We start from the raw sequence: 60244 nt of genomic DNA, 5'->3' as shown, positions 1-60244 counted from the left end.
GATTCATAGGAAGCAGTGTCTTCAGGGTGCAACTTGATAAAAGAGATGTCATGAAAAATTTGGACTCCTGTTTCACCAAAGCTATTAAACCTATATGTGTAGTTAGAAACTTGTTTTGCTGGTGGTTCCAGACTGTTGCTATTTTCGGGTGAGATTCAACCACATACCAACAAATTCAGGTTACACAATAGAAATTGATGTGGTGCTTTTGCACAACAAATCCACTTTCTCCAAGAGTCCAACAATTGAGGATTTGAACCTGAGTCTTGTTACTGCTAGTCCAACAAAGGAGATTAAAATAAGGGAGAGAATAAAACTCTAGAATATACTAAACATCTTTTTTGCAAGTGCCGTAATATGATTCCGTGCCCCCCTCTGTCTTTTAAAACATACTATATTAAAGATTTCATGAATATTTATTAGATAAATGATCACTCCCCACCCCCAACAGTCTTTCCTCATTCTCTTTTAAAGTCTTTATTAACCAATTTTGCAGAAGTGTTAAACAGATGTAATGTGATATATTAAACAATGAAGTATATAAATAACTTAAGCTTATTACAAAGCAGCACAATCTCAAATGCAATTGCACACAGCAGTTTAAAAAGCAAATAGGTTATGGAAAGAATTGGACTCCTAAGCCGGCACAAGGTACACTTTTTACATTTAGAAAAAGAAGACAATTCCTCAGATAAGCAAGCAAATATGAATACAGTACTTGTCGGTAGTAATTTCTGATCATATTTTCTGAATTTGTAATGTAATGCCTGCTTTCCCTTCCATTTTTTGGGTTCCTCTGTTATCATGGAGCTCATCACCTGGTATTTACTGAAACGCTCGGGTAGAAATCAACATTAAAGTGTTACATATTCAGCTAGGATCACAGTATAATCAACCAGGAACATTTTTATGTGCTGCTGTGGAGCTGCTATACATTGACATGTTCTGTCTAAACATTTCCAGGCTGTTTGATCAATTTCTGACAGATGTCTAAAATGAAATGTTACCCCACTGTGTTGTAGGATAATAATCTAGCCTTTCTTCACAGGTGTGCTGAACAACAGTAACATGCAAAGAGCAGTAGATTCGCTTTTGAGCCAACTGGGAAGTAATCTCTGAGGTACAAGAGTTAGCTTGGCTCGCTATTATAAACAGCCCTTAATGATAACTAAAGATACCTTTCACTGGCTGCTTTAGCTGACACCCATGGGCAAAGCATTGCCAGATGCATGGCATGAGAGAGCTCTGTTCAAATATTTGTGCAATGAAAAGGAACTTCCTGATGACTTTTGGATTGAAGGCTTGTCAGTAGATTATAGCAGAGAAGACTTACTTGTGGCCCTCCAAATATTCTTGGACTCCTATCAGTTCCAGCCAGCTTGGCCAAGGAATGATGGGAGTTGTAGTTCAACAATATATGGAGGGCAGCAGGCTGGTCTAGACGTTGAGACTTAAAAGACAATTTGTGTGTGTGTGTGTGTGTGTGTGTGTGTGTGTGTGAATATCCAATTTCGCATCTGTTCTAGATGACATCTTCTGATAATCCATTAGGGTTCCATAATCCAAGGCATTTTCTGATGAACAATGAAATCAGCTGCTGAGGTCGTTGCTGGTAATCCAGAAGAACTTCGTGAGGTGCTGTGATTTGGTCTCCTTCAAGCCGATTAAGCAGAGTCACACAGACGACTGCAGCTAGAAGCCAAGTGAACAGGAGAAGGGAAAACAAGAGGTTCAGGCTTGTTTTTTTATATCAGATACATAGACCAAACGCAATCTTCTCAGAGATGGTGACTGGAATCTAATTTTATTTGTTTGCAGCCCCTTTATTTACAATCAACCTGTCTTTGCTACTAGCCTCCCTACATCTCCCAGAAGGAAAAGGAAAAGCTTTAACTTGAGAAAGGGGGAGCGGGTAACAGTTGGCAACAAAGGTCTCTTTAACAGACAAGTGGCTCCATGTGGCCATGGGCATCGCCGGGGGGGGGGGGGCAGAGAGGGGCAACTGCCCCTCAATAAAAATACATAGCTGACTGAGGTTCTGCCACTCTTTAACAAAAGGCCTCCCCCCCAAATCCTTTCTGTGCCCATGCACTGCAAATGCTGTTCAGAGCATCATTTCTCAGCTGACTATATTTCCTTGCAGAAACCATGAGATCCTCTCATGTGTGAAAGGGGCTTTCCGGTGCCCGTTAACCCCTTCCCAAGCATAAGGCATTTTTTTTTTACTTCTAGGAAAATGAGTGGAGGACCAACAGGAAAGAGGGTTTAACCATTTGGGCTTTTCAAACATTGTCAAATGATTTTTTAAAAAAAATCTTCAGGGCAAACTTAGTTATTGATGGAGCATTCATCTCTCTCTCTGAGATTGGACCTTCCAGTTCTTAAGCACACTGAAATAAATCAGTGAGGGTAGGTAAAAGTTGCTCCCATAAGGTGCTGTTTTTCTTGGTGAGGGGAGGTACTGTGGAAAATCAGTAGAGGGGGAGGGGGTGCATCTTTTAAAAAAAGACAGATTTGCATATGCTGATTTACATCATCAATGGAAATTTAGAGCTAATTTAAAAAAAAAAAATACTGTTCTGCAGTCCATGTTTGCTAACTGATGACGGGTAGCACCAAGGTCCCTGCTCTCCCTTCTTATTGCTGTTCATCTTTAAATTTAATCCTTCAAATAGAAGATGGTCCTCTGAAAAGTTGCACACATTGCCACCCTAGCTATTGACTGTAATACAAAAACTGCACCCTTATTTGGCATTCCTTACCATGCCACTACTCTTAAAGAAACTGGCAGCCTTCATAGCTGCAGTTCAGTTATAATTGGTAGAGGTCATCAATGTGACCTGTAAACGATTATAAACCTATTTTCCTCAGTTGCCCTAATACAGACACATAAGAAAACCCCATAATAAAAATCCAACAAGGGTTATGCCTCCAAGAGAGGTATGGAAGTGAATGCATAGCACAAAGAAATTCTTCCTGAAATGCTCTTGTTAGTAGTTCAAATGTAAGCTCTGACCAGTGGATCTTTATATCTTCAGCTTTTAAAAATAGCTTGAATAAAAACAGTGAATGCAACCCCCAGAATGTCAGCAGGAACTCAGTGACCTTTGCAGCCACTATAAAATGAAACAACACACACACACACACTGACATGAAAGTCTTAGAAAATTTTCACAAGCTGGCTTGAAATGTTTTGGTTTTTCTAACATCATTAATCCACTCCCCCTTGGGTACAATGCACCCCAATCAATCTCATATAATCGATTTATAAAATCTGAATAGCCAGGACCAGACTTTCCCTTTGGGGAAATGATGGTTTTGAATAAATTCTCAGTATTTGGGTTGTATTAGTCCTTGGGTCTATGGATCAGATTCCAGAAAAGGGAAGAGGATTTATGAGTTCTGTTGCTGTGATGCAGCTGCTTATTTGAACGGAGGTCTCAACAGCTGCCTGAGGGTGCTAAGAGCTTGAGGGAAGCAATTCTAGCCTAATTTTCTCCCTGACAATAAAATAGGAACAATTTTTTGTGATTTTGTGTACAGATAATTTTTTGAGGGGGGAAGAGAAGGAGCATTCAGTCATATGAACCTCCATTTTCAGTAAGAAACGGTATCATTCAGATGTCGTATGGCAAAGAAATTCACTTTAGTACACATTCCAAGTCAAATCTATCAAATTTGTGTTTTCTGAAATAATATGCACACAGAAACACAGCCATCCTGTTATTCCAAGTTCTGTGATGCAGTTCTCTATAAAATGTTTACAAATGGTTTGTATATTATTGGGGAGGATGAATGATAAGGAAGATATTAGTGAAAATAACATTAAACAATGCTTTCTATGTAGGAAAAATGTGTATGTCAGCCAAAACTGCATACACAAAAATGTGTTTATTATGCTGGTGAATTTTCTTGAGGATTTTTTTTTTTAATTGCAAATTGGTGCAAAATGTGGAGAACTGAATTTAAGATTAGAAAATGAGAAAGGGAAAGAACTCAAAATGGCCGATGCTTCCATCCCTCAATCAGACACAAGTATACTGTGTCAGTGAAGACAGGGCCTTAATTATTCACTTAGCTAAAGATGGTGGACAGTCACAGTGCAGTGGAAAGCGCTTCGTGCTTCTCAGAGAAGAGGGTTGCAAGGAGGAAGCATCAGCAAAGGAGGGAAACAAATTTAAAGCCAGATCTACTCTCTGTCTTACCTTTAAGGCCACAAAGCCTACACATAGCAGCAAATACAGTAGACTCCATTTCGATGTTTCTAACTCCAGCATTGTAAGCTCTTTTTAAGTACTCCAGCTTTTTTTCACGGGAGAAGGAACACAACGCTCCATCTAATCGTCCCTGACCTTAGAAGGAAAGAAAAGGAAATGTAAGTATTTTATACTTCCATGTGTTGGCAGAGTTGACTTGCAGTCTCAAAGAATGCTTTCTTCAGAAAACCCAATTTGCCAACGTTCTGCTTAAACGAAAACCTCAGGAATTTTTTATTTTAATAGCATGCACGTTCAAATATTAATACCTTATCTGCCATGTATTTTTTTACATTCCAACAAAACAGCGCAAAAGAGGCATATAAAAATGCGGAGTCTGAAAACATTGTATTACTATGGCGAAGATTCAATAAATTAAGGATAATGCACTCTGTTATCCCGTGCAGAGGAAAGCAGCACAAAACAGTAATGAAACAACAGTAGCACCGGTACACTAGAAGACAATAGCGTATCCAACGCTGTTGTTCCACTGATGCAACAGACTTCCGCTTGTGAACTGGAGCTTCCCTCTCCTCTCCCCTGGACACCCTCAAAACCTACACCAGAGGGATGGGGACCCTCCAGAGCAAATTTTAGAGGCATGCAGGGAGAGAAGGGGAAGTCCCGCTGTCTGAGTGGAGCTTGTTTGCGCAGTGTTGGATGCAACCCATAGTGGCAAATTTGAACTTTCTGCTGCAAGAATCTCAGACACGAGGAAGCAGAATGCTGGGGAGCCCACAAAACACAATCTCTATTTGTTTTACCACTGTTCTGCTTTAAGGCCGTGAAGTATTTATTGGCTGACATTTCACGGGTGGGGGAGGCAGAAATTGGGTGGTTGTATAGCCACCCACCTGATCTGAGAGGTATGTGCCACTTAGCTAGTATGTACGGCTAGCAGGTGGTTTAATTTGGTAATGTTCGCCAGCATGACTTTTAACGTTCCTAACTGGAACAGCACGTATTTTCATACTTATTGAGCCAGGAGGTGGTGCACTGCGTGCCCTTGCATTATATGCCCTCAATCTCCTGCTCCTTTTTAATCCTATAGTGAGGAAAATACAACACCAAGCTATGGTGTAGGGAAGGTGGGAACATCTGCATTGAAATGCAAAGTTTTAAGCTCAAATAGTATAAAATGTTTACATATGTATGGAAAATTTAATGTTCTGGGAAGTAGCTTCTTTAATTAGTGCCACCAAATCTTAGTTCTTCATAAAAATGAAGTATAGTGCAAGGCATCTCATTCTCCTTTGTTCCTATATGTGAGGAATTTGGAATCTGTGGCCCTCCAGATGTTTTTGGACCTCAGCTCCTGTCAGAACCAGCCAGCATGGCCAGTAGGGTCAAGTGGAAGTATTGTAATAGCATGACAATTGCCTCATTTGTACTCTACACATTTTAGAGTCTTAGTTCTGTGTAGCTATCCATAAGATTGCATTGCCAATTATTGTTTTAAGTAGAAGATGGAATCTGAGGGCCTGGCTACACATTGCAGTAGTGGCTTTCTTAGCAGCCATGTTATGGGAGATTCTGCCCCCCCCCCCAATTGCTAATTTCTATGTGGGGCAGGTGATTTTTCACACAAGCCTCCCTTCTGGTGCCACCAACAATAATGTTCCCCCCTCCACCTGCCATTTAATGTTTATAACAGACTCTGTGATTGGCGATCCCACCAACAGCACACTACCTAGTTAGGCTTCTTGTTAATGAGAAGCATAATAAGCTGTGCTTATTTTAATTGTAAGTAATATTTTTGAATATGCCAAGCACATACCTTCATCTTGTACTAAACCTGGGCAAACCATTTCATTGTGTTTTCATTTCTGCATTAATCCTCTGAAATGGCTTTGATAAAATGTGGCCTTGAGCAAAACCACAGATGGCTGTGCTTGCAAACAGATCCAACAGTTTATAAATAGGCCTCAGATTATTAATTCTCCATTTATTCTGTTTCATCCACTTTGCAAACAGCATTTAATTGCCTCCAAAGAAAAGGTTCTAAGGTAGCACAGAGGCGCTAATGGTTATTTACATAAATGCCACACTTCTTGACATTTTTCTTCTGTAAAGTAATTTTGGAAGCTATAATCCTGTCACAGGAAGTAACTAGAGTGTAATCCAGCTGCTAACATGATGTTATGATTATTGACAAGGGACTATTTTACTTTAACTGTTTAATACGATATGGTCGTTTCTTACAGAATGACAATGAATTTGTACAAGTTGTTGAGGATGAGGGATGGATGGGCAATTGTTATCAAGGGAACCTTAGATTTTTCTCAGGAAGAAATGGGAAGTTGGATTCACTGTCATGGTGTGTGTGTGGTGAGAGAGAGATTTTAAAAAAGAAAGATTAAGAAAAAAGAATACATTATGAGAAAACCACAATGTAAAACAGCAGGAAAAACAGTAGCAGCAGCAGCCAAAAACTTTACCATATAAAAAAACAGAGGGTCCCCCCCCCCGGTGTCTACAGGGGGATGGCGAGTGTCATTGTCAGGTGAGCTTCCTTTGGGAGGCCACAGCCGAAAAAACCTCTGCTATATGGATATCAGCACATCACCCCTGATGATGGGGAGACACATGCTGAAAGGCCTCAGCTGATTTTCTTTAAGGGGGTTGGCTTGCTGTTTTCCCCAAACTAACTATGAACGACGAGCCAAGAACAGACCTTGGTTATTGCTTGTTGGGTTGCTTGGGGCAAAGCAAACAAGGCCAGGTTTGGATGACTCAACAAGCCAGACTCTGGCTTATTTTGTCCATGGTGGGCAGCAAGTGGACCATGGTTCAATGTGAAATGAGAACCAGGCTATTATTTGGAAAGTATATTACATTACTGAAAACTTAAAAACTTGGTTCTAATATGCTTGGCACTTTAGACCCACTGTGGTGTAGCGGTCAGAGTGTCAGTCTACGAATTGGGAGACCGGAATTCAATTTTCCATTCATCCATAAAGCCCGCTGGGTGACCTTGGGCCAGTCCCTGCCTCTCAGCCTAACCTATCTCACAGGGTTGTTAATGAAGATTAAGTGAGGATGGAGAGAGCCATGTACGCCACCTTAAACTCCTTTTAACAACTATGTAATACTTTCCCTTTAGATCTCTTTTCACTTGCAGATGAGACTCCATATTATATGTAGGAACCAAAAAATATACAGTCTGTGGGCACTACCTCCAGATATGTTGAAAAAATCAGTATTCATTTATCTGATAAATGTTCGTAGTTGAATTTGATTTCACCACATTATGACACATCTAAAATAATAAGTAACCATAGAAGAATTAAAGATAACTGTTGCCTCATTTCCCTTCAAAACAATTCTTTCAAGAAATATTCTGTAAAAACAGGAGAGGCAGAATGCTCCTCTCAAATGTTTTCAAAGGTAAAAATTAAGGAAAAATTACTACAGTTTATTCTAGTGGGTAAGGAAAGTAGGTAAAGAAAGTTAGTTCTGCATAAACATGCATAGAATTGCCCTATAAGTCCAAGTGTGTTCAGTGAAGCTTATTCTCAGGTAAGTGTACATAGGATTACAGAGGTACCTCAGGTTAAGTACTTAATTCGTTCCGGAGGTCTGTTCTTAACCTGAAACTGTTCTTAACCTAAAGCACCACTTTAGCTAATGGGGCTTCCTGCTGCTGCCGCGCCGCCGGAGCCCGATTTCTGTTCTCATCCTGAAGCAAAGTTCTTAACCTGAAGCACTATTTCTGGGTGAGCAGAGTCTGTAACCTGAAGTGTATGTAACCTGAAGCGAATGTAACCTGAGGTACCACTGTACAGTCAGTGGAAGCAATCCCATGCACACTTACACAGGAGTAAGCCTAACTGTTGAATTCAATGGAAATTGCTTCTGTCCTAAATGTTTTTAAGACTGCACTGTTGTTCATTTCTGTTTGTTCTACAACATTTAAGGCTCTTATCTTATCCTAGAAGTAAGTCCCATTGGGTGCAATGGTACTTACTTCTGAGTACGCATGTATAGAGTTGCTCTTTAAGTTATCTAAAAGACACAAGGATAAAAGTAACCATAAGCCCGTAGACAGCACTAGACGAAACCTGGCAAAGCCGTGTCATGACCTTTATAATGTTTTCATATCCTAACCTCCCACTTTTAAGTTTGGGATTAAAAGAATGAATCATTAAGTATATAAAGCAGTTCCCACTCACCCTCATAAAAATCATCAGTGCACATTGTATGGCCAATGAGGGATGGGAAATCCTTAATCTGTCTGCTGCATTCAAGTAGTTCCTCAGCAAGGTCTCGATCAAGTTCCGTGCTTCGCGTTACCACATTGTCCAATATCACCTGCTCAAACTGCGGCTTAAAAAATGAATCAACAGCCGTGTCTGTTATTACAACAGAGCCAGGCTCAATCCCTGAAAACAGAAATGGGGATAAAGTTAAAAGACTGCATTAAATGACCCCACAATTATACATTATAGGAAGCTTGATCTCGGTGATCATGAACATAACAAAACATCTGGCTAGTCAGCTAAGTTTATGCAAGAAATAGACTGGCAGGAGGTTACATGCCGTGTGGGAGGGAAGTGATGGAATTTTCATAGAGGTGGTATTGGATACATCCACACCTTACACTTAAAACACACCTATACTACTTGTTAAGGGACGCGGGTGGTGCTGTGGGTTAAACCACAGAGCGTAGGACTTGCTGATCCCAAGGTCGGCGGTTCAAATCCCCGCGACGGGGTGAGCTCCCGTTGCTTGGTCCCTGCTCCTGCCAACCTAGCAGTTTGAAATCATAAAGTGCAAGTAGATAAATAGGTACCGTTCCGGTGGGAAGGTAAACGGCATTTCTGTGCGCTGCTCTGGTTCGCCAGAAGTGGCTTCGTCGTGCTGGCCACATGACCCAGAAGCTGTACGCCGGCTCCCTCGGCCAATAAAGCGAGATGAGCACCGCAGCCCCAGAGTCAGTCGCGACTGGACCTAATGGTCAGGGGTCCCTTTACCTTTTATACTACTTGTTTTCCCTTGCTTCTGCTCAAAGAATTCTGAGAACTGTAGTTTGTTGCTGCCTCGCATCCTTAACAAACTACAGTTCCAAGGATTCTTTGCTGGGTGTTTGTGTGTGCACTTTAAATGTATGGCATACACACAGCCATTTACTCAAAATGTTACTCATGTGTACCACCCCAGTTATCAAGTGTATATAGGGCATTCTGGGCCATGACAGTGATTGTCATCTATCAGGTCTTTAAAAGTGACATATAATTCTGGATCTCATTCAGATAACTTTCAGTGGGTGAAAGGACTGTCAGTTACTTTGTACCTGGACTGAATTGTCCGGTCAGCTATGTTCACTGTACAAACTCATTTCAAGAGGGAGTGTATCATTCGATGTTTGCAATGAGACTTTCTTTCCTCATTAAGATTCTTACAGTATTTGCCTCTTAATTCTATGGAAAATCCTTATTCTAAAAAAGCAGGAGTCTAAATTTTGGGGAATTTTTTTTTTTGGTCATTGGAACAAAGCATTTTCACAATATGGATAACATGGTATGTGTGTGTTTTTATCAGTCACTCATATGTGTTGGTATTTGGGTTAGTTAGGGGGAAATCAAATCCAAATGACTTTAAAAAGAACATCAAGTCCTGTGTTTTCAAGCTGATGCTACATTAGAAAAATACATATTTGTGATCTTTCATATATCTTAGCAGGTTGATATTTGTTGACTTGATTTTTTTTTTTAAAAAGTACAAAAATCTCATAAAGACATGACCTTTTCTTGAGATGTATTTCATTTCCATCTCCTGCGCCTGGTAGCAGCAAAATTCTTTGCTCACCTAATCCCCCTGAAGTACCGATGCGTATAATGGTAACATCACGGCATTTTGCATGGTGTAGCAATTTGATTAGCTCATGAAGCATGATAGAAATGGATGGAACACCCATCCCATGCTGTTAAGAAAAAAAAAAGAGAAGCAATATAACTTTATACATTCTAAGCCAAACTGATTTGAAAAAAAATCAAAATAATAACCTTAAGCATAAAAGTACTGGTGCACAATAGAAGCCTATGCCAGTGGATATGTGGGGAGTGATCCAGCCAAGGGAAAGGGCATGTAATTTTGCCATCCCCCATTGACAGCATGGCTAGTATCCAGTTGGCCATTCTAATAATAATAATAATAATAATAATAATAATAATAATAATACCCCGCCCATCTGGCTGAGTTTCCCCAGCCACTCTGGGTGGCTTCCAATCAAGTGTTAAAAACAATACAGCATTAAATATTAAAAACTTCCCTAAACAGGGCTGCCTTCAGATGTCTTTTGAAGAGAAGATAGCTGCTTATTTCCTTCACATCTGAAGGGAGGGCGTTCCACAGGGTGGGCGCCACTACCGAGAAGGCCCACTGTCTGGCTCCCTGTAACCTCACTTCTTACAATGAGGGAACCGCCAGAAGGCCCTCGGCACTGGACCTCAGTGTCCTGAGAGTCCAAGCGCTGGTGATCTTGTGGGAGTCATCTACTAACAAACAAAGGGAAGCAATTTTTGCCAGTTCCCTTTCTTTCTGTAGTTCCCAGCACCCCCAAATCATTTCGGGGGTGGTGGTGAGATTTTGGGGGAGCACTGGGGTCTGTAGGGAAGAGGAGGAATGGACACAAACTGCTTTCCCCGCCCCCACTTCCACAGTAGATTCTTCCTGCTGCATCAAAATTGGATATAACCCAAAATGACTTGTGAGTGCAAAACACTGCAATAACTAAATATAGCTTTCCAATACATTCCATTAACTAGACACTGAAACAGGAATAATACCCACACAGGGTTATCTTATTTCTAAAAGAAATGCGGGGGGGGGGGGGGCTGGAGGCAAAATCTAACCAAAGTAAAGCACATTGAAGTCTCATTTTCAGAGCTAAACACAATTCTCACATTACTGAAGCATTACTGAAATGTGTTTATGTTTGTTTGGATGGGCCTTAAATGTTTCATGTTTGCTTACAAGCGGATTCTGCACTGCACTCGAATGTCACTTTGCATTGGCTCTGAAATGTGCTGATTCTGACAGTTTTTGGTTTTCTAAACTAAATCACATAGTGCTTTTTCAAACCATCAAACAGCAAAACTGCACAACTTAGAATTTGTATCGTATGGATGTATCCCATCAGTCTTAATTCAAATTAACATGGTGCAAATCTGAAGTTCGCTTGCAAATCCATCAAAAGCTCTGGCTCTTTTTGTCCCATCATCATAGGAAGATAGGAAGCTGCCTTATACTGATTCAATCTGCTGGTCTGTCTAGCTTAGCATTATCTACATTGACAGGAAATGGCTCCCCACAATTTTGAAAACAACGCTTTTTCAGCCTGATGCTGAGATGCCAGTGACTGAACTTGGGACCCTCTGCATGCAAAACAGTTGCCTTACCACTGAGTTGCTCTGCTGCAAATTAATCGTTTGGTAAGGGTTCTGCATAATTGTATCTTTCAGTGGGACAGATCTCCTCATGTAAACATAGTAACCTTGCTTAGATTACTACCAATAATTAAGAGTGTGTGTGTGTGTGTGCATAGATTAAAATGTTCAGCACATTTCCCATGGATTATTTAGTAGCTTTTTGCAACATAGGTCAGTATTATTTCCCCAGTATTGCAGATGAGGAGCTGAGGTGGAAAGCAAAGTGGATTGTGGAAAGTCACAACATGAGCCCAAGGCAAGATTTAAACCAGGATCTGCCTGCCTGCCAGCTCACAGTCTTAATGGTGCAATCCTGCACTCACAAAAAACCAGGGTGGCAAAGAAGCTTTCTGGGAGCCTTGCTTTTCCATTCCCTTTCCCACCTGCACACACTTTTGTGCTGCTTCTCTTCTCAGGACACTGATTTGTTGGGCCACTCAGTTGCAACTGAAGCTCTCCTGAGTCCAGCAGCTTTTCCTTTCCCTCAGCTCTGGTTCAAAGGCTGTTCCTTAGGAAAAAGCTGAAGTGTGCCATGTGCAGAGTAGATGATGGAGAATGTTGCAGTGCAAGAGTGGGGAATATGGACCCCACCAACCCCAGCCAGCAGGGCAAAAGGTCAGGAATGATGCGTGTTGTAGTTCATCATTAGCATCTGCAGGCAGGGGGTGTTGGTTTCTGCTTTCTTCTCTGTGCAGCGAAGTGCTTGTCACGAGACAGGTTGTTTACATTCCACAGAGTCTGTACTGTTGGAGGTTTTCTCACGGGAACGGGAGACTGGATATGACGTACACTGGTTTCCTGTTTTTCACTGTTCTTTGCAGTTTCAGTTTGAGATTCTCTCCGTGCTTTTGAGGAGAGATGACGCTTTCTCTGCTCCGGCAGAGGGAAGATGTTTTTCTGTAACTTACCAGCTTTGAACTGTAAATAAAGTAGTATAGAGCATGTTGGCATATACTCCTCATCATTCCGCTGTGCACTGGACACTGCTTACCCCCAACACTTGGTTCCGGGCCCAGAAAAACGCAGTGTTTTGAGAATGGACTCCAGAAGTCGGGCTCCTGGCAAAGGAACAAAGGAGCAGGAAACGAAGTGCCGGCAAAGTATCGGAACAGCGGCAGAGAGACGGAACGCAAGGTATCTGCTCTGCGCGTCAAGATGATTGATGAAGGTATGTGCTACTGCTCCGGGCAGCCTGCCAGCTTCTAATTAATGGCTTTATGGCTGGACTTTGAACTTTTAATAGCCGGTTTTTGCCGAGGCACAGGCAAATGGCTAAAAGCAACACTTTCCTATGCTGGGGGAAATCGAAAGTAACTTTTGGAATGCAGTTTGAAGCAGCTGCAGATAAGCAAAGCAGTTAAGCAGAAGAGCAGCACAGGCAAGGCAGAGGCTGTTTTGAAATTGCCTTTGGATTAAAGCAGCTTGATTTAAAGCAGCAGAGATGGCTAGCTGTACAAAGCTAGCTGATGCTTGTGGGATTCCTAAGCTCAATAAGAAAAATTACGCGGACTGGGTTTTGTATGCAGAGGCAATTCTGCGGAAAGAGGGTCTGTTTGAGGTGATTACAGACAACCCCCCAGCTCCAATTACAGATTGGTAGCCAGAGTCATGATGGCTAGCTGCAGAAGGCTGGATGAAGCAAGTGGGGGATTTGATACCACTGATCAGCCAAATGCTCAACTCACAGTAGCTTGTGATACTGCCATGATTCAGAATGAAGCAGATCGCCGAGGTGCTGGCTGCATGGGAAAGGGGGAGACTTCACAGTCGTCATCCCATAGTGCAGTGGAACCACCAGATGGCGCCAAAGCTTTGAAGGCAGTGAAATGCTACTCGTGTGGACGTCTAGGCCATATGAAGAGGGAATGCAAATATCCCAGGGCCAAGACAGAGCAGCGCAGCGGAAGCTCATCGCGTGGAAAAGGCCAGAGCAAAGGCAAAGGTCCGGTGTCCAGGACAACGCAGCACAAGGCAATGGTCTCACGCTACGCTCCAAAGGTTGCAGAGGTTGCAGAGGTTGCAGAGGTCCAGAAGACGTCTAGATCTTTCTTCGTTGTTGATTCAGCGGCAACGCATCACATGTGCAACGATAAGCGACTGTTCGTGTCTTTTACACCGCAGGAAGGTGCAATTCACCAGGCGGATGACCACACTATCCCCAGTAAAGGCTACGGAACTGTTGTTCTTCACAGTTTGGACTTATCGATACAGGATGTTCTTTATGTGCCGGATGCGAAACATAATCTGCTCAGCGTTGGACAGCTGATTGAGAAGAAGATTGACGTTTCCTTTAAGAACAATAGATGCATCATCACCAAGAAAAATGATTATCGCAGTGGACTTCCGGAGGCGGTGCGAAGGGTAATGGCTGCCCTTTCCTAACCGTATGCTGAATTTGTTGGTCGTTTGTTTGTTTTGTATTATGATGATGTTGTGCAGGATGACACTTGTTGCATTGCAGGTTCTAACAAAAGTTTGCATGCAGAATGTATTCACGATTTTCACAGGAAATTTGGTCATTTGCATTTTGAGGCAGTATCTAAAATGCCTGCCTTGGTTGAAGGTATGACCATTAAACCCTGCAGGTACCACATGAAGTGCAAGGCATGTGCAGCAAACAAGGTGAAAGTGGCTGTGAAAGGTAAGGTGTCTAGTAGGCAAGCTACAGAACCATACCAAATTATTCATGCTGATTTGGTTGGACCACTATCGCCCTCTTTGGGTGGGAATAGGTACTTCATGGTTCTCATTGATGCATTTTCCAGGTATATTTATGTGTACAATCTCAAGCAGAAATCAGAGGCTTTTCCTAGGTTCAAGGAATTCTGTGCTTGGTTGGGAAATGTGCATGGTAAGAAGATAAAGATTCTTTTCAGTGACCGGGGGGGGGAATTCACTTCTCAGCAGTTTGAAGCTTTTCTGGCTGAGAAAGGAATTCAACACGATTTGTCTAGTCCTCGCTCGCCATGGCAGAATGGACTTGCGGAACGAGCAAATCAAACATTGCTTCAAGGGTTAAAAACCTTGCTGCATGATGCAAATCTTCCAGAGAGTTATTGGGCCGAAGCTCTCTCATGTTTCACTTACAGTTATAATCGCAGGTTATCTTCAGCGATTGGTTGTACCCCCTATGAGAAGATGTTTGGCAAGAAGCCATACATCAAACACATGAAAATTTTTGGTTCGGACATGTGGGTTCACTCACCACAAGACTCCAAGTTAGACAAGCGTGGATTGCATGGTATCTTTCTAGGTTATCAGAAAGGGTCATACAGAATAATGATGACTGACTCTAAGGAAATTAAGCTCACAAGAAGTGTTGAGTACAATGCCAAGTGGGGGGAGAATGTGGGAATTTTCCAATGTTATCCTGCTGACAGTGATGAGACTGAGGATAGTCAAAAGCAACCGCAACAACCCACACCCACTGATGAAGGTTCTGATTCTGAGTCTGAAACTGAATCAGATGATTCAGAGGATTTCAAGAGTGCGAAAGCCTCTATGCGACCCTCTGAAAGTTCTGATCAAGAATTGGAGGAACCATTGTTCACAATAGGTCACTTTTCTCCTAAAAAGGAAGAGAAGAGTGTTGAAGACTTAAGGCTAATTTGAAGGTCACAGAGAGCCACAAAAGGCAGACCTCCAAAGAGATTTGCTGATGAGTTTGCTAAGATAGCAGTAACAGCTGTTAAAAGCTCCAAGAAGGTATATGAACCTTCGAGTTTCCAAGAAATCCAGGATTTGGATTCAAAGGAAGCTGAGCCATGGTTAAATGCCATGAAGGCTGAGCTTGATTCCTTGGAAAGGAACAAAACATGGGACCTAGTTCCAGTAGTTCCAGGAATGAAATTGCTTGGAAGCAAATGGGTCTTCAAAGCGAAGACTGATCAAAATGGCAAGATAGTCAGACACAAAGCCAGATTGGTAGCCAGAGGATTTGCTCAGGTACCAGGTGAAGACTATCACGAAACCTACTCACCCACAGTGAGGTATGAGAGCATTAGGCTTATGCTCAAGCTAGCTGCAGAAGAAAATCTACACATTAGTCACCATGATGTGAATACAGCTTTTCTGTACGGATCTCTAGATGAATCACTTTATATGCTTCCACCTGATGGCGTACAGGTAAAACAAGGATTTGTTTGTGCTCTGAAAAAGTCAATTTATGGTCTCAAACAAAGTGCACGGTGTTGGCACACAAAACTCACTGAAGTATTGTTTTCTCTAGGTTTTCAGCAAGGGAAAGCTGATCCATGTGTATTTGTCAAAGAGGAGGGGCAAAAGAAACTGTATTGTTTGTTTTATGTTGATGATCTTTTATTCTTTTGGAAAGATGTCACAATGTACAATAACGCCCTAGCTCAACTGAAAGAGCACTTTGACATGAAAGATCTTGGTGAGGTAAACAACTACCTATCTCTGGAAATAGAGAGAGATCAAGATGGTAACATTCTAGTACACCAGTCACGGAAAATTGCTGATGTGTTAAGCAAACTAAACCTGATGGATGCTAACCCTGTAGACACACCGATGACAACAGGTTATCAGGTAGATGACACTGAAGAAGCATTTTCTGACACTACACTGTACAGAAGTGTGCTAGGCAAGCTAAACTTCATTGCCAGATGTTCAAGACCAGACATTGCTGTTAGCTGTAATTTGCTAAGCAGACAAGTCAACAATCCTACTGTTAAGGATTGGAAAGCTCTGAAACGCATAGCGCGGTATTTGAAAGGCACTATGCATTACAGACTGAGATTTAACAATCAGAAGTCTGGTGGTCTTGAGATATTTGCAGATGCAAGTTTTGGAAGTGACACTACAGACAGGAAAAGTACGTCTGGAGTTTGCTATAAGTACAATCAGGGTCTATTTGATTGGTCTTGCAAGAAGCAAACAACTGTTAGCTTAAGTACTTGTGAAGCTGAACTGAATGCACTATCTTATTCACTTAAAGATTGTGAATGGTTGTTACAATTGTGCAAAGACATGAAAATTCCTGTCAAATGTCCAATCCAGGTTTACCAGGACAACAAAGCATGTTTGGCTTTGCTGAATTCTGAAGGTTGTAAGCAAAGCACGAAGCACTTGCAATTGAAGTTGCAACATGCTAGGGAACGTATTCAGAAAGGACTCGTAACGGTGTCCTATATGCCAGGTAATGAAATTCCTGCTGATGTATTGTCCAAGATTGTATCAAGGGATCAACACTGTACCTATGTGCAGAAGTTGGGTTTGTACTGATATTGTACGAACACGCTGCCCAGAGATGTTCACAGAAAGGGGGAGGATGTTGGTTTCTGCTTTCTTCTCTGTGCAGCGAAGTGCTTGTCACGAGACAGGTTGTTTACATTCCACAGAGTCTGTACTGTTGGAGGTTTTCTCACGGGAACGGGAGACTGGATATGACGTACACTGGTTTCCTGTTTTTCACTGTTCTTTGCAGTTTCAGTTTGAGATTCTCTCCGTGCTTTTGAGGAGAGATGACGCTTTCTCTGCTCCGGCAGAGGGAAGATGTTTTTCTGTAACTTACCAGCTTTGAACTGTAAATAAAGTAGTATAGAGCATGTTGGCATATACTCCTCATCATTCCGCTGTGCACTGGACACTGCTTACCCCCAACAGGGGGAGGCTCCCCACCTCTGTTACAATAGGTGCCACTAGGAGCTACTGCACATCTAAATAAGTGCAGGAGGCAAGCGTGTACACATTGCCTCCGTAAGCATTACTGTTTTCTCCTCTCCAGTGCACTCCCACCGCTGTTAGCCTAACGTATCCTGCAGTTTCTTGAGAAACACGCCTCAAACCAGGTTGCATCTGATTTGAAAATGAAAGCTGAGGTGTGCACAGTTCAGACAACCATTGCACATGCAGAGATGGCAGCACATGCACAGGCAGCTTCACTGGGGGTTACCGGCACAGAGAAACAAATCCGGTAATGTACAGTGTACATTGGCACTTGCGGTGTGCAAGGCAAGTGCAAATGCAACCTTAAACACAGCATGGGGTGGGTGGGCAACCTTGCTGCATTTTCAGCCACTCATGTGTACATAGCCTAAGTCAGTAAACTATATTTCCCAGAGCTATAAAATCTGGTTGACTTATACAGAACTTAAGTGACATTCTCAAGCTGGTTTCACTGCAAGCTTCTGACATCCCAAGTCACTTGTGGATTGCAACCCAGGGCACGTACATGCTTGGCACAGTGTTTTCCTCCAAACACCACCACCTGCGTTCCGCAGGAAGTGACCCAAAGACTTCACCTTAAAGACTGCTGACCTTAACAAAAATGTGTGCTTCCTCTGTTAATAAGGTAGCGTAAGGGCCTTTCAAAGTCAATATGTGGTGGCATCCCAAGACATACAACATGATTCAGACAGAAGGGTAGGATAAATCATAGTCATTGAAACTGATCCAGCTTCTGTTCAATTCCACAACAAAAACACCCCCTTTGACTTGCATGGGAAGTGAATTTTGTGCTCCCAGCCTATTAATCTTAAGTCTCACTTGTCTAGCAAAGATGCAGGTAGGGAATTTCCTAGGCAGGCCTGTACATCTGTTACATTCCATGTATCCAAAGAACAGGGAAATAATTTATAGGAACAGCAAGAACAAGCCACAGCAATTTTTCACTCAGCATATTAAAGTTTAAAACATGTAGCGTTTTCGAATGCCTGAAAGATCGGATTGGAAATAACTGCTCGAGAAGTGTCTGAAGGGAATGAAAGAGATATTGCTGCTAAATTAGTTATAAAATGGAACGCACCCTCTCAGAAATGAGAAATTTGCTAGAATTTCAAGAAACGGGTAATTTGGGTGAGTCAGTTTAACAATATTGGGCCTTGGATTCTGACCTATTTTACGGGGACATGATGGTTGAAATTTTAAGCGCATTTACTAGAGAGTACACCTCACTGAACACAATGGTGAATAAGGGCAGATATGATAACGGGTTGTGGTGTGGGGAAAGTGGTTAGGGAGAATCCTGCCCCCCCCCCCAAATAACATTAGCACCCAGGGCGATACAGTGAACTGAGGTGGAAAGTACAGGTCAGACAACAGGAGGTACATTATTTCTTCACACAGTACATAGTAAAGTTATAGGATTTGCTTTTACAGGATGTGCTGAATGCCACCACCTCAGACAGCTGTTAAAGGGATTAGACAACTACTTCTGCATATTTTTATTTGGAAGGACAAATGGTTACGTTACATTTTGGGAGGCTTCATAGGGACTAGTGTTTACATGCCTACGCTGCAAATGTGGTATGATGGCAGTGACAAATGCCTTTATTTACCAACCCAGCAGATAGTAAATAAGCATGCTAGTCGTACTGAGAGCAGACCCATTGAAGTTAAAAGACTTGACTAACACAAGTTCATTGATTTCATTGGGTCTACTCTGAGTAAGACTTAGTTGACTATAAACCTTAGGGTTGTATTCACCATGGTTCCCCTCCACCCTGGGCATCTCCTAAATCTGTACTGGTTTTCTCCCCAATCCTCCTGTGCAGATTTGGTTTGGTTTTGTTTTGGTCTTTGAGCTCCTACTAAACTAGTGGAGAATTTCCTTGCAGAAGATTTGGTGAAATGGGTGCCCGCGTTCTTCTATTCCAGTGTTTCCCAACCTTGTGCATCCAGCTGTTTTTGAACTACAACTCCCATCATCCCTGACTAGCAAGACCAGTGGCAAGGGATGATGGGAATTGTAGTCCAAAAACAGCTGGAGGCACAAGGTTGGGAAACACTGTTCTATTCCTGAATGCTGGGTTAAACAGCATTTTGTATTTAATGCTACACTAACATTACTGAAGAAAACAATAGGCTTGGGCCCATACCCTTTCCAAGTCTCATTCTTATAGCTCATCAAGTTCGATTCAACATTAAGTGAACCAAAATTTCTTAGAAGAGGTCCCCCCTCTCCAAAATTTCACCTCTCCCCTTCCTAGTTTACGCGCCCCCCACCCCCATCTTGGCTGCCCAAAACTAGCATGGAAAATTTTGAGAGGCCATTTTTGCTCATTCCTGGTTTTCTGCCTGCATTTCAGGGCTTATCCCTTTACTGGCTTTGAAGAAGCATGCATGAATCTCTAGTGCAGGGGTAGCCGACATGGTACCATGCAAATGTTGTTGTACTATTTCCTATCCACCTCAGCCGGCATGGCAAATAGTCAGGAATGATGGGGTCCAATGACATCTGAAGGGCACCTTGTTGGCTTCCCCTGCTCTAGAGCACATCCAACCCCGCCATCACATATGTGCCTGCGACTTCACCCCATTCTTCCTTCATACTGCAAACAGTGACCAATCAAGGACCAGCGTGGGCCGTGCAATCCACATGCTAGAAGCTGATCTGCAAGCCTGCGAAGCAGAGACACTGCATTTTCAAGGTAACCACTTTGTTCAGCTTCCCATATTTCTGGTTTAACACTCAAGGAATGTACAGAGATTACAGGATGTGGCCTCAGGCGTTCTTGGCAGAGCCAGTAGAAATAGTGGAAAGCATAAAGATGGCAAGAGCCTCTTGCTCGTCAAAGAGCTGCCTGCCAGTCAAGGCTAAGTCACTGGCTGGGCAAGTGTAATAAGGGTGATTCCTGAAAAGCTGTTCCTCTTGCTGTAGCAGTTGTATTTTGGCTTCTTGCGAAGTCCCTTGATTATAAAGCCTTTCATTGCAGTGCCTCTCGCAACTGCTAGATCCACATTAAATATTAAATAAGAGATGTGAACAATGTGCTAAAGTCATCAGTTACTGCTGTGTCGCTAATGGAAGTGTTTTGGGTGCCCTGTAACGTACTTACACTGATGGAGAGCACCGGCCCGACTTTGTACATGCAGTATCGGTCCGTCCCGGCACAAATATCTTTTATGTCTTTGCCATCTCCTTCGAGTCCAAGTTCTTTATGCATGAACTGAGCAAAAGCTTTCATTCTGTTGGGGCTCCCACCCACGCAGACAAACTGGAAATAAATCATCAGATTATCAGCCATAGCAACAACAGAGACTTGGCATGCTCTGGCGATAAGATACGATTTTATAGCCAAAGCGGGGTACGCCTGGAAAAGAAGGGTAAATACGTAGACTGCCTGGCCCATTTATGCAAGACTGCATGCAAAGAAGTGGGTTTTATCTCGGTTATCACAGGAAATCTTGCGGATTTAAAATATGCCGGCATATTTTGTTTTAGGAGAACAAGTTGTTCAGTTTCCTCTGTCCTTATTTATTTGTCATGAAATGAGGTGGATGATGTTATGAGATGCATGGTTCTTTGGTGCCAGTGTTTTGGTTAAAGCTGAAACTAACTAAGGCATGCTGTGGCCAAAGTGAAATACAACACTGAAAGCAGCATCAGCTCCTCCTCTTCCTCTTCTTTGTCTAGGAGCAGCCGGTAGATCAAAACGTGTGACCTGACATTATCACCCTTCCAATTTCCCTGCCTCTGCAAGTGGTAGCCAATGAAATGTGAGCATGGGAATGACGGCGTTGTGTCATGTTTCTGGTTCTATCAGATGGTTACCAGAGAGAGAGAGGAGAGGCAGATGTAAGATTTTAAAAAAAACTTTCATATATCTGGGTCTGCCATAAATGTCTAGTGTCCATGAAATTTTGCCTGTATTTTAAAGGGATAAAGGGGGGGATGAGACACACAAGAATTATCACCAAAACCCATGTCTTGGTATTTCCTATCTGGTGTTTAATATATACATTTTGTAATTGAGGCTCGTCCCAGCCAAATACCTCATACGAAGCGACCGTAACTTTCAGCTAAAAGTAAATCCGGCTGACTGTCCTTTTAATGTGGGCACTGAATATAAACTGTTAGTACTTGTTTCTTCTGAAAACAAAGTAGAACCAGATGCTGAAATAGCATGTGGTCTAATTGCTTATTCAACAGCATCAACTAAAATGACAAGAATTGCACAGAATTATAGAAATAACACCAGGAACTACAAATGTGAGCAAAAATACGGAACCACATTTAAAATAAAATAGAAATAAAATCCGCTTCTGAATCTGAAAAAGGCAATGAATGTAACAGCCATCTTTTCCACAGGGCTCAGAAATTAAATGCCTGATTCACAAATGACTTAATTCATAAATGCGCACTAATCATACACAGTATTAAGAATCCCAAGTGCTTAGTGCAACTCACTGTAGGTACTCCAGAGAATCATGTCCAATAAAGAAAAGGCTCGCCTCCTTAGTTACAAGGTTCCCGAGTTACTTCAGCTTTGTATTTTGCTCTAAATGTTAGAAAGAGTTTTGCAGTTTAATGCCAGTGTTTTGGTTAAAGCTGAAACTAACTAAGGCATGCTGTGGCCAAAGTGAAATACAACATTTCAGCATGTTTTAACTCTCCCTGTGAAATCAGCGGGATTTAAAGTGCTTAACATTGGCTTCACAGTTCCAAAGATAAATGGAATGAATTTTTTGTATTTTTTGCCCACTCCCGACTACTGGGGCAGTCAGTTCTGAGGGGCAGACTTCCAATTAGAATTTGGCTAATGAGCAGCCTTGCAGAGTTCACCTTTAATTTTCATAGCAACCAATATGCAAAGAGAACCATAGCTTAGACGAAGAGCACTTGCTGCCCATGAGGAAGGTTCCGCATTCAATCCCCAGCATCTCTATTAAAAAATAAAATTAAGTAGCATGTGTTATAAAATATCCTGTACCAGAGGCCCAGGAGAGCTGCTGGCAGTCAGGGTAGAGAATACTGGGCTAGATGGACAGATATTGGATTTGGCAGAAGGCAGCCTTCTTTGTTCTAACTCTTTCCTTTATTTGTGAATTCATCACTTCTGAATTTAAACCCCGAGTCCTGCTTGCAGGAACTCTGCATGTGAGCAAATGCACTTCTTGATAAAGGTTGCTCTTTTTCCAGCACAGCTCTTAAGAGCTTTTGCAGCTGAGATGCTACAGCAACACCCTTTCCCTTCCTCGTAATAAATTGCACGAACTTTGAAATGATAAAATGACGAGCCAAATTCCTCAATGAATTGTTTCTGAACTGGAGTCTGTGCAACTACCCCAGGGAAGAATTTAGCTCATCATACCAGAAACAGGTTTAGTTTCCCCAGTCTACTTATTTTACTGAGAAGGAAAGGGTAATTGCCCATAACCGTAGCTGCAGCGGACTTTCTGAGTTGCTTTGCAGAATGGCACTGACTCTGTTCCTGTGGGACCTTTAAGTCATCTCTGTAGCTAGATCTAGGAAGCCACTATGATAAAAGGAAACTGCAAAAGACGTGGAAGAGAAGTAGCAGCAGGAATGAAAGATGTTTATAAATGCTGCAGCTGTGTTATTATTATTTTTTACCTTCGTGTCGCCAAACATGGCTGGCAGATTGTGCGTTTTGGTCCCTAAGTCTAAGTGATAAAGGATATCTTCATCCATTAAATCCAAGTGAGGGTTCATAACATAAACAAGTCCATTCCTAGGGAGGAAAAAAGAGAGAGAGAGAGAGGGAAAAAACACTCCAATGAAAGAAGCACAAAAGAGGAAACTGTGAAATAAGATACAACCACCTTAAATTTCATGCAAGTTGTTAGATTGCCTCGTTATATATTAATAATGCTGAAGCCCGAAGAGAAAGAAAGAGGACTTGGGTCTAAGCCAGGCTCTTTCCAGATGATGGATTTTTTGTACAGAAAATGTGCATTTGTTCTCCGTTTGGTATGCTGACTGCAGACCTCTTCCCTGAAGGTTCTTATTCTCAGTGTTTTCCAACACTATACTTCGTACTTCAGAAAATATGATTTCACCCTACACGTACACTCCCAGATAAATTGTGTTGCTACCGTGATTGCCCTCTGGAATGAAGTGGTGTGGCTGCCATAGACCCCTTTGTGACTAAGGATGGGTGGATCTGTTATTTTTTATTTCTCTTGGTTTCTCATTTTTCCAAGTTTAATTTCAGTTCTGGGTTTCCCCGCAACCCTTTGGAGCAGATTTGGGAAGGCATAGCGGCGGTCGGGGAGTGGGGGGAGAATTATAGGGAGAGGAAAATAAGGGGAACTATTCTGTTGGATACTATCCAATAGTTTCAACTTTTTTTTTGAAAATAGAGCCCCTATTATAAAGAAGTTCCCATTATATGAAAGTATCTGGCCAGAACTACATAATATGGAGGATTTATGGAGGCTGCTAAAAACACTCGCCCCTATCTTCCTCTTCCCTTGTAGCACCTAGTACTGTAGAACACATGACATGATGTTGCACTACTGAGAGTTCATTCACTAAAAGCTGCAACCAGTGAGAAAGAGCAAGTTCCGTTGTGTAAGCAGAAGCCCTTGTGCCAACAGCACAACTTTGTTGCATGTGACTCCATGGCTGGACTTCCTTCTTCATTGCCAGAGAGGGAGATCTGGGGTGTCTGGGTCACCCGCCTAGCCTTCTTAACGCCTTTCCTTTGATTTCCTTAATTCCATAAAATGGAAGTTCTCTGTGGCAGTGCCTTTCCTGCAGTATTCCAAAATTATCTCATAAGAACCTAAGAAGAGCCCTTCTGGATCAGACCATGGCTCTGTATCCTATTTCTCACATCTGGCCAAACAAGCCCACAAGCTGAGCATGGAAGTCTTCCTCTGCTGTTGTCAGCCAGCAACTTGGATCCAATGGCATACTTTGTCTGCATATGGTTCTGTTGAGCTATATATAATATTTAGTGGCAACTGCAAATGAATAGCTTGGGTTGTTTTTTTTTAAAGGCATTCATGGATTAGCTATCACAGTGGAGGAGAGCTCTTCAAGTGAGCAGCACATCACTGGATTAATCTGTTCACTGAAATGAGGCTTTCACTTGACCTTTAAATATACGGACGCCCTTGTCAGATTAATTGCTCCTAATAACACCAGGACTTGCCTCAAATGGCTGGATGGAAAGTTATTTGCACCTTTGGGATCTTAATCATATTGCAGAGGGTGTTGGCATGAAAGCTCCTTGGGGTGCCCCCTTTTGGACCTCCTGCTGTTTCACTGGCAATCCTAAAGATATTATTGTCTTAAGGAAATATTTGGGTTTCTTATGTGATCAAGCCAGTTCCGATTCCCACTCTCAAAACATTTGCATACTGTGGCATTTGAGCTATTCAGTACCATGTGCAGCTTTGAATCTAATCCTGAGTATGCTTACTTGGGAGTAGGACAGCCTATTTAAGCCTGCCAGGCTTCCCCATTTGGTCCACAGGCTGTTTTGGGCAAACCATGTCTACCTGCTGACAACCACCTTACATCGTAAGGTAGTTAAAGGGATCGCTTATCTCCAATCTAAACACCACAGCATTAAGATAAGTGCTAACATAAGAGGTAAGCTCTCTGCCTGTTCTTTCTGAAGAGACAGAGGTTTGTCTCTGATCTCAGAACTGAGGTGCTTAGCACTGAGCTGGGGAGGTAAAATCCCTCTGCCTTTTTAGAAAACCTCTCTAAAGATCAGGCAGAGGCATATTTCCAACCAACCACACCTCAGTGCTGGAGTGGAGAAAAGTAGAAATGCTAATTATGTGTGTGAGCCTGCCTGGCTGCTTCCTTGCCTGGTGTGTGTGTGTATGTGTGGGACAGGGAGAGAGTGATATGTGTCTGGTACAAGGGGTGGGGTGCATTTTATTTTTTTGAGGGTGGGTGTTTTGCCTCAACCATTTTTGCCCTACCCGCCATTGTAATGTGGCCTCTTAAAAGGCTGGGGAATTTTCAATCCAGCCCCCGGGAAATACGGTAAGCTGTCAGGGAAAGCAGAACTGGAATGGAAGGTGCAGATGTTTTGGAAAAGGAGAAATGGGGTGAATATTTGGCTTAGAAGGTGGAAGGAGAAAGGTGTCATTGTTTGGTGTTTGAGAGAGGGTAAACATGTGAGCATAGGCTAGGAAACGGGAAGAAGGGAGAAACAGAAAGGAGAGAGGTGATGGATCCAGAGAGAATAAAAACAGAAGGGATGGAGTTTTACTGTCACAATAATGAGAATGGCAAGAAAAGGAGGATAGAACCTTGGTGACAGGTCAAATAAGATTTATTTGTTTATTCATTTATTTATCCATATGTGTATACCACTCTCAGTGTGCATGGTGCCATACAGAGTACAAGCGGCAGGTCCTTGCTTTGAGGAGCTTACACAAAAAGGAAAATATTTTGTTGGAACTGACAGAAGCAAGCTGATCGCATAAAACAAACCAAGTGGCATCAGACAACAGGAAACAAATAGGCTGAAAACACACCAGTGAATGGCAAAGTAGGAGGTAAAAGATTGTTAGCTGGGATTCCATTGTTTCCATAGTCCGTTTGTTCAAGAGGCATTTGTACTGTTGACCCTAAATCCACCCACAAACACCAGCCTTTCCCTCCCAGCCCTTCTGGCCCTTGTGATTCATTCTGGTTTGGCTGCCATGCCAGCACCTGTCTCTATTTTGCTGCCAGAACTTTCTGCTGCCTCTCTTGGGTCCTTCGGCAGCTGCCTTCCCCCCACAAGCTTCTTGTTTCCAAATAATTCAGCAGGCGGACTTTGCATATCTACTGTTGCACCACTTGTTTCCAAAAATGGCAAGTGGGGTCCAAAGCAAGCAAGTGCAAAATCTGAGGGAAGGAGGCCATGACAGAGGTTTATAGAACTAGATATGGTGTGGGGAAAATAGAAATAAGCTTTCTCGCCCCTTCATCTCTCATAATACTGAATGATAGGTGATTCAGCAGAAGCATAATCAAGCACTTCCTTTTTAATACAGAGTGTAGTTAAGCTCTGGAACTTGCTACCGAGAGGTGAAGTGATATCCACCAACTTAAGATAGCTTTAAAGGGGGGGGGGGTCAGACAAATTTACATAGGCTATCAGTGGTTACAAATCATGCTGACTATATGCCAACTTCATTGACAGAGTCCCTATATCTCTGAATACCAGCCTGGAGGAGTGGAGTCACAATTCTAGCTTTCTAGCAGCAGTGTTGCTGCCACTTGCCAGCGGGGGGCAGAGATGAGGTAGCAGGGAAGTTGGAGCTGTGCACGGAGGCACGGACACACTTTCCAGGAAAGCAGCAGCTGGTATGGAGCTAGTGTTGTGGCTCTAGCCCATTGGTTGAGTCACTTCTTGCTACCGCCCGTGACTTGTTTGTGGGTTTCCCAGAGGTTGGTCACATTGGGAGATGGGATGCTGAGTTTGAAAGGTCAGATCCTGCAGAGTTTCTCTTACATTCTAATCCAGGCATAGGCAAACTCCGGCCTTCCAGATGTTTGAGACTACAATTCCGATCATCCCTAGCTAACAGGACCAGTTGGGTCAGGGATGATGGGAATTGTAGTCCCAAACATCTGGAGGGCCAGAGTTTGCCTATGCCTGTTCTAATCTGGCGAAATTTTGTAATGCTTGTAGTACATACTGGAGCTCATTGAACACTGCTTATTTCACATGTTTTTGGCTCTCCTCACCCAGCTCCATTTTTGTAAATTTATTTCCACAGGGTTCTTTTAAGCATTTTAAGGTTGTGTTTATCTTTCATTTGCTGTTGTAGTGCCAAGAATCAATCTTCAAATAGTAAACCTGACATTGCAGAGTATAATGATGGGAGGGACTTATGCACAATCCTATATATTTCTACTTGGACATAAGTCTCATTAAGATCAGTGAAACCTACTCCCAGGTAAGGGTGTATATGAGATTGCAATCTTAGTTAGCTCACAGCTTTAGGATAATCAAAAGTATAAATTACTCTAAAGTGAATAGCACAAGCCAAGGTGCATAAATGTGTTGGACTGAGACCCAAATACTTAAGGTTATCTCCACTGCATTACTCTAAATTCTAAAAGATGCATATATTATATTAGGGCTGCCAATTAGTTTAAGATTTGTAGTTTAATTAATCAGCTTCCTTTCAACCAAGCAACTGATTTGTCACTATCCAGCAAGGTTAACCACTTTCACATCCTATTGATTTCAGAGAGTTAAAACATGTGTTTAAACCTCTTCCACTTAAATTTATGTTCTTTACTTTGGCCAGATCATGAACAAATTTAATATTACAACATTTTAATACAGGAAGTAGATTTGAGGTTGTATTTGAAGAATTGGTAGGTAAAGAATATTATTCTCCCTGGCAAAAGAGCACAAGGAGGTTTTTTTTGTTGTTGTCCATGTGCTTTATTGAAGACATTTATAGATTACTTAATCAATGGCATTTCTAAGCAGTGTGCATTAAAATAAACCATACCACAAATGAAACAATAAAAATTAATCATAAAACCAAACGCTATCTTAAAATGCCTGATGGAACAAAAAAGTGTTAAGGCTGGTCCATGGTAGAACAAAATGTGGATTTGCACTGGTCTGACCCCGCATTAAAACAAGGGCATCTCCACGACATTCTCCCCATTCCAGTATTGTCCCAGATCTTTCCCTCTTTAAATGTGGGGGTTTTCAATCCTTGGCCTGGATTGAGAAACCTTGCATTTAAGGGGGAAAGGTCCAGGACAACATTGGGATGGCATACCCTCCAACATTTCTCCAATGAAAATAGGGACGTCCCATTCCATAATGATAATTTTACTATTTATACCCCACACATCTTACTGGGTTGCCTCAGCTATTCTGAGCAGGTTCCAACAGATATAAAATAATAATTAAACATTAAACATCACAAACAACAACTTCCCTATACAGGATTCCCTTCAGATGGCTTGTGGGTCAGATAACTCCACACTGTCCAACATTTCTACAATGGAAATAGGGACATCCTAAGGAAAAGTGGGACATTCCGGGATCAAATCAGAAACTGGGACGGCTTCTCAAAATCAGGGATGCCCCTGGAAAATAGGGACACTTGGAAGGTCTGGGATGGGGAGGTTGTCATGATCCAGTGTGGACAAGCCCCTTAATCATGTGCCTAAAGCTCAACAAGAAGAGTACCTGTCTAGTCTCAGGCTTGGGCCCATGACACCCAATGTACAGATATGTTACGTGCACACTGAAGCAACAACACATGCACCTTAAACAATTTGTCCCTTTTTCAGTGCCCCCCTGGTTTCTAGAAGAGGATTTTACAGAGGAGCTGGAATATGCATCCGATTCTTGAGGGTTACCTTGAGATTCCCTCATGGAAGAAATTTGGGGTAAAAATAAATGCCAAAAAAGCAAGTACCCAATAAAAACTAATTTAGGTGGCTCAGTTTGAAGAGCTACTTAAGGAAATGCAACTTCAAAAACCCGAAAGCAAATGTGGATTAGGTAGGTACATTTCTGGATCACATCCGTTGTTTGAAACAAGGAATGTTCGTTGGTTGAGTAATATTTTCAGCACGGCAGGCTTTGCACAGGGTAGGATCCATTTAAAGTTTAATTTAAACCCCATAGTTTCCATCTTTCAATTTGTGATAGCAAATCAATCAATAGATCATTCTACCCATTCATGAATTGCTAATTATTGCTTCAGGCCTTCCTCCTAAAATCACTGCTTCCTGCTGAACTTAGCAAAGGCAAGCACATTCATATGTTTTGTTTATTAGACTGAACCTAGTTTGGACCTCCTATTTTATAATTATTGTAATATTTTTTTGCCCCGTCACCTTGATTAAAGCCTGTGTTTCAATCTACATTTAAATTAAAATGATATTCAAAAGACACAAGAGCTTTTGATTGCATCCTTTCTCCAATCATAATTGCAAATGGAAAGGGCTGACTACATAGGAATGCAAGTCCATGTTTAGTTATCAAAACAAAATCTAATGCATCAGAACAATTTTTTAAAAAATAATGACTGGTATTCAACTAAATGGTTACACAAGCACACCAGCCTTTAGCTGTACAATGTAACTTTCCCATCCTTTTCTACCATTCCCTCCATAGACCTACTAAATGTGTTCCATTGTCCCCCTTCCCATTCTCTGTAGCAGATTTAGGGGGCACGTGGGGAGGGGGGGATTACATTGCACAGCTAAAAGTCATTGCACAATATAACTGTTCACTTAAAGAATGCCCCATGAGTCTGAATAATCTGTATGGAGTAGCTCGTAAGAGCTGTGGAAGGACTGGATCTACACAATACAGCAAAACACAACACTTTGCCTGTTTACAGTCATGATACACTGGTATCTCACACAGACAGACAAACCTGGGGAAATTATTTAGGAACTGGGTGTGTAAATTCCTTACCCATTGTAAGTGTTCATTTCAGTCTTGCTGGCTCCAGCTAAAAGAAATGTCAGAATTTCCAATTTTCCCAGGACAACTCGGAAGCAGACACAAAGGAAAGACTATCCTGTGAAAACACAAGATAGCACACAAAGTATTTGCAACAGCTATCTGAGATATATGAATGATATATTGTTCTCTGTTACTTCCAAATGATTTACAGGAATGGTCCCAGTCACTGTTTGTTCTCTGATGCACCAGGTGTAGAATAGCTTGTCTCTTCCAGCTGCAAGTTATGCCTGGATCGCCCATAGCCTCAGATTGGCTGTTTTTGAAGGTGTGGCATTTTCCCTGGACTTTCCCTGGACTTGCGTTACCAGGCTTAGCAAGACAAACAGGCCAGGACTGGTTAACCTTCTGCTGCCGATGTCCAATTCCCCTTGGCCAGAGCCCCACATCTACAGTTTGGCAGCCATCCCTGCAGAAGGCACCCTGAAGGGTTCGGCCTGTTTTTTCTTAAAACGTGAGCATGTTCCACGTGAGAAAAATATATAACGTAGATGTGACAAACAAGGTTTAAAAGGTACATTAGGTGGGCTTAACTGAGCAAGCATCAGTGGCTAAACATCCGAGCTTTATACAAACATTGAGTTAGATTTTAACTCGCGTTGGTTTCCATTTCTTGTGCATAAACAAAACCAAGGCCTCCGCATGAACTTTCAGTCACTGCTGATTTGAGGATTGCACACAAAAAAGAGCCAAAGATCAAGAGAAGGTTGAAGAATACTATATTGCTTCTGAGATTTTATGTTGAATCAGAACAACACTTCCCAATGATTTTCAATAACACCCATAATTTCAGATTTGCCTTTGGACAGTCATACAATTATATGGGTGTAATTCACTTTCCCATATCAGAGTAAAATATTTTCTTACTCAGAGTAAAATAAGTCATGCTTCCCCACACTTTCTAATGCATTTTCGCATCATTTTCCTTTTTGCCAGAAGTCAGCTTTTATTTTGGAAGTGGTTTTTTTGTGTGTGTGTGCAAGAGAGCCATACTGCTTTAATCCACTTTAATTGAACAAAGATAAATTCCCTCTCGCAAAATAGTGACATTCTAGAGCAGACCTTACCTTAGCCTGTCTTTACTGCCTTTCCAAAAATGCAGCCTGCCCCTTTATTTTAAATATATTATTTGACTGTATTTTTGTATTTTATTGTTTCGTAACTTTTTGTAAACTTCCCAGGAGACTTCACTGATATGTGGTATAAAGCATTGTAAATAAATTAGTAAATAACTCTGCTTTCAATACACCTAGCTTACCTAATCTTTAAAAGACTGGAGGGAAGGTCTGCTTCTGCCCCATTCAGAAGACTTACGGAAGATCTAACAATTTGCTTCCATGAAAATACATCACCAGAATATTCCAGTTTATTAACTCTCCTTTGTCTAGTCCAGGACTCTGGCTTGATATTGTCTCAGAGTAGAGTTACACACCTGATATGCACCTCCTGGACTAGTGTGTGGATCCGAACATCATTTTTCTTCCGACTTTGCTCTTATCCAAATGTTGCAATGCAGTTCTTGGTTCAAGAATGTACCAAAAGAATGAAAACCAAAAGATTTGTAGCAGGGTTTCTGTGATCCCTGGTGGCCTTTTAAGACGAAAGTAAACAAGCTAGTAAAAAAACACACACCATGAAACTGGAAGAAAAAGAAATTACAAGTGTGCAGATAGAACAGACCAGCTACTTATTTTATATTGCTGGCTTCCATCGCTACATTTATCTACCAATCTCCCTGTCAGACTTTCAGATCCAAGTCTGTGTGAACAAGCCTGTTTGAAGATTTTCTTTTCTTTAATGGATGCTTGTGCTCCTTATTGCTTTTTTACGAATTCGTTTTAACTGTGCTTTTATTTTTTATCTCTTCTCATGTGGGTAAACAGCACATAAATGGGGACTTTCCACTCCTTTTTGAAAAATGGGGCAGCCTGTGACATGTTCAATTAAAACTTTGCAATTGTGGGAAAGTAACGAGGTACAGTTGTAACCTTGCCCTCTTTCCTAGAGTGTTATTTTGTTCACAACCATTCCTTTCTTCTTCCAGGCGTCTTTATTCAACAATTCTTTCAACTCAGTGACTCAGCAAGCACGCTGATTGCATTGGGGGGCTAAGGTCTTAAGACTTTCTCGTACTGCTAATTATGTGTATAGGTGTAGCAGTGACCAGAACTGAAGGAAGGTGACAATTTCAGAAGCAAGCAGTATCTGTGTGTGACCTCAGAAAGGGTTGAGGCCCCTGATTCAACCTCATTACAGCAAAACACATTAGGTAGTGTGGCAAAGGCTTCCTTTCAAGTAGGACAGTACAGGCCACCAGATGTTTACTGCTTCAGAAACTGTCTTTTGCATTCACCCAAACTTCGGAAGAAAAAGCTTAGCATAATTTTCCACCTTATCAGAAATCCAGCGGTGTGGTAACACTCTCCTAACCACTTGATGACCAGTTTAGGAAGTGATTTTTATATATATTTCATACACTTGTATTCTACCTTTTCTATCATCATGGATAGAGGTGGCATAATGGTGTCCTGTTCTGGTCATGCAGAGGGCGTATTGGAGTAAGCAAATTGCTCCAAGCAAAACCACAGATGAACTAAAGCCCTTTGAGCCTCTGCCTACAGTCCACTTCTCTCAGGCTTCTTCCCACTTTTGAGAACAACAGTCCTTAAATGCCCAACCCTCTGGCCTGCAGAAAGTGCCCATGAGGGTGCCAGTTGTGGGTCTATGGTTCCCTGGCATAGGCTTCTGCTTGCCCCTGATGACCAGCATCAATGTGAGGAATCTTATCTGGCTTCTTAATTGGAGTGTCTGCAGCCTTTGATTCTGACGGTCACTGATGGACTCTGGCATCATGACCTATGAGTCCCCAGGTAAGTTTCCCATCCAGGCACGGAGCAGGCCTAGACCTATGAAGAACACAAGAAGAGCCCTGCTGGATCAGACCAAAAGTCCATCTAGTACAGCATTCTGTTCCTACAGTTGCCAAGGAGATATCTATGGTTTAGGATAACCAGCCTCGTATAATCAACATGCTTAAGTCCAATTATTGCATAAAGCAGCCTTTCTCAACCTGTGGGTCCCCAGATGTTGTTTAACTACAACTCCCATCTCCCCTAGCTAGCAAGGCCAGAGCTCGGGGATGATGGGAGTTGTAGTCCAACAACATCTGGGGACCCAAAGGCTGAGAACTGCTGAATAAAGTAAGCTGTCCTGCCAGGCTTGGCTCACCTTTGAGAGAAGAGTTTGTAAGTAAAACATTTTTAACTTACCAAACATGTAGTCTTCTTCTATGGAAGGAACTTAGAAGGGAATCTTTTAAACGTCTTAACAGCCTATATCTCCATGCTTGACTTTGCTGCTTATTTTGCAATTTTAAATTTCTGATGGGGTTTGGATCCAAAACCTGGATCTTGGAATCCAGGAATCCTCTTTTTATACCGTGTGAGAAGGTCATAGGCAGCACTCTCCTGCTCATATTCCCCATCAACTGATATTCTGAGGCATACTGAAGGTAATATAGCCATTGATAGCCTTATCCCCCATAAAAAGGTCTATTTGTTGTTGGTGGCTGAAATATACTCAGAGTCGCAAAGTGATTTCATGCTCTTTATTCAGCTCATAGTGGTGAGGAGGAATGAATGCAAGTCCCCTCAAAGTATCTGCTTTATATACATTATTTACACAATGGGCTGCACGTGATTGGCTAATTCCGGAATTCTACTGTAAGCCAATCAGGTTGTGGATTCACTTCCATCTGGAGCATGATTGGGTGGTTCCTGCTAACCAATCATACTACTGCATTGTTCTAGGACCAATCAGACTGCTGCATTCTGAATCCTATTGTTCTAGGACCAATCAGACTGCTGCCTTTTGGAGCCTATTGTTCTAGGACCAATCAGACTGCTGCAGTTTGGATCCTATTCAACTCAGTACATAACAGTGGCCATCACTGCAACCTGCAATAGTGAATTCCATAGTTTAATTATGTAGTGGGTGAATAAGTGCTTCCTTTTTTGGTAGTTTGTTGATCTTCATTCGATGACACCAGATTCTAATATTATGAGATTACTGCTATGTGCTCTTAGACGACACCCTTGTTAAGTGAACACCATCTTAGCTTACCATCTGGCAAAGTTTGCTTGAATTCCTCAACCTTTCTCAAAGGGGAAAATCATCTCCACGCTCTGATGTTTTTAGCAATAAACTTAAATCTCAGCTCTTGTACTCAGCACTTTCAACGGCACATCATGCTAAATTACCGCTTGGCGACTGGTGGTGTATATTCATCCTCAGTAGCCTTCTTATGGTTTGCATTGTCAAATCTTTCTAGCAAATAATAATAAAACAGAGGCATTGTGTGTATGTATAGCACAGATGTATTGGTCAACCAGGCAACTTAAGACAGTTGACGGCATCCTCCTCCAGCATAAAGCAAGGAGGATTCCAAGCTGAGGTTCATAGATTTTAAGCCACCACAGTTAACTTTGTGTTAAATGATGACAGTTGCCTTTGAGACCTAAATCTAAGTCCTACTTGTTGTTCCTGCAAGATAAATGTTACGGCACTGTGTGCCAGTTATTTTCACTTACAAACTTGTCTTGCTCTACTCAGTCCTCGTGAAAAATGACTGACTGGTTCAGGATGTGCCAAAATGCTAGGCCTGCATTTTCAACAACAGCCTTTATTTCTTCCATCCACTCAATCTCAGGGCTCTCACATAAACTTTTTTTTTGGGGGGGGGTGCCCTTCAATACCTCACTGGCGTTACTGAAATGTGGCATGGCTCCCATTATCATGCAATCAATGAATTTGATTTTATAGAATTTGTGGTTTTACTTCATACAAAACTAGAAAGTTTGTTGTTGTGACCATATTTAATTGGCAATTTGGCTGTTAAAAATGGCACAGTGTACAAAGAACTATAGTCAGATAGATAATTTTTAAAGAAATTTTAACCCCAGCTTGTAATGCATGCCAATCACTCAGGCAAGCCTACAACAATTAAATCTACAACTTTGTCATGAAATAACAATATACAAAACAAGCAAAATAAGATAAAATAGAGACAGGTCCAGGAGATAAGAATAATAATAATCAGATAAAACATTATCTACTCAGTAAAGCAAAAGCCTGCCAGAATAAAAAAGTATTTCTCAGCCTGGAGGATGATGACAATCAATTTATAGAAAAATGAAGTCTCTTTATTTATTATTGGAACAAGAAAGTTCAGGATAGAATTTATCCTTCCTCTATTTTAGATGCAATGTAATCAGAAGTTGTTTCATTAAATACATGGTAATTATGTGAAAGCAAGTGGTAAAATTCAGTGAAACTCAGCAACACTGGATTGTCTGTTTTCATTTTTCTTTCTTTGTTCTGTTGCTATAAGGCTCCCTTATGTCTTCAATATTGTTTCCTTATTTCTCTAGTTTTAGTTTTTTGACTAAGCATTCTGGTTTAGCTTTCTGCATTATTGTTACGCTAGAAGAATTTGTTGCATCATTTTCCCTGTAGTTATTTGTATATGAATTGATATACAATACAAAAAATAAAAAAGAAGATAGCAAGGCAGGAGGTTACCTGAACTGCAGACGGCGAAGAATTCCATATCTCAGGTGCAGCCACTGAGAAGGCCCTGTTTCTTTTCCCAGTCAATTGCTCTTCCAGTATGGGCATGACACAAAGAATAGTCTCTCTGCCGTATCTCAGAAACCAGACAGGTTCGCATGGGATCAGGCACTGCTCCTTCTGGGAAAATTCTGAAACTTAATTGCCACATTGGTGGTGATGGGAGGGGGGGAGGGATAGGGCGGAGAGAGCCACAGTAAGAGACGAAAGGGTTAACTTTGCTCATGCCCTGTGACCCCTTATCAGTCACTTTGCACAATAAAAATCTGAAAGCTGTCTGACAGCGCAATACATACACATTTAAAACCTGCAAAAGTTTGAACAACTGGCTCTGCATGCCTACTTGGAATGTTGACTTGAGTCATAGGAATACAGAAAGCTGCCTTATATTAAACCAGACTGTGGGTCAATTTAGTTGAGTAATTGTGTACAGTGGTACCTCGGGTTACATACGTTTCAGGTTACATACGCTTCAGGTTACAGACTCCGCTAACCCATAAATAGTGCTTCAGGTTAAGAACTTTGCTTCAGGATGAGAACAGAAATCATGCTCCAGCAGCGCGGTGGCAGCAGGAGGCCCCATTAGCTAAAGTGGTGCTTCAGGTTAAGAATAGATTCAGGTTAAGTATGGACCTCCGGAACAAATTAAGTACTTAACCCGAGGTACCACTGTATCTGCACTGACTGGCTATGACTCTCCAAGAGTTTCCTAGCCCTTCCTAAAGTTGTCAGAAATCGAAGCTCAGACCTTCTACAAGCAAAGCAGTTGCTCTGAGCCACCGAGCTAAAGGCCCTTCCTCAGGGAACTTCTCTCGAATCCCTTTGAGTTCAGTGGGACTTACGCCCAGGTATGCGGTGCCAAGATATTCCTGTCTTGGGCCTAAATTTTGGTCCCGGCCAAAGTGTAAAAAACTTTGGTTCAGCAATTATACCTAGACTTCCGACTGAGGTCTGGGATCATAAGCTAGCTGTCTCTGGCCCTCAATTGCCAGAAGGCCCAAGATTTACTGCACCTGTGTTATCTATAGAAGCACAGTATCTCAAGGAAGTACAGTACTGTACCCGGTCGCTACTTGGAATATCGTATTTCAGTTGTCCTGTCATGGAGGCCATTATCAGACAGAGTGCCTGGAAAGTTACAATTAAGAAGCCCTTTTCCTGCCTGAGGTGAGAGCAGGTAAGAAGGTATTTAAAAATTTACCTCGTATTATTTCTCCCTCCCCCTGCCCCTCATGAGCTCCTGGCTAGACCCCCCACTTTTGTCTATCTTTTGTACTTTTCCTGATCGGCGCGTCTTGTTGGGGGTCAAAAGAGTGATTCTAAAGCATTGTAGCTCAGGCTAAGTTATTTTAATTTTGTGTGTTTCTGTATTTTCCCAAATGTGCCTAAATTCTTAATTTGTCTTGCTTTTAAATATTTTATTCTTATTTGCTGAGAGGGTTCTCGCTACGCTGCTGTTTTAGTCTTTACTTTTGTGTTATTTGGCCTGAGTGAGTGGACTAGTAAAAGGAGTGGTGGTAGCTTACTACCTTGGAGTGTTTTGTTCACCCTGAGTTTGGACTAAAATTTTCATTCAGCACAGAGAGGCACAGGCCTGGATTTTCGGTGGGGTTTGAATTGCATTTGGGGCAGGGGGCAGGAGTTGAGCAAACACGGATTCCTTGACATTTGGTGGCCTTGTCATGGTATTAACTATTCTGGGGCATATTCAGGTAACTAAAAGACACCCCCATGTCACTCCATGGCTAGGGACTAAAACACCCCTTGTACCCTGCATCATAAAAAGGATTATTCCAAGACTGTGTGTAGAATCAAACCGTAAAATAGGTCACTTCCTTTAGGGTCCTCATCTCAGAAATGCCGGTTTTTCTGCTTAGTTCAAGGTGTTTTTTGTTTTGCTTTATACAAATACAAAATGGTATGTGCCTAGTTGGCTAGTCATAATGCAATTAACAGGCATGCAGGAAATACTAATAAAGTCAGGCCAAAATCAGCTGAGCACTTTTTACAAAATAATAATAATCTAGTTGAGGCTTGGAAAAGCAGACCTTAAGGTCAAGTTCCACAAAAAGTTCTGCTTTGAACTGAAGAGTATCTGGTGCAGAGAAATGTTGTGAGTTGTGGGTGCCAGGGTTTGTAGGTGCCAGGTTCCTCTAAATTCCTGGGTCTGATAGGTGTTAGAATTTAACCAACGCTTGAAGTGTTGAAAAGGATGGCATACTGGGTTTAACAAAGTATTAAAGTACAGGCCAAACCAGCTTCCCGTGTTCAGGAAATCGCCTGGGAGATCAACCATTAGCCAAAGACAAAGGCCATTAACTAATGACAAATGGGTCGTTAGAAAAGCCAGAGGGAGGGGACTCTGAGCCTGATGGAAAATGGGAGGGGGCTCTCCCTCAGCTCTGAGTTACCGTATTTTTCACTCCATAAGACACACCTTTTTCCTCCTAAAAAGCAAGGGGAAATGTCTGTGCGTCTTATGGAGCAAATGCCTATGGGTGGCGGGGGGATCCTGCTGCAGTCGCGAGCGGAGGAGGGAGAGAAGAGCCCGCTCGCTTTAAAGGAGCAAAGCGGGAGAGGAGAGGAGCTGCTTACATGGCTGTAAGCGGCTCCTGTCCCGTTGGCTGCTTTAAAGCGACCGTGCTCTTTCCCTTCCTCCTCCCCGCTCAGCTCGCTGAAAAGCAGCAAACCCCTCTCCTGCATTGTTAGTTGCCTCCTTTTCCACACATCCCACGCATGCTTCATCCCTTCAGTGTTTTTCCTTCCCTCCCCACTTAAAACATGGTTACAAAGCACAGATCCTCAGGATTTTTGCATTGGGTCACCTCAGGTTCACCATCAGATCACATAGCATGTCCATGGCTACAGCCTGCACCCAAAAAATCATGCACCCACTGTTGCCTGGGGCCACAATGGCGCATAAACGTGGTTACAAAGCACCGATCCACATGGATTCTCAGGATTTTTGCATTGGGCTACCCCAAACTCACCGTCAAATCACATGTCTGTGGCCACAATATGAACCACAAAAATCATACATCCACTGTTTCGTTCAGAATATTTTTTTTTCTTGTTTTCCTCCTCTAAAAATATTGTAATTTGAAGGCAAAAGCAGAGTTTTACAATTGGTGTATGTGTGTGTGAGCTGTCTTTGACTTGTATTAGACTGCACAGTCAGAAATTTTGAAAAAGAGACTTAATAATTCCTGAAGAATGTACACTCATCTTTCCCCCTAACTATTAAAGTGTATTAAGTCAATCATAATAATTACTAGGAACAGAGCTATTAATGTTTTATTCACTTAGTATAGTGATAGTTATTAAAATCCTTATCATTTTGTCTAATTAGTATCACTCGCCTATAAAAATATCAAGTAGGAAATGTATTAACTGAGATGGAAAGATGGTGTATTGTAAGTGATTCCATTTTAGAGTGCTTCATATTAAGCTATTTTCTTTTAACCGGCCAGTAGCTTGTCTAGATTGATTCACAACACCTAAAACATTTGAACATTTAAGTGTTCAAAGCACAGTGTTCCTCATGTTTTCATTACTGCCTTCTGTATTCCATGCCTATATTGTCACCTTATAACACAGTTATATCACACAATTTTGACATTCTGATGTATGAAACTTTGGATCTCATTATTTTCATGTGACGAAATTTTCTTCTCAATGTGTCCTTTTGCTGTTAGATCAATATTGACACTCATTTCTGTGGTAAATGATCAAAGCTACAGTTTCCAAGTACACGATAAATATCACATCTCAGCATGTGGGAAGCACACTCAGAAGAAAGCTTGAGAGGCAAAAGAAAGTTTGAGAAGGAAAAGTCACCTTTGAGAAGGAAAAGTCACCCAGGTTTGCCATTGGGTGTGCATTCTGTGTTTTATATGTGGTTTTACTCAAACCACTTCAGTGTCATCTCCAAAGAGGCACAAAATACCTTCCAATCCAGACCCCAACTGATGGATGAACCTGAACAATGCAAGTGTTTGTGATCATTGTTGCTTTTTTTGTTTGTCACACTCACATTATATATTTAAAGTTAATCCTTGAAACATTTTAAGTAGACACTTAAAAATGGGAAGTATGGTGTTGCTCTCAATTGAAGCATCATCACCTGGAATCCTTGGGCATATGTATTCCACCACATACACCCCTTTTTCTGGCTGAGCACTTTGAACAATGGATTGCTGTGGTTCATAGTGGAAAATTAAAATGGCAGCTAGACACAAGCTGTTACTGCTCCTGCCCACTACCATGGCCCATTGATGTCCAGAGTCATCTATGACATTCAGTGATTCTGATGAGTTTTGTGTGTGCCAGCGAGTTTATAAATTTCTCCACAAGCAGGAGAGCAGGATCAGAGAACAGGAAACAATTATGTTTTATGGAGGCAGATCCATGTAAGGGCTCTTCCTTCAGGGAGGTGACATAGATCAGTGACTGAACATCTGTTTTGCATGGAGAAGGCTCCAGGCTCAATCTCCAGTTAAAAAGGGATCAGGCAGGAAATGATGGAAAGTCCTCTGCTTGAAAACTTGGAGAGCCACTGCCACTCATAGTAGACAATACTGAGCTAGACAGGCAAATTGTCTGACCTGGTATAAAGGCAGGTTCCCATTTTTCAGTGCTTTCGGTAGCTTAGCAAGTCTGAACTCCTTAGAATACAGTGTAATCAATCACTAGTTCCTCCGGTACCTCAAGCCAAGTATATGTAGGAGAAGCCCTGTTTGGAATTGCTGATGAGCAATGTTTCAAGAACAACTCCTATCTACATGCATCTCAATTTAGATTAGACTGCTTAAAGAACCACACGGTTTCCTGCTACAGTGAATAAGCACAAGACAGCCAAGTCACATCCTTTGCAGCTGAAGGTCACTAGCTTCATAAAAGCAGACAAGAGCCGATCCATAGGTGGAGAAGGCTGTTCTGCTGGTTGCACGGGGCTCATACTCACAGGAGTGAGTTATTGTCAGGTTTTAAATTAACAGTGTGGTGCTCTGCTAGCACAAGCCTGACATTAATACACCATGCAGGAGATGTTCAGTATCCTCTTCCTGCAATAATTTTGAGGGTTTAGTAGAAGAACCAAAAAGAATGACAGCACAGGGAACCATAACAGTGGCTTAAGAGAAATATTAGCCATTGGTCTGTGATAATGAAATTACTTAGTTTTACAACTGACTTACTAATTTTAATCTCAATAAGTATTTGTAAGTAGGAAGGAGAGCAGGGCTGTAAGAGAGTTCATTAGTGCTTTATATTGCAAAAATGAATTAAAATTAAATACAGGGGCAATGATAAATAATAAAAAAGATAGTTAAAAGGAACTGTGCTAGATGTGATCAACTGTTAAGTTTGGGCTACTTGGGTTTTCTTCTTACTTTATTATTTCTATAAATTTCATTTTGTTTGTGCCAGTAGGCAGAGAAATACACTAAAATAAATAGAAAAGCAAGAAAGTATTCCTTAGAGAAACTGTAAATCAACTAGAAGCATTTCTAGACACGATGCCCCATTGCAGACTTATCTATCTAATTTATACCACACTTTTCTTAGGCTCCCAAAGCAGCATAATAATAAAACAGTTAGTAAAACCCTAGAATAGCAAACTAAAACACAGAGGCAATTACAAACAACAGTAAATCTATGAAGCAATTTTCATACTGGTGTGCTGTTGATGGGAAGAAAGAAGAGGTGGGTAGGAATGGAGGAGATACTCAATTCAGTTCACATTTAAAGCTGAATCAATCAAATTATTACTCTCTGAAAAAATATGAAAACCAAAACACAGCCATCCTTCAAAATTCTTATCTGAATTTTGCAATCAGCATGTAGATGAGAAAAGGATAGTCTACCTGGAGAAAAGACCTGAAGTAGCCTTTGCCTGTTTCCCTCACACAGAGAAATCCACAGATGGGGTATTGCTTCCAAGAAGGCCCTCTCCCCAGATGCATAAAAACTGGGAGGAAACTGGGAGTGACATCAGGATGTGTGTCTGAGATCTGCACATGCAAAGGGAAGGGTATTGTTTTTTCCCATCATCTAACAGCAACAACAAAAGTAGTCTTGGCTATAACTCCTTTTCTAAAATAAGAACAAAAATTATTTTTTTAAAAAGTGTGGTGGACCATAGAATTCTTTTAAAAAAACCAAAATCATTAATTTTTTGAATTTTATATTTCCAAATAAACATTTTTCATTATACCCATACATTCAACAACTTCCCTTCCTCCTCTTCCAAGGTTCTTTTTAATTTACCCACATTTCCTGCATATTCTTGTATATCCATCTAATTCAGTTCTCCCATCTTACTTCCCTTTTAAATATGTTATATTGTTGAATTTACCTTAATACAGGCAGTGTTTTCAATTGTGTGCAATTATTTTATACATACTCAGCAAAAAAAATCCACTCTTTAAATACATGTTCCTCTTGCCCTCTAATTCTACTTGTTCAACTTGCTAACTCTGCATATTCTATCATCTTAAGTTGCCAGTCCTCCTTAGTAGAAACCTCCCTCACCTTCCATTTTTGGGCTACCAAGATCCGAGCTGCCGTTGTTGCAGACATCAATAAGTTTTTTTGACACCTGGGTACCTCCGTCTGCACCATTCCTAACAGGAATGCCTCTAGTTTGGGGGTGGGGATGTTGTTTTAAACATCTTTTCCATTTCATTATATATCATTTTTTTGACTTTTTTGCATGCCAATGTTTTTGCATGCCCACCACATATGAAAAAAAGTTCCTTCCATTTCTTTACATTTCCAACACAAATCTGATTCTGATTTATACATCTTGGCTAGTGTACTCAGGGTTAGAGACCCATCTATGAAATGTTTTCATGTAGTTCTTCAACGTGTAGCATGCAGTAAATTTCAGATCTTTCTTCCAAAGTTTCTCCCAGAGGTCTAATTCTATATTGTGCCCAATATCAAATGCCCAGTGGGTCACTGAAGCTTTAACCAGCTCATCTTTTGTTTCCCATTCCAATAATAGTTTATACATTTTAGACAATAGTTTTTCATTATTCTACAATAACTCTCTTTCAAACTGTGAGCTTTGGTCCAAAAATCCAAACATATCATGTATCATATTTTAACTCCGTAAGACGCACTGGACCATAAGACACACCTAGTTTTTAGAGGAGGAAAACAAGAAAAAATATTCTGAACAAAACAGTGGATGTATGATTTTTGTGGTTCATGCTGTGGCCACAGACATGATATGTGATTTGACGGTGAGTTTGGGGTAGCCCAGTGCAAAAATCCTGAGAATCCATGTGGATCCATGCTTTATAACTACGCTTTTGCGCCATTGCGGCCCCACAAAACAGTGGATGTGTGTGTTTTTTTGGTACAGGCTATAGGCATGGACATGCTATGTGATCTGATGGTGAATTTGGGGTGACCCAATGCAAAAATCCTGAGGATCCATGTGGATCCATGCTTTGTAACCACGTAATTTATAGTACTATAACCAGTCAGTAACCTGTCTCCTTATTTCTTCCATTGGTTTCAATTGGGGTTCACTCCCTGAGAAGTCCAACAAGTGTCCATAGGTTACCCACTGTCTATCCATGTTGCTTCTCTTGATGTAATTGCTTCAGTTGGCAATAACTATAGGGGTGTCTTTCTTTCCAGCAAATTCTTGTATTTCTCCCAGACTCTATACAAATTCCTCCTCTTGACATGATTCATAAAACTATTATTTATTTTAGCTTTCCCATACCAAATACATGCCCAATTCTAAGACGATACCCTGCTAGTAGGACAACCCTTCAGATCTCTTCATTTACAGTGCTAGTCACAGGGGCAGCTAGAAAGTCCAGCCATTTGCAGGAGCCACACTCTAGTTATCATTCTGTATCGGTGTTGAGGCTTAACCCTAATTAACTTTTAATTCTGCAGTGTTACCAAAACATGCCAGACAGAAGCATTGCAGCTCAGCATTTTCCCTGAATACAAAGAAGGCCACAGGAGATACCGTACTTTTCCGTGTATAAGACGAGGTTTTTTTACTCTAAAATAATGTTCAAAAATGTGCCTCGTCTTACACATGGATAGTGAATGGCGGGGACAGGTGATTGGCTGCAGCCACGAGCAGGAGATTTGGTGGCTGATTGTTGACTGCTAGAAGGGCTGCTTTGGATTGGCTGCTGCTGCTCTAATTGGGTTGCTGATTGGTTTCTGCAGCAAGGACTGCTGTGGATTGGTTGTTGCTGCCACGATTGGCGGCTGCTGTTCTGGGATGCGCGTGATTGTCAGCGGACAGCTTTTCTTAGTCGGGTTAGTGATTTTCTGCTAGGGAAGGGTCTGTTGGCGATCGGCTGTCGCTGTTGCAAGTGGGGTTGGTTTGGCGGTTGCTGGCGATTGTCAGCGTCGCTGCTGCGGGTGAGAGATTTTCGACAATTCCCCCCCCCAAGCTGTACAACTCTGGGCAACCCCCCGAAAGCTCAACAACTCTCAGGCATCTCTCCCCATTTTCTTAAAATTGATTCCCCAAAATAGGGGAGTCTTATACACAAAAAAGTACAGTAATAGGAATAAAATGTTTAGAAAAAGCAGTAGGATAGCTCTCCCACTTCTCACGGTCAGTATCTTGTTTATTTGCTTACCTAATTTGCACCCCCACGTGCCTTGAAAGGGTCTACCCTGTGATCGTAAAATAATTACATTAATAACATCATACAAATCATATGGTAGAAGAGTAAAACAGAGAAACAGTTGTTATAGACCATCACAGTTTGAAATTGAGGCAAGAAATTCATTAAAGTTTATTTAACACAATTGGCACTTTTTTCTCCAGTAAAACAATGATCCCATATTTTAAAAAGATTCTTATAAATACACAGAAAAGAAGAAAAAAAAGTTATATTGGAGGCCTCAGTGTATAGTATAGTGGTGAGCACTGTTGCTTTGCACCAGCTATAAAACGCTTTTTTAAACCCGCTGTTCACTGCTGAATCGAAACAAGTGTCACTTCACAGAAAACCCAATGGGTGTTTGTTCAGATTCAGCAGTAAACAGTGGGTTTTCCCAGGAAAAGTTGCGTAACAAAATAAGAATCTCTCAGACTCGTGACTACAAATCATGAGGCAGGTGGAAGTGTGGATGAGTCCATGCAATGCAGGCAAAGCATGTTGACCTCATTCAACTGCTGTGTATTCAGAATTATCTGGTGTTTTGGGTCATGAGACAACAACAGTAGTTGGTACTGGATATGTTTGCCACTGCTCTGCATTGCTCTGCATCAAATATTACCTTTATTCTTATATAAAGAATGGGGTCTTGTTTGGTGAGGGTTTGTTGCTGTTGGTTTTTTGTATCGTTACTTTAGATTTTTGTGGTGGTTTATGTAGAAATTGTTCAGTTTGGTTTTGTATCTTTAAATGTTTTGTTTATTGTTTATGACTACTTTTTATGTTGTGGTTATGCATTTATTTTTTTATTTCATGTTGTAAGCCGCCTCGAGCACAGTTTGAGCGATGGAAAGCTGTCATACAAATAAAATTATGTGTGTATGTATTATATTGGGAAACTTAGTGGTATTTACCATTAAGAATTGAAAATGGAATAGGTTTTTCGCCCTGCATGCTTGAATGTCACAAGAATCCAAGACTCTTTCTGCAAGCTTCTCCCCTTAAAACAAAATGCAGTGAATGCTATCACAAACAATGATTTATTTTTTTCCACTAGCACAAGCCAAGGCAAATATTTTTGAGACTGAGGCATAAGCATATTATTTATGTAGATTTCCCCCCTTATTCTACCCCAAAGGCTCTTGTGATTTTAAAAATATTCTTATCCCATTTAACTTCACAGCATCAGGCTGAGAGATACTGCCTTGCTCAAGGCTATATGGTGAGCCATCAGTGGCTTAGGAGAATTTGAATCTGGGTTTGCCACATCAAAATCCAACAGTATCTCTATTGCGTGAATATTCCAAATGCTCCAGGCATGCAAAGTTTGTGTCTGTATTTTTTTTTGGGGGGGGGGGAGTGAAGGAAAACCATGTTTGAATTATTTCCTTCCCCCGAGCCCCGAAAAACCCCTTGCTGTTCAAAGAGATCTAGCATGCCAGGAAGAAATGGACTTCCTAGTCTTTCTGGTGCAGTATTTTCTGGTACAGTTTTTTGTGAGAAGGTAGTCTGCGCAGACTACCTTCCCACATCTGCACAGCCTGATGTGTACAGTCCAAATATATGTGATATTGAGAGGCCTTCCTCCTGGGCATTGTCGACCAGAAGGTGCTAAAGAAAGATAGAACATTTTTCATGTATGCGACAACAGCAGCAAGGATATTACTTGCTAAGAATTGGAAAACTCAAGATCTACCCACACTGGAAGAATGGCAGATGCAACTGATGGACTATATGCAACTGGCGGAGATGACTGGCAGAATCCGAGACCTGGGAGAAGAAAGGATGGAAGAAGATTGGAAGAAATTTAAGACTTACTTACAAAAATATTGTGATTTAATGGAATGTTAAGAAGGATGCTTGGTTATAAATAATTGGCCATCACTAAAATAGATCAGGAATTGATGATAAGAGAGATTAAGAGAAACAAACTTGCAGGAGAACTACTTTATTGTAATTAAATAAGCGGTCACAAAATTTGGAAATAAGATGATAATTTGCTTGACAAAAATTTATTAATGATGTAAATGGGAGCGGGAGGCGTGAGGAAGCTCAAGGATGATATGAAATTTTGTTAAAACAAAGCAATACTGTTTATTATTATTGGATTTTTTTCTGTAAAAATCTTAATAAATATTTATAAAAAAAACAAAAAACAAATATATGTGATATTGGTCTTCATGCTTCCATACAGGCAGAATAGAAATGTTCACCCATTGGCATGCAACATCTTCTGAGCAGTGTGTAAACAAATAATGATGTAACTGAAAGGCTGCATCAGTTGGTTGGAAAAGATGATCTCATGAGTATCGACTAATTTGCCAGCCTTCAGCCTTCCTCTGTCTCTCTAATCAAAGGAAGCAGCTGGGAAGAGATGTGACATTTTAAACCTTCCACTGCCAAAATGGAATCTAGTGAATAACACTGCTTCGCTTTTGCAGTGGGACAGAAAAATCATTTGAGGCTTTGAGAGTATTTTGCATGCAGTGCCTTCATTTTAGCACTGGCATCTCCCACTCTCACTTTTACCATGAAACAGTTTGAAACCAACTTCTGAAGAGCGGCATTGAAGACAGGACAAGCCTATTTGTGCTGACCACCGTTTTCCTTCTGCCAGAGATGGCTCCCTGCTTTGAGTCAAAACTAGACATTGTGTAGGTGAAATTAACCTGCACATTATTAGACCCCAGAGTAATCACCACAGTCTCTTTGATGGTGAGAGAGAGAATGGAAGAGCATTTGGCCATTTAACCTTCTCATTCAGAGGGCTTTATAGCGTCAGTGCTGGGCCGTAGAGAGGCAACAACCATACAAAGTGGATACTATTGTTAAAAGTGAGCCAATGGCTGGCCTGGATGAGTTGAGTCACTGTAGACCCCTATGAGCATTTCATTGACTAGGAACACTGTAGTCTTTAGTCCTAATGCGACTTACCATGTGGGACAGCAGTATGCAGGTGTGTGGGTTCCTGATTTCTCACCCTGACAATCTCCCATTTCTCCGCTTCTCTCCTGATTAATGGGGAATTGGGGTAGAGGCTTCCTATTCAATGAAATCCTCAGGTGCTTTCTTACGTGTTTTTCCTTGTAAGAGAATTTTGGGTATTGAATGGATCTTGTCTGAGCACTCAAGTTTTCATTGGCCTCGTGAATTCTGTGATACATGCCAGCAGAGGCTGTAGTTTGATAGCACCTTGTCGCTGAGGTGTGGAAACAGGTGCTGTATCTCTTGCTATGTTCCCTTCCCTATATAGTAGAAGCCTACTACTATAGAGGCTTCAAGAAAATAATTATAAGAAGAAAGGAAGAGCCTTGCTTAATCAGACCAAAGGTCAATATAGTCCAACATCCTGTTCCCATAGTGGCCAACCAGATCCCTATGGGATGACCGCAAACATAGGAGGCAACTCCTAGGGTCCAAGCTCCCTTTGGTCCCACCCGCCCGCCCGCCAATAAAAGATTTGAGGGGGTTGGGCTTACGTGCCCCCCACAAGTTTAACAACACTCCTCTGCATGCATGCTTTGTTGATACTTAATCAGCATGATAGAATCAACACAAATTAAACACAAAATGGAATGTCTGTTGGTATGAACAGAAAAGGCTGAAGTTGCTTCTCCTATGCAGATTCAAATACGTGTGGCTGTGGACTGCTCTGGTTTAATTTGAATGGGGGGAAGTGGATTAACAGCTAAATAATGCTCAAATGTGGACAAGCGCTCATTAGCTCCACCTTTTTCTAGGGCTGCATGCTTGTGCATTCCACACAATGTTACTTAAGAATCACTGAAATAATGTACATGCTTTTCAGAAGCAGTTAAAAAATATGAGTTGATTTTTTTTCATCTGAATTTGCTGGATAGCTCTATCCAAGCAATTTCTCATTATGGACCATACACAACAACATTCCTTTGCTTAGCCAGCACTTCAGATGAGAGGAGGTTTGCCTTCTTTTGTTCTGTTACCAATGGTAAGCAATATGACTGCCAAAACTCTGCCATCTCTCCACAGGAACATTCATCATACACACAAAAGTTTGTTTTTGCCTGTAAGGCGCTATTTTCAGGGGCTGGAGGAAGAGTGCACTTGAATAAGTTCTTTACAATGTGATGCTTAGTCCTGTGTCATATCAGCAACGGGAGCCAATTCATATTTCCTCCTGTCACATGGCAACGCGAGTCAAATTTATTTGAATCCCTTTGCCAAGTTAAGCAAATGGTGTGCAGAGGTACAACGAGGTGTGCAGAATGCATTCTGTTGTTTCACAATGGGGACAGACCTCAGCTTGGTGTTAAGAGTACCTGCTTTACATGCAGAAAGTCTGGTGTTTCCATCTATGGCTGGGACTGGGAATTTCCCATGTCTGAAACCCTGGAGAGCCACTGTCAATCAGAGTGGATGACGCTAAGCTAGATGGAGCAATAGTCTCACTCAGTATTAGGTTGCTTTCTGCGCATTGCATTTCTTTAAACCTTTTATGTAGGATACAATTCTATGGTCATGTTCCTAGAGTAAATCCCATTGAGCTTAATGGGACTTATTTCTGTGTAGATTCATATTTACTAGTTTTGTTTTGTCTTAAGCTTTAACATAAGAATATAAGAGCCCTGCTGGATCAGGCCAAAGGCATAGTCCAACATCCTATGCCTATGAGGAGCCCCAAAGGGGGGACCTGTGCAAAGAACACTCTCTGCATTCAGAAGCATTCTGCCTCCAACAGTGGAAGTAAAACTTATCCACAGTAGCTAGTAGCCACTGATAGCCTAATCTCCATGAATTTGTCTAACCATCTTGTAAAGCCATTCAAATTGGTGGCTATCACCCTCTCCTGTATGGTACCAGGTGGCTGATGTGGTGTACTGTTTAACACTGAGTATGGCAAAGAATTCCAGCAACTCCTGCAGCCAAGTTGGTGCCAAATGTATCTGATTAACTTTTGACCACATCAACAAGGCCAAGAGCAGGGGCTTGTTGTCTGAGCAGCCCAGGACCTCTATACACACTGCCTAGACTTCTGCCCCAGGGATGTAACTTTGGTGCTGCTAATGCAGCGGCTTGACTTCACCCCTGGAGGCACACTCCCATTGTCTTTTGAGACAGAGGGATGCCAACAACAATGGCAAGGAGCAGTATGTCAGGTAAGCTGTATCAAGGATGGGGAAGCAGCTCCTTGCTTTGGGACCAAAGTGGGCAGACAAAAGGAAGCACACTGCTGCCTAAACTACTGAACGGGAGTAGACGAGTGGGAGGAAGAGAAAGGAAGGGGTTTACCAGGCTGGGCATATAATAAAACACTAGAACTGGTCTCTCCAATGTTTTGTGCACCTTTCTTAGGAATCTCGGCAACTTGGTCTTCTGTAGCATCAGTCAGTCCATCATTTGACCTGTGGGACAGAACAGCATCCTCCTAACAAAAGAGGAAACCCTATCATCCCTGAAAATAGAGAAAATCTCAGGAAACACCAGTCCTAGAACTTAGAACTAATTGCCATGATTACTTGGTGTATTTATTATTTCCTGTTCTTGACCCCAGTGGCAGGTATGTGACACTCAACAATGGGGCCATCTCTGTTGCCTTTATGGCGCTTATTGACCTTTTTTCCCCAAGAAGCCTTTTAGGTGGAGATCTTTATGCTGCTCTGTCTTGATATTGGATTTGAAACTGTTTCTGCATGTGAAATTGCTTTTCATTGTTGTTTTTTTCAGAGAGAATTCTATTTTTTTTCATTGTTTTTAACTGTGAAATCACTTCAAAACATTCAGTAGGAAGTGATTCATAAACGGGATCAAAATAAGATAAGTTAAATGCAAAAACTGATTCTATCCATGACTATCGCTCTGAAATAACTGCTTTTTTATATTCATGTCATGTATCGGATGCTCGTGTTATGCTGCAGACATGGCATGATAAGAGTGTTTCTATGAGATCTGAAATTGCCTTTGTGGACTAAGCACTGTGGCCAGCTCTGAGTATACCCTTGCTGACTTTGCTTTTTCCCCATCAATGCTGTGTCCCAATATTTGCATATAATGGGTGCTGTATAGTTTGTATAATCTTGACTAAAGTATGTGCCACATGTTTTATTATCTTCTTGTTATTCATTGAAATGTTTGCAATGTAGGAATGTGATGCTGATTATTATTAAATGCATATTAATTTTTTTCCTTAGGCATTACAATTTAATATGATTGATAGCTTATTTCAGCATTTTTAATTAATAGATAGTTTTGTTGGGTTTTGGCATTATTTCTTTTTTCATTTCCTTTTTTTTGTAATTGTCAGGTGCCTTTTGACCGGCTGTCTATTGCAACGAAAAGTGAGGTGCAAACATAAAGAGGGAAATGAAATAAACATAGGCAAGTGACATTAACTGTCTTCAGATGATTATTCCATGGTTAGCACGGGGATCCTGTGGCCCCAGAAGATGGAACATTTGACACATGGATTGGTTGGTAATGTGCCGCCTTCCAACACACGTGTGTGTGTGTGTATCCCCCTCCCACCATCCAGTCATATGGAAGGGCCACAGCTTAGTTGTTAGAGCAACTGCTTTGCATGGAGAAGATCCCTGGCTCAATTTCTGGGATCTCCAAGTAGGCCTGGGAATATCCCCTGCCTGAAACCCTAGGTGGCTGCTGAGCTAGGTAGACCAGTCATCTGGTTCAGTATAAGGCAGCTTCCTATGTTCCTAACTATAGGTAAAGGTAAAGAGACCCCTGATCATTAGCTCCAGTCTTGACCGACTCTGGGGTTGCGGCGCTCATCTCACTTTATTGGCCGAGGGAGCCGGCGTTTGTCCGCAGACAGCTTCCGGGTCATGTGGCCAGCATGACTAAGCTGCTTCTGGCGAACCAGAGCAGCGCACAGAAACGCCCTTTACCTTCCCGCCAGAGTGGTACCTATTTATCTACTTGCACTTTGACGTGCTTTCGAACTGCTAGGTTGGCAGGAGCAGGGACCGAGCAATGGGAGCTCACCCCATCACAGGGATTCTATGTTCCTAACTATACGTCCAGGCAAAAGAGGAAAGTAGGGTGGCAATGATGCCTTCTCTACCCACTATTGGCTCCAATCCCTGATTGACTGACAGCCCTTCCTAGAAAAACATATTCTCCATCCCTGTGCTGCTATATACAGTATATGGTCAAGATGGGGTTATTCTGTTCAGAAGTAAAACAGTTGCATCCCTGTGTGGTGGGCATTTCCATTTCTACTCAAGGAATATCCCTAAGTAATATTATCTGATGATTCATCCAATATTACTGTCTGATGATTCATTCAATATTAACATTGACTGATTACTTTCCTGGCAAGAAACTAAATGCGCAATTCTGGAGAATGACTTGGGAGTCTGTCTGCAGGCCAGAGCAATCAGGTATCATTCGTGCTGTGTTTCCCACACTTGGGTCTCCAGCACTTCTTGGACTACAACTCCCATCACCCCTAGCTAGCAGGACCAGTGGTCAGGGATGTTGGGAGCTGTAGGCCAACAATAGCTGAGAAACTCAGCATTAATGTATGTTCTGTTCCCTTTGGTAATATTGTAGATGAGAAACTGGAAATAAATATGCCTCCTGGCCGCACTACTAGATATGCCAGTGATCTATAGAACAAGCATCCATAGTCTCTTGATCAAACAAAAATCCATCTTTCATTTGTATTTGAACAAAGACCCCACTGTGTCCTTCCATTTTGTACAGCAGATATAGTAAATACTGAGCAGAAAGAGAAGAAAGAGGTTGCCCTTTTGTTCCAACACATTCCTTTAAAATTCTTACTTATTTAATAGTGCTTGGTGCTTTAAAAAATTGTTGTTGTTCTTTCTAAACTTCTTTGTAATTGATGCGTAATTTCATAAACTTCACATGTCTGTCTTCAGTCTTTTTTTCTTCTTCTTTTTTACGTTAGCGTAACTTCAAAGCAAATCTGTGGCAAAAGTTGAGTTTCTTACATGTATATAAGAAATATACATCAAACCTATGTTTTGTAGACTAACAATGCGTAGTTCACTGTCCAGGTCAGTTTGACAACATTTTCGCTTTCCTTTATAGATGCATCAAGCTGAGTAGATAAACAATGGATGGCAGCCTGCTACCAAAATAGATTTTCCCCAATAACACGTTTGTTACCTTGTGTTATGTAAATTCTAGTTGGCTCGAAGTTTAGCTCCATTTGATTCCTTTCAGAATGCTCTTTTTGCACAGTAGGTTTGGAAGTCATTACTTTTTTTGGAATTAGTTTTGAGTCAGAAGATGTATTCAGTGGGAGACTGAAATAGGGAATCACACGTGGAAGTATTTGGTAGAGGGGGTAATAACGCTTAAAAAATAATTTTATTTATAATTTTCATTTATATACATTACAACAATTATGCAGCAAACATTCTGACATTTCAAACTTTGACTTCCTTCCTCCTCTTTCTGTGGTTCTTTGCATTTATTTTCATCATTTCCTGCATACTCCAAAGTAAAGGTAAAGGGACCCCTGACCATTAGGTCCAGCTGTGACCGACTCTGGGGTTGCGGCGCTCATCTCACTTTATTGGCCGAGGGAGCCGGCGTTTGTCCGCAGACAGCTTCCGGGTCATGTGACCAGCATGACTAAGCTGCTTCTGGCGAACCAGAGCAGCGCACAGAAACGCCCTTTACCTTCCCGCCAGAGTGGTACCTATTTATCTACTTGCACTTTGACGCGCTTTTGAACTGCTAGCTTGGCAGGAGCAGGGACCAAGCAACGGGAGCTCACCCCGTCGCGGGGATTCGAACCGCCGACCTTCTGATCGGCAAGTCCTAGGCTCTGTGGTTTAACCCACAGCGCCACCCGCGTCCCTTTACTCCAAATTATTTTAATTTATTCTTTTCTTCATCTATTCTCATATCTATCTCATACACATTTTTGAAACTGCAAGTTTTTACAATAATCCTGCCAATGTCTTGATCTGTTTACAGTTTGTTTGTAAATACTCAATAGAACATTTCCATTCCTTTCTAAAGAGTTTATTTTCTTGATTTCTTATTCTTCCAGTAAGTTTCGCCATTTCTGCATACTCCATTAATTTTTGTAGCCATTCTTCTCTCGTAGGGACTTCTTCTTCTTTCCATTTTGGGGCAAATAACATTCTTGCAGCTGTAGTTGCATACATAAATAAATTTCTATACTGCTTAGGTGGTTCTGATCCCATAATTCCCAAAAGAAAAGCTTCTGGGTTGTTGTTTTTTTACAAATGTTATCTTAAACATCTTTTTCAATTCATTATATATCATTTCCCAATAAGCTTTTACCTCACTTCAAGACCACCACATATGAAAAATGGTACCTTCTTTCTTTTTACATTTCCAGCACTTATTCGATTTTGATTTATACATTTCCATATTATTTGTTTCATATCCTTTTTAAATAAGTCATTCAAATGATGATATTGTAACCATGTTGTTAACATCCCTGATAAATCATTAAACTCTTTTAGTTTAAATTCTCTACCCTCCTCTCTTAGCAAATTTCTGTCATATTTTTCTTCTTCACTGCTATGACTTCCATAGGTGAAAGCCAAAATGGTGTTTTGATCTCCAATAAATTTTTATATTTGTCCCATATGCTATACAATTTTTCCCTAATTATATGGTTTGCAAAACATTTATGTACTTTCACCTTTTCATACCACAGATAAGCGTGCCAGCCAAAAATATTATCGTGAACTTCCAAATCTAAAATATGCAGATTCTTCAATAACAACCATTCCTTCATCCAGCACAGACAAAATGTTTCATAATATAATCTCATATCCAGCAGGGAGAAACCTCCTCTCTCTTTCATATCTATCAGTATTTTATTCTTGATTTCTCCCTTGCCAGATATATTTAGAAATATCTTTTTGCCATTTATTGGAACAATGTCTTGCCAGTCACCGGTATTGGTTGAAACAAAAATAGCATTCTTGGTAATACCGGTACATTCATTTTTATGGTCGACACTCTACCCAGCAGTGAAAGTTTCATTCTGTCCCATATTTGCAAATTTCTTTGAACATCCTCCCAAGTTTTCAAATTGTTATCTTTATACAAATTTATATTCTTTGCTATTATCCATACACCTAAATATTTAACCTTCTTTTCAGTCTTTAGACCTGATATATATTTTTAGTTGAGAAATAACCCTTGTGCCAGAACAAGGCTGAAATAATTGAAACAGCTTTGGGGAAAGGGCTACTATATACATACTGCCTAATTCAGCTGATTTTATATAATGTGACACTCCCAGGATAATATATTCATGCTGTATAACAGCAGGGATTCTGTTTTAAATATAACCACCTAGTTAGCATCTATAACATCTAGGGATGAATCCAGCAGCAGATTCATATGCTGTCCACTATCTGGAATGCAAGCAATATTCCTGGGTATATTTTACTGTGTGATGTCCACATTCACTTATATATGGCTGTATTCATCCTTTTTGTTTTGCAAGAGACTATATTTCAAGGTTGCATTGAGTCTCCTAGGTCACAACCCCTAAATCCGCAAATTCTTCTTTGTCTAACCATTCCAGCCATGACTGGTCCTTAAACATGCTTGCATGTCTGTGTGGGACAAGTTTCCTAAAGTGTTTTGTTTTTGTTTTTTTGTCAAAATACAAAAATGCACATTCTCTATTCTCTGTGAAATGGAGCATTGCAGGATAATTTGATATGGATTATTCTTCTTGCTTTACTGGGCTGCTCAATTAAATACTCTTTGAGTCAGTGTAATAATGTTGCCTTTCACAGATGGTTTTGTTCAGCCGTAGTGTCTTTTCTGGGCTATAGATTTTTTTTTCTTACCTGCTTCTAAGTCTCCTTGTGTGTTTCCCACCATGCAGCAAATAGCAGCTTCACAGTATGTGGTTTTAATGGAGGGAAATGGCATGAGGGGGAAAGGGTTAACCCTAGTCTTGCAACTGCTTACAGAGCAGCTTTTTAAAACCCTGTTCTTTTGCATCTTTATTTTTCTCCTGCCTTTTCCTTGCCATGATTCAAAACTGAAAAACTGGTTTTTCTTCAAGTTTTGTTTATTGGATAACTTTTTAGATCCTAATAAAACATTGATGGTACTAACCCCACGGGAGGTTTGGGTACAGCAAATTTATTCAGTTCATATTTCCTGACAACTGCAGGGATCTGATGTAAAATAAAATGCCTAAGACATATGTATCTGATTTTCTGATGTTCTGGAGTTCTGCCAACAGTTGTTTGGGTCATATTTCTTTGCTCCATCACTGATGCTCCCACAGAGTTCAAAGCTCACCTGTGTGTTTATATCCCCAAGCAGTGCCTGGTGGTGACTACCAGAGACTCAGGTGCATTTACACTAAATTTGAATGGGTTGGCACTGTGGCTTGGACATGTGCGTTGTTGAACTATTGAGCAGTCTCAAATTGTGCCTCTATCTTTTTCCAGTGGGAAGCTTTTGTAGCAGTGGTTGGGCTAATTTCAATCTCCCTCTTCCAAAAGGTCTAAGAGAGCAAGAGGGTTGAGGGAGAGAGAAAGAGGAGTCATGCTAGATGTTGGGCAATATTTGTTTTTATTTTTGGTATTTACGCCAGCAATTCTTGTGAATAGACTGCAGGTTGGGCAGACAGCCCACTCCATATACTGGACCCAGAAGATCCTGTTGTTGGCACCTCATAGCTCAGAGAAAGCACAGACAGCAACAGCCAAAGTTTGGATTCCCCCTCCCCCCTCTGAAATAAGCCTAAATTTGCATATATAAAAATATGAATCGGCATAGTCAAATGTTGCGCCCCAAGTCTTTTTAATTAGCTAGCAATTGCTCCTGCTTTCAAGGTGGCACATCTCTTGGCTTCACCTTACAGTTTTCTGTAGAGGCATTCCTGGATTCCAGTAGACAAGCCTTTGCTTCCAGGCAGCCTCATGTTTAGGCCAATTCCATTCTTTTAAAAGAAGTGACCAGCTGAGGAGTAAATCGTCTCGAGACTGAGATGCAAAGCATACAGTGGGGCAAGAGAATAGGTCACATTCAAGCTGGTCTCAGTCTGTTCCTGCCATCCTTAATAGACAGCTCCAGAGCAACCCTTTCTCTAGGTTACAATTGATGGACACATTCACCAGCCCTGTGTCCTCTGCTTTACATCTCAAATATCTTGGGGCTTGCCTTTGGAAGGAACTTGTTATGCGGAACTGGATGTGCACTTTTCGACTGGGTCTCTTGAAATTCAAATGCACCAATGCGACATTACTATTCCATCTCACCCTGCTCCATCCATCACAGTCAGTCTCTTCCTTGTTCATGTTCTCCTGGGCCTTTACTGTTTTGTCCCTGAAATGGAAGATGTCTCATGTTTGCATGGGAAAAAAAGACTGCATTTTAATTCAAAACCTCTCCCTCCCCCCATTTTCTTGTTTATTTGTGTGTGTTTTTACTTCCAATGTTTATTTAACTTTATCCCCCTCCTCTCTTTTCCTTCCCTTTCAATATGTAATCATTTGGCTAAAGGTAACGTTAATTTTGGATAATTGAGTAACATGCTGTTTGTTTCTTGACCATATGTCACTTAGGCCCACCCACTGTATTAGTCTTAGGCCCCTCTCACCTTCAATCCAGGCCTGAGAGAAAGTTTTTTGCCATGAGGGAGAATGTGGTGCACAAATGCCATTTTCAGCATCAGCCCATGTTTATCGTAGCGTATAGTTGTCCCTTTTATTTTTACATGGACCAATTTAGAAATAAGAAGCTGTGTGGTAATGAGAGCCCAGGTAAGCTTGGGTTTGTTTGTTTGTTTAGGCTGCCATCTCCAAGCGGCACATTCTGAATCATTAACTAAAGCCAGTTCTTCTCTAGAGTAAGTCATTTGAGGACAGAGGGTTAAATGTTTACTAGATCTCCAACCCTGTTTTAATAGGAAACATCCCTCTATAGCATTTCTATATATGTAGGCACTGACCATTCAGTTCCTGATGTGTTATTTATAGCAGCCTTCAGAAAGGATGGCACTTGAATTGGTTATGTTGAGAATGTGAATGAAGAATGCATATTGGAGATAGAGAAGGTGAAGGTGTGGATTTGCAAGACAGCTGTCAGCCTTGCCACATAAGGCCCATTTTCTTTCCCATGTCACTTGTCTAAATTTATTCATTTTCATTATCACTGGAGGTTGCTTTTCCCCTCCTTGTGAAGTGACTCATAAGTCCACTGATGTCAATCATAGTCTTCCCACTAAAGTAAATGGATTTTGGAAAAGGTTTGTGGGTCGTGTTTGTTGCTAGCTCTCCCTTGGATTGAAATTTTGTGAATTATTAACAGTGGTTTCTTCTTGGACTTCATAGATGATTGACAGAATGTGGATTATGTACCCCAGTGAGATGACAAATCATATATATGCAGCTTTCTTGATGCACATCATTAATGCAAACCCACAAGGTATCATGGAACAGGGTTGTTTCTTTCTTGCATGCTTAACTAATTTATTAACAAATATCTGAAATATTCCCTTCAGAGGGTGACTTTCCCATAACAGAACCAGGCTATTTATATACAAAAACAAAAGAAATGAGCCACCAAGATTTCTTCTTAATTTGTGCTTAGCGCCTATGAATTTGGTATACATAGTCATAAAGGGAAATGCAATCTGTGTCTCATTTAAGATAGAAGTCAGTTTGGGGCATTATGGTATCTTTCATGCTCAGAGAGAATGTGGGTTTAGGAAATAAGCTGCTCAAGTTGTCAAACAGCTGCTCTCTGTGTGTGTGTGTGTGTTTTTAAGGATATTCATATATATATTTATTTTCATGTAAACTCCAGATTATTAAATACTGGAAGTGACATTATTAAATACTTTCTTGGACATGAGCACCAGGCTGGATTACTGCAATGCATTATACGTGGGGCTGCCTTTGAAACTGTAGCTAGTGCAGAATTCAGCAACCAGATTATTGACATTATATATAATGTCATGGCATATATAATGTTCATGGCATGACTGCACTGGCTGCCAATAGTTTCAATTTTAAGTGCTGGCTTTGACTTACAAAGCCTTATGTGGTTCAGGACCCTAGTACCTTGCCATTCCCTACACGAACCTATATGGACCCTACATTTCTCATCTGTGCCCTTTCTGAGGGAGGTTCGGAGGGTGACACAATAATAGGCCTTTTCAGCAGGGGCTCCCCCAGGTCCTTACCATCGTTCTCAACAATGATGGTCCTGGCACCATCATTATCAACTTTTAGGTGACAGTCAAAAATGATCCTGTTTACCCAGGCATTATGGTTCTTAATCAGGATATATGGCATGATGATACTTTTGCCTGTTTTGGTGTTCATCTTTTAGAAGTGTTGGAGTAGGATTATTCCCCAGGCTAATCCAAATTCTGTGCCAAGAACAAATGAATCCAGCAACTTATATGAGGTATGTAAATTGGGCAGATTTGCATATATGTGCTTATTTTGTGCATTTTATTCTAATTCTGCAACACATGGGTTGGGCAAAGGACTTTTTAGAGCATGACAGTTTAATCACTTAAACCATGGCTAACCAACATGGGCCCCTCTAAATGTTGTTTGACTGCAACTCACGTCATCCATGACCACTGACCATGCTGATGACAGCTGGAGTCCAACAACATCTGGAGGGCACCATATTGGCTCCCCCTTATGTGGAAACATTCCACTTGCCCATTCCTTTTTCTGCCTCTTGACATCTCACCAGACCTACCTATTTCCAGGCTTAATCTACGCATTTATGAAAAGCTACATCATATGGTGAACTTTTTCAAAATGTTGAGTTGTGCACACAACTTGCTTGCACAGAATCACATCGTTTGCATAACCTTGCTTTTCACCCCCCCCCAAAAAAAAAGATAAATTGAGGACAAAGGAGTAGAGGTGGACTTAGGGGAGCACAGCCAGTTCGCCCACACTGGGCTCCAAGCCGAGAGGGCACTGCAGGAGGCGACACAACAGTGACTTAGAATCTAAGGTGAGAGGTGGTGTGCCTGTGCCAAATTTTGGCATTGCACTGAAATTTCAGGGCCGGAGGTCTGCTACTTGAAAGGAGGGTACTTCTTCACACACAATGCATAATTAACTTAAACAATTTGCTGACAAAAGATGTGGTGGTGGCCTCTAGTTTAGATGATAGGACAAATTCATGGACAATATGTTTCTTATGATAGCTAAGCAGAATCTCCTGGTGCAAGTGCAGTATGGCACCCGGAGCTCCAGTTACTGAGAAACAACAGCAGGAGTGGTCTGTTGCCTTCAGGTCCTGCTTATGGGCTTCTAAGAGGCATCTGGGTATGTACTTTGTGAAATAGGGTGCTGTATCCTTACATTCTTATGCAGAGATATGGAACAATGGCACACTGTTGTGCCAGATGGGGAAAAGGTGGTGTTTAGCAGTCGAGCGTAAAAGGTATGTAAACCAAATAGTAACAAAAACTGCTGTGCTCCAGAGCAGTTTGACTTCCTGCGGAAAGGCAACGGGCATAGTTTTAACAGGCAACGTGGGACCTAGATCACCAAATTGCAATGTCTAGGAAAGATGGATGGGAGAGAAGTCTTCCTTGATAGCTTTTTGAAAACACAGCCTTATCCTATTTGAATTCCCCCACTTCTTTCTCTGTCTCTGGAGAATGATTGCTGGTGATGCAGTTCAAAGTGAAAGCACTGGGGATCTCTTGGATGTTGGGAATAGCAAGACCTCTGCGAGAAATGCTGATTAATCTGAAAGGGGGAAATGATAACAAATGGCACCTGACTTTGACTTTTAAGAGGGCAATAAGTCATTGGAGGGCTTCCTTAATGTGCCCTGGGATGCCAATGACTAGCAGCTGTTTAGATCTCATTTCCCTTCTGGTCTAACTGCGTTCTCATCAGCAGCACATTAAGCAGAAACATACAACTTGGGTCTTATGAACAGAATGGAGCTTTCCCAGCATATCTGGCTCAACAGAATGCTCGCAAATGGCAGAAAACTTGGTTTCTAACATCTGTTGGCATCTTTGCTGGGCACAGCCAGCTGTTGAGGCAGAATATTTCGTGTGCTGAAAAAATGAAATAAAAGGGGGGAAAAACCACAATGAAATCCCTAAGCTCACAAGAGCCTTGCCATTTCACACA

General features: G+C 41.3%; 1 protein-coding gene and 1 long non-coding RNA gene across 8 annotated transcripts; one reads left to right on the top strand and one right to left on the bottom strand.

The window, feature by feature from the left end:
• Positions 1-453: 453 nt before the first annotated feature.
• Positions 454-30388, bottom strand: UPP2 (uridine phosphorylase 2). Of its 3 annotated transcripts, XM_081929934.1 has the most exons (8): positions 30012-30388; positions 29812-29917; positions 23004-23121; positions 20485-20643; positions 10065-10179; positions 8429-8638; positions 4206-4352; positions 454-1692 (listed from the first exon to the last, which is right to left on the bottom strand). In XM_081929934.1, the coding sequence occupies exons 2-8, from the start codon at positions 29826-29828 to the stop codon at positions 1523-1525; spliced, it is 936 nt and encodes a 311-aa protein (XP_081786060.1). In that variant the 5' UTR covers positions 29829-29917; positions 30012-30388; the 3' UTR covers positions 454-1522. The 3 variants fall into 3 exon arrangements, with proteins under 3 accessions (XP_081786060.1, XP_081786059.1, XP_081786061.1); XM_081929933.1 differs by having other exon boundaries at positions 29812-30388; XM_081929935.1 differs by lacking the exon at positions 23004-23121 and having other exon boundaries at positions 29812-30386.
• A 5853-nt stretch (positions 30389-36241) lies between these two features.
• On the top strand, positions 36242-59140 carry LOC309380315. Of its 5 annotated transcripts, XR_014172827.1 has the most exons (6): positions 36242-36664; positions 45319-45429; positions 49467-49671; positions 50416-50489; positions 57452-57545; positions 58455-59140. It is a non-coding gene; the product is annotated as an uncharacterized lncRNA (long non-coding RNA). The 5 variants fall into 5 exon arrangements; XR_014172826.1 differs by lacking the exon at positions 45319-45429; XR_014172825.1 differs by lacking the exons at positions 45319-45429; positions 49467-49671.
• The last annotated feature ends 1104 nt before the right edge of the window (positions 59141-60244 follow it).

The sequence above is a fragment of the Podarcis melisellensis genome (assembly GCF_964234715.1).
Source record: "Podarcis melisellensis genome assembly, chromosome: 1".
In the NCBI taxonomy this organism is placed as follows: domain Eukaryota; kingdom Metazoa; phylum Chordata; class Lepidosauria; order Squamata; family Lacertidae; genus Podarcis; species Podarcis melisellensis.
Note: the sequence above shows the minus strand (reverse complement) of the source record. Positions and strands in the feature narration are given on the sequence as shown.

Coding starts and splice junctions, on each gene's coding strand:
- UPP2 (XM_081929933.1), bottom strand. Junction 4,353..8,428: donor CACTGATGATTTTTATGAGG/GTGAGTGGGAAC, acceptor TTTCCTTCTAAG/GTCAGGGACGATTAGATGGA. Junction 1,693..4,205: donor TAGGCTTTGTGGCCTTAAAG/GTAAGACAGAGA, acceptor CTTGGCTTCTAG/CTGCAGTCGTCTGTGTGACT.